Consider the following 72,089-nt stretch of genomic DNA (forward strand, 5'->3'; position numbering starts at 1 on the left):
GCAGTTACCTAATTGCCTTTTTTTAGGTTCCTTGTTGAAAAGTCCCCAGTCACATAAATTATATGTGAGTTGGCTGCTTATGATTGGCCAGGGTTAAGTTTTATTTCTAACATAGCATTTATCAGCAATGACCCAAGTTAAGCTTCACTTATGTTTGTGGTTGAATCAAGAATAAGGCTTTTTTTAAGGCCTTCAGTTTTGTTTGCTTGGGAAATTTTCAGGCCTGGTCTTCATTTTTTTTTTTTTTTTTTTTTTTTGCTTTAACACTTCTCTGATTGTGATCTCTTGGATTCTTCGATGCCCAGGTCAAGTGCTACCTTTCCCAGGAGGCCCAGAGCCGTGCCCACTCGCACTGTTCCCAAGCATGCTTAATCGTTTCTGTAGGTGTTTCACAGCCCTGCTGGTGGAGAGCAGAGTCATGCATTAAAAAGATCACTCAACTAGGAGACCCTAATCTGCTAATTATTAGCTCTGTGACAATAAACAAGCCACTTAAACTCACAGGCATGTAAGCAAGTTTTGTCATCTGGAAAATGAAGGTAATATTTGCCTATGCTTGCCCCACAGGGTCTCATACCTTCCACAAAAGAGCGAGGCTTTCCTGAGCCCTCCGTCCTGCATCCTGCAGTCTGTCACTCTGGGGGCTCACATCTCCCTATTGAGGGAAAGCTATTTCGTGGCAGGTGCAATGTCCCTTTTTCCTTCATGCCCACCCAAGGTGGATTATAGGTGTCAGTAGGTACAAACTGCATTCCAGGCCAGGAACGCACTTCCCCACACCATATCGAGCCCTCACTGTAGTCTCAGTAAAGTGAACAGATTCCTGGAAAAAGATGTTTCACCTCTCGTGTCCCTTGTGTCCCCATCTCAGGGAAAATCGGATTCATTAGGGTACCCTGGCAGTATTTCCGGATGACATCAGCACTGTGCTGGGGCCATGGTGTGCTTGCCGGGCCAGGCTGGGCATGGAAGGAAAGCCATGGAAAAGTCGGAACTTCATGCGTTAGAAAATGAGGCATTGGGGAAAGTAAGTCCTTGGAGGAAGGATGGGACAGGATGCTACTAGGAGGAGCTGGCGTGCCACTGGGCAGCTGGATGGATGGATAAGAGACAAGAGGCAGTGTGGTAAGCTTGGTGTTGCAGGACTGAGTGGGGGGGGGCCCAGCCTAGGGGGCTGGCAGAGGGGAGGGAAGAACATAGAAAGAAAAATTTATGGATGAAAATAAAGTCCTGGACACTGATTGAGTGGCAAGAGGGTTGTAACAGAGTCACTAAAGAGCTCCAAGTTGTACTGCCAGATGACTAGGAGGACAGTGATGCCAGGGATAGAAAAAAGTGGAATTTTGGTTAAGGGTGGGGGTAGGGACCGGCTTGACAGTACAGTAATAACTGGGGATTTTAGAGGCATTTGGTCTGCCTGGGACATCCCCACCGTGCCTCCTCTATGACCTTCCCTCTCCCAGAAACTCCCCTTTTCCTCAGGCATTCCCTTCCTAGCTTTTTTCCTGCCAGTCAAATCCCCTGAGGTGATATTTCTCTAGGAAAATGATAAGAGGGACAATTCAAATTAGCTAAGAGCAAGTTGAGGAAGGAGGGTGACATCTCCCTGTGGACAGCCACCACGCCTGGATGCACAGGTTCTCTCCCCACTGGGGAAGCTGAGCCAACCAAGGAGATAGGTCGAGTAGTCATGGAGTCATCGCCACCACAGCTGTCCCCAAGGTAGGACTGCGGCAGGCCCCTCTGACCTGAGCAGGGAGGGGACAGCCAGCCACGGCTCGTGGAGCAGGCACCACCACGCTGCCTCTGCGGTCCCTGCCTCCCACTCGCCTGAACTGTTCTGTCCCGTCTGTTCTAACTCCAGGATCTTTTGTTTGATGTCACAATATCAAAATAATAATATCAGTAATACCATAATATCTTCCTTTATTGAGCATTTCCTATGTGCCAGGAATGTGCTAAATTGTTTTGCTTACTACATATATTTTTTCCCTTCAGTCTTCACAGCAATTCTATGAGGGAGACAAGAGCTATGATTTTCCCCAATTTACAGATGAGAAAGCTGAGATACATGAGAGTCCAGTGAACTTGCACAGGGTTATAAAATCAATAATCGTCAGAACTGGGAATTGAACCAAAGCCTTAACTGTTGAGCCTGTCAGTCACTAAGCTTCTGTTTGGAGAAATCTCTTCACAGTCAAAATCTTCCCATATCTAAGCTCTTCTTTTTAAACTACCTCCCACAGCTTGGCCTTGGTGTGATGGTTTTGGGCGCCATTATTCTTCACACTCTCAAATATCCAGTTTCACCTTCTGAAGACTCTAGCCCTTTTGGTCCACACACAATCAGCTACCATCTATGGTGATTACAATGTCAACAGCAAGGACAGGACACTTATCTACATACATAGCACTCTGAGATGTGTACAGTAGCACCAATTCACTTACAAGATCACTGGATGGTAGTGATAATGACTAAGAAGCTACCTCCTAAAGAGCCAGAGACCCAGCTCTGAATGAGCCGGAGAGAGCCTCCATGAGACCAGCAATGGTGAGGACTCGGACAAGAAGACAAAGGACAAAGAGATCCCTGGGGACATGTTTCCCGAAAGGAAGCCATACTTGAGAATTGGGTTCCGCTTTGGGAAAGAAGAAATTTTAAGTGCAGTGTTCCACAAAGTAGTTTTTTAAGCCATTTAAAAGTCCAGGTGCGGTGGCTTATGGCTGTGATCCCAGCATTTCAGGAGGCTGAGACAGGACGATCATTTGAAGCCAAGAGTTTGAGACCAGCCCCAGCTGGTCTGAGACCCTCATCTTTACAGAAAAAATTAAAAACATTAGCCACCTATGGTGGCATGTGCCTGTAGTCCCAGCCACTCAGGAAGCTAAGGCAGGAGGATGGTTTGAGCCCCGGGGGTTTGAGGCTGCGGTGAGCTATAATTGCACCACTCACTCCAGCCTGAGTGGGAACCTGTCTCTAAAAGAAAAAAAAAATGTAAGTGATAATTAGATGGACCTCTTTTAATATTTTAATTTCCATATACTTCTATATACATTTTCTTTTTGAGATATATGCCTATAACAAGACTAGAATACATAATACTTGCTTAGTTAAATTATTAACTCAATTAAAATATCTCAAATACAGTAGCTGGATTGGTACTTGAATACGGCAAAAACTTGAAGTCATACTCAGAAGGCTGAAGTTTGAACGTGTACAGGTAGATATGTCTCAAAAGGAAAAATCTTTGTCTTTTCCCTCATTTTTTCTTGGTATTTTCTCCATGTCACCACTTTCTTCTTCCTGATCCAACAGGTGTCCAGGGCAGTACTCTGGACACAGGAGACTCTAATGCATTGTATAAATTCAATCATGTTTCCTCAAAAAGAACTGAAGAATTTGTGTAAGATCTTGCTAAGACCAATGTCTTAGTCAACTACTGCCATAGTAATATTTTGTAAATGTTGGGGCTCAGGAAACAGTACCCCAAAATGAAGGCCTCAGAAGCAAAAGGTTTTCTCTGACTTTCTTCTCTCCTCCTGCCCCTCAGCCCATTCTCCCCTGAGGCTAGCCATGGAAACTAGAATCCCTTTGCCCCAGAGCAAGTCATAAAAACCAAACACCCTTTTCCCAAAAGCCAGCTATAAAACCTGAAATTATAAACTGGCCGTAAAGAAATTATGTGACCTATCTTGTTTGACTGTAGGTCATAAGGCCCGGTCAGAGAGGTCAAGAAGAATCCAGACAGACAGGCCTCGTAGGGTTTCCCCACTGTCTTAGGATTAGATCTCACCCTTTTAGTCCAATCGTGTTTCTGCACAGCTGCCTATACTTTGTTGAACCTTAGCATAAAATTGGATAATTTCCCCTGCATCTTTGGGTCTTCATTCTGAAGGCTCCCACGTGTACACCTTAAGTATTAATAAATCTGTATACCTTTCCTCTTTTTAACACATTGACTACCACACCAGAAGAAAAATTTTTTTTCCCTCGGGGCCATAGTGTTTTATTACAAAAATAGAATTAAACCTTTGAAAATGAAACGATCGTTTCTAATTTACTGAAAAATGTGTCATTTTTTTATTGCTCTTTGTGCGTCGGTTATATGCAACTTGAAAAATAGTTCTCGCGGCTCCCAAGATGAAGAGACGTGTGAGTTAGATATGCTTCATGAGGCCCCGGGCTCAAAACTACATCTTTATTATAAGGACGATAATTTCAGTGTTAATTTGTAATGACTTTTTAAGTATAAGCTCCTAATTGTCCCACTGCAGGGAAATGGTTGAATAAACAATGGCATATTCAGACATTTCTACACAAAACTATATTAAAATATCAATTATAAGTGAAAGAAGCCAGTCACACAAAGACAAATATTATATGACTCCACTTACATGAGATACTCAGAGTAGTCAAATTCATGGAGACAGAAAGTAGAACGGTGGTTGCCAGGGGCTAGGGAGAGAAAGCAAGTTGCTGTTTAGTGGGTAAAAAGTTTTAGTTTTACAAGACAAAAAAGAGTTCTGAAGATGGGTTGCACAACAGTTTGAATGCACTTAACACTACTGAACTTAAAATGGTTAAAGAAATTGAGAATCGAAGTCTTATCCCCCACTTTGGAAACTATTCCCTTTATTATTACTTTCTTTCCTTTTCGCCCCCAAATTTCAGTTATTTAACTTCCTTATCTCTAAGGAAGACACACACACGCACGCATGTATGTACGCTCACACACAGCCTCCTCTGGAAGAGATTGCCTCCTGGCTTGTCACTATCTCCTTTATTTTTTTTTTTTTTATTTTTTTTATTTTTTTTTTTCTTTTTGCTGAGTAGTACTCCATAGTAGCTATCTCCTTTATTTTCTAATTTTTGGCTTTTCTTGGAACTGTAAGACAGACTGTTCTAGATTTCGTTCCTTCTTCCCTTCCCTGCAGCAGGGCAAGCCAGAGGCCCCTTCACGTCTCCACTGGCCACAGCTTCCCTGCGGTTTCGCCTCCTGCAGTCCTCGCTGTCAGCCTTGGCTCTGCCGTTCTTCACCTGCCAGTGTCGGTAAATATGATCCATTTCATGCACTTTGCAAATATTAGTGATGTGGTCTAGTGCAAAGAGCAGGTACGTTAGATCTAGACAGCCCCGAGTTGACTCGAATGTGGGTTCTTCTAGCTACTGGTCGTGATCTCGGGATAATCTCTAAATCTCTCTATACCCTCATCTGTAAGAGAAAATATTCATCCTTCTTTGGCCTGGTTACTGTAAGAACTAAATTAAGTAATGTGTGTTGCATGCATTGCTTTGTGTATGATAGGCAAACACCACATGTGTGTATTGCAGCTATCATCACTTGTAAGCATTCGTTTCTGTTGTTTCAGAGTTTCCAAGAGCAATATGAGAGTATCGGACCGTCAATGCAGCCAAAGATAAGAGATTGTGAACCTGGTTTTCCTACTCTTGGCTTGTCTAATATTTCAGTGGAATGTGAGACAAGACTTAGAATTCACTGAAAGATTGAAGACATTGGAAAACTTGGACTTCTTTATTATATAAGAAATATATATACATATCTTATATATATCTTATATATTTATATATATAAGAAATATAGCTTTATATAAGAAATTTAGCTTTTTTTGCACCCTTTACTTTGGCACTCCCTTCACATGATAATGGGTTCTGTCATCTGTGGCGTGCGTACCATGCTCTGTAAACCTATACCTCACTCTTGTCCTATGATCCTATCTTTCTCTCCTCAATAAACCTCATTTTAATGTTTGCCTTACAAAAAAAAAAAAAAAAGAAATTTAAAGTTAGTTTTATTCTGAGTCGAGTTTGAGATCTAATAGCCCAGGAACATAGACTCAGTGAAAACCGAACATGCGTCCTCCTGTGGGCTACACAGACGTGGGATATATACGTTCTTTTACATAGAAATGGGAGAAGGGGGCAGGGAAGCAAAGGTGACATTTTTACAATTCTGATGGTTGCTGTCCCTTGGTGAGCAGGTCTATGGCAACCCACCACCAAAGGCCAAGGAAGCTGACAGACCAAAGAAAAAAGCTTATATGTCCAATTTCTCAGAAAGAAACATTTAATAGGGACTTACGAATAGAAGCCAAGTCCCAGGTGGTGCCTGATGAGATGGAAATCCCTGCGCTGCTACGCCCAGACCCAGGGCTTGTCTACCATGGGGGGAAAAATATGTAGGACTATTATTGAAGCTGACCCCTCAGGGAAAGGCAAGAATGCTGTGTGAATCTGTGTAAGGGCAGGATTTATGGCCAAGATTGTTTTGCTCTAAAGGCAGAATTTATGGTAACTAGATAAATCAGAAGTCTTAGAGGCATTCCCAGAACAAGGGTTAATCAGAAGCCAACATGGCAGATTAGCATCCAAGATGGAGTTGTTGAGTGTCCCCGCTCCACTCTGTCATCTGGCTCTTATAGTCTAATGAACGCTCCTCATCTGTGATAGTCCTGAGCCATTGGGAGTGGGGTCAGGAGTGGGGTCAGGAGTGGGGTTGTGGGTGACATGTTGCATCAGTTTGTTTTCTACTTGTAAGCAGAAATCACAGCAATGATACAGACAACAGCAGGCTTTGTTGAACCATCTCTGGTCTTTGGAATACCATGATTTTGATTGTCTCAAAAGAAGAAAAATGATGAGAGATTGCATAACATTAATAATCTGAATAGTAGAAATGTAATATAATGCACACAAGGGTTACAATCAAAAGAGAATTTGTATTCCAGAACAACAGCAGAAACAACAATAACAACAACAACAATAACAGACCATTCCAATAGGGAGTCAACTAAAAGCATCACGAAGAAGATTAAAACTGGTTCTTCTTTAGAGATTTGTTGTAACCAAGAAACAATTCAGGATTTAGTCCAAATTGTAGGCAAATAATAAAACTCAAAAACGATGAATAAGACTAGAATCTAATAATGGGTTTACTATAGTTGTGTTCTGAACATAATTTTTCTCTCTCCAGTTTCCTATTTCTACCAAAGACATGTTATAGTAAGACTAATTTGCAAAATAAGTTTTACTCCTATTATACCTGGCTGAATTATTTGCATAAAGTACAGCAAGAATAGTGACTGGCCATATAAGTACTTTTTAAGTTGGCTTTGCAGGAACTTTCATAAGGAATTTCAGATTAGACTTTTCAAGGCCTCAAGACCAGGAGGCCAAACCGAAGATTTGCCATCATACTGTGCTTGTGCTTCCTGTGTGAATTGGGCCAGTTCTCCTCTTCTCAAGGGCCCAAAATATTTTGAGGACCCCGGGTCTGTCACAAAGTGACATTCTTTACTTACCACAGGTCAGGAACCTTGGAAAGGGAACCACATAGACAAGGTACCAGGCCAGTGTTTCCAAGGGACTTTTTATCAGCTCTATAATGTCAATGTCAATTCTACAAAGCGGTCTGGTCATGTCTGAAAATACGCCATTCTAGTCAAAGCCTTGGGAAAATAACCAGTGTCTCCAGTGTCTCCCAATTGCTCTAAGCTATAAATTAGCTCAAAAGGAAAAACATTTTTCTGCCTCTTCTTCAACCAGAGTAGCAGCCTTGTAGACAGAAAATTGTCTGTTCACCTTGGAACTGCCGTCCACAAGCACAGCAGCTCTTAGTCGGATGAGCACTGTTTACTGAGCACTGGAGGGTCCAGAAGCTCCTCACATAGTTGCAGATCGTGAGGCAGGGTGGTGAATCCTCACCAGGATTCTACAAAGAAAGTTTTTGGATACTACGGTTTTCTTTTGCCTCTCCATGAATCATGTTTACCTCTCACTTTGAGACAAATGAGGAGGCCCCAGAGAACAATTTGGAGCACTTGCTGTATCAAGAAATGGCACTCATGCCTGAAAACTATAAAGAGGAGAGTGTGGCTGGGTACCTGCACTGAGATGGCACAGCAAGAACACCGCCCTGGACACAGGACGCATCTCCGTGGATAAGCATTTTCTGTGCACTTTCTGTGCTCTGCGCGTCCAGCAGTAGGGAGCAGGCCGTGAGCTGAATTGAAATGTACATACTGGGGGGCGTCCTGCCAGGAAAAAGACTGCCCAGCGGGAAGAGGCCGGACGTGCACTCTTGGGTGAAAGTTAAGGCGAGATTATGAACACTAAGCCTGGGAAGCATGATCCAATTCAGAGGACTTTAGTTAGATGTTTCCAGTGAGAATAACTCTGAAGAGCCCACAGAATGGTCCCATAAGAGACAGAAAACTTCACACATCAGTCTTATTCAGAGGGGTCCAACACCAGATTAAAAGTAAAACCTGTTCCATCCCTTACTTCTCCTCCTTTCTCAAGCTCCAACCTGGAAGGAATCAACAGTGCTATTTTAGCGAGTCAGAGAGGAGGTGGGTAGAGAAAGAAAGAAGATGTTGGCCATGACCCATGCTTCCCAATGTAGGCTCTAAGCCAGAGACAAGTGCAAACTGAAGAAGGGGAGAAATTTTGAAAGAGTCAATCCAGAATTTTGGTAGATTGGACTGCACCTTTTATTATCTGTAAGTGACTAGAGGACCTCTTATTTCTTAAAGTATCTGATAAAGCTACTGGACTTGCCCAAGAGTTCACCTAGGGGTGACAAGCTGACAGAAGAGGTGCTGCAGGAATAGTTGCAAGAAAGAGTAAAGTTGGTTCTGCTTGCACCCTGCTGAGTTTCGCTCTATTGTTAAACCAGTCCCATTCACTACCTGGCTGAAGATGAGACTTCACTTCTCTGTTTCATCATGTGAAAAATGTGAGAATTATACTTATGCGTTATATCAATTAAGCCTATTTTATTAAAACAAATGTCATAAACATGTAGCACTGCCTGAATCTATTTAATGTCCAGCAAGTATTATGTGCTGTATAAAGGACTTATGACAAAAATGTTCCCACTTGGAACAACAGGGAACAAAAGAATGGCTTGAGTTGTACAGTCTCCCCCTGTGAAGCCCTTAAAGAACACAATAAATATGATTAGGGAGTTAGGGAATATACTAGTTATTTATTGCTTCATATGAATAATAAACCCCAAATTTGGTGCCTTAAAAAAAAAAAAACAATTTATTGGCTATGCATTCTATGGGTTGTCAAATTGGGTACAGCTGGAATGTCATCCGTGCTCATTTATGTACTTGGCTTCACCTGGCAGGCCAGCTGAGGACTGCCTAGTCCAGGATGGGTCGTTGGCAGGGCTGTTGAAGGTGCCTCAGATCTCCTCCATGAGGCCCCTCCTGCAGGCTGGCTTGGTCTAGTTCCCATGGCAACTGGTTCCAAGAGAGCAAGAGTGGACGCTGCAAGGTTATGGACACCTAGGTTTGGCAGTCATACCACATCACTTCCGCTATATTCTACTGGTCAAGGCAAGTCTCAAGGCCAGCCAAGATCTGAAAAGCAGAAAAACAAACTCTACCACTTTGGGGGAGGAACTGCAAAGAATTTATAGTCATGTTTCTTAAGCCACAGGAAGAAAGACAGTTTTCTTTGTGAAGTAAAACATCACAAAGAAATCACCAAACTAGGAGTCTAAAAACTTCGTTTTCAGTCCTATATTTCTCATAAACTAAAGTTTGGTGACTTTTTCCTAATTTACCATCTCAATAAAGTCTAGCACTGAAAACCTATGTGTCTAGGTTTCTGATTGAGCCTCTATTTCTTTTCTTTCTTATAGAGACCTTAGAAGTCTCTGTAAGTTTAAGGCCAGAGCATCAGCATCAATGTATAAGAAAGGATTCTCTTTCCCTTAAAGATAACCATCGATCAAAGGGAACAGTCTAAGCCCACTAACCCCACTCCTGAGAGTTCTGACCAAAGGATATCAACAGAGTGTCACATAGTTGCTATATGGAATTTTCTTTAGGCGATATTTGGCATTTTCCCATGGCCTCTGCATGGTTTCTGTTGTTGGTTTTGTTTTGTTTTGTTTTGTTTTTTGTTGGTCCCTTCCTCTATTTTGCTGCCTGGAAGGCAGATGTTTTCATGGATGATAAGATTGAGGTTCACACATGAGGGATAGCACACTGGTGAGCCAAGAGGAATCCAGTGTTTGGTGTCCATGGACCTTGTGCAGAAGAATGGCCATCCTAGCTCTGGACCACATCTCTATAGGCTTTTACATGTGAGAAAATTGCTGGTTCATTTATGTTACTGTAGTTTCTCTCTGTCACTCAGGGCTAACTCTAGTACTACTAATAGACAGGTGTTACTACCTAAGGAAAATGTCTGGACAATGTCTACCTACGCAAAGGTTGTTAGATACAGATGACCATGGGAACTACACAACTCTAAGGATTGCCAATTACATGGATGAGGATTTGCATGGTTTTCTATAGGGTTGAGCCAAACAGCAACCTTGTACCTAACAACTAGCATGATGTGAAAAGAGGAAGTTAAATTCAGACTGCTATGTTGTTCCTGTATTGCTTGCTGGTTCGCTCAGAGACCTGGATGTTCTTGTTCAAGCTGTTCAATTTGGCGTTATTTTTAAGAGTCTATAACAGTTGGAATCCTCTCAAGAAAACAGAAACCACTCTAGGTATTTCAGGGGAAATATAATACATGTAATTAGATACATAAGTGATAGAAGAATTGAGAAGTCAAATGAGTGGAGGGGCCAATGATCCAGCCCCAAAATTATCAACAGAGAAAAAGGTACCACAAATTTAAGGCTAGAGGAACAAAGGGAAGGGGATATTACCAGAACCCAGAAGCTGGGCCACTCAACAGTAGATGGAACCATACTGGACGCGCTCAGCAAGCTGGGACCTTAGGAGAAAGTGCTGCCCAATTGGAGCTAGAGCCACTGAGAAGATACAGCTGCCACTGGTGGTGCCACCTGAAGCAGAGAGAGAGGAGAAACATCTCGGTTTCATCTCTACTTCCACCTCTTCCCCTTGGATGAATCTTTATAGAAGTCAAAGGGGAAGGAGCCTTGGGAAACATAGTTCCCTGTGATACAGAGCATGACAGAAGATGTCAAGAAATTGATCTACAAACAGGCAAATGACTGACACAGTGCATCTGTAAAAGTATTTGGCTCATTTGTAAGGCTCTGGGCACATACAGTACTGCTTCATAGCCCGTGCGACCAAGGGTGGCTCAAAGCTGAGCAGAAAACTCTCCATTCTTTTGTGCAGAACTCTTCAGAATCTTGATGTTTTCATCATCTGGAAACAGAATTCTTGGAATGGGCATGGCTATTCTCATGAGAGTCTGCAATGACAGTGACAATGGTAAGACTTCAAACACCTCTATGGATAACGGACATTAACTCAGGGAAATAAGAGAAGAAGAGAAAGAACACAGAAGATGCTGCATAGTAACCATGACTAACTGGCTGCTTTATTTCTTGTGAATACATCCCAGTGAGGGAATTCCAAAAACATTTGAAGTGAACTTTTCAGAAGAGGCAAGAACAGGACATTTGAGTCGTCATTGTCCAGATGGCATCACGTGTGTCCACAGGCTGGAATGGATAAGGCGACATTTGAGTTCTACAAATATTTGTTGTAACTGTATTATCTATGTTGATAAGCAATAATAGCCTATGGCTTTTCTTTTTAAAATTTCATTTGTACAATTAAAACCCCTGGAAATGATATATAAAACAAACATAAGAAGACTCTAAAAAGTGGAGAAAAGAAGATAGTGACCTTGGGACTTGAGGAATGAAATGGTGGATTTCTGGGTTTTCTTTTAGCTTCATATGTCCCAGACATGGAGCTGAAGAATTCAGCAACCCAGAAATACAATGGATACAGAGAACAAAAGTCCCAAGGAAAGCCTGCTCTCTCTAGCCAAAGAACCAGGAAAAGGGCAGCATAGCAAGATAGAAAACTTGCAATAGTCATTCTACTCAGGCCAACTACACAGAAAACCCCATGGCTCCACTCCCATCCATTTCAGCAAAGGCCAAGTGGGGAGCCTCAACTTCCACCTTTGAAAGGCATAATGAGGCATGTTCACTGCCCCTTCACACACACACAGGTGGTATCAGAGAAGGTCAAGTAGGGAGCCAGGATTCTCATTCCCATGGGGTAGTAAAGAGGCTCCCACCCTTTCTGCCACAGGAAGACCAGTGGAGAGTCAGGACTTTCACCATCAATCGATGGTGACAAGTGCAAAGGCCCCCCAGTCATAATGTCCTTGATGGCCATATGGAGGACAGCAATGAGGCCCTTCTACCCCCCTAGACAGGCAGGTATCAACAGAGGCCAAATAGTGGGCTGGAGATCCTAATGTTGCCCAGTAATAATCAAGAGCCCTAAACTGAATTGTCAGCAGAGGTCAACTAAGGAACTTAAATTTCTACCCTTCCATGGCAATAACAAGCAACCCTCTACTGCAGAATTATCTAAAAAACCCAACTAAAATAAAAGGTTTAAATAAAATATAGATCCTCATAACACAAAGACGTCCAGGTTTCAATGGAAATCACTCATTTATGCCAACAACCTGGAAGATCTGAAACTGAAAGAGAAAAAAAAAAAAAGACAATTGATAGATATCAACATAGAGATGACAAAAATATTAGCATTATCTGATAAAGATTTTAAAGCAATCATGATTAAAATGTTTACATGAGCAATTATGAACATGTTGTAACAAATGAAAAAAACAGCAGTCTCAGCAAAGACAGAGGATATTAGGAAGAACCAGATGGAAATTTTGGAACTCAAAATGCAAAAGTAGAACACAAAAGTAAATACATAAATAAATAACCAAAATTAAAAACTCAATGGATGGACTCAGCAGGGGACAGAGGAAAAAAGCAATGTACTAGAAGATATAACCCTAGAAATTACCCAATCTGAACAACAGAGAGAATAAAATAGACTGGAAAAAACATTGAATAGAGCCTCAGAGACCTGTGGGATTATAATATAAGATATAACATTCATGTCTTCAGAAACAGACAGGGCTAAAAATGTACTCAAAGAAATGATAAATGAAAACTTCCCAAATTTGGCAAGAGACATATACCTACAGATTCAAGAAGCTGAGCAAATCTCAAACAAGATAAACCCAAAAAGACCCATACCCATCACATCATAGTCAAACTTCTGAAAATGAGACACAAAGAAAGATATTTAAAAGCTGCAAGAAAAAAAATGACATCTATAGGGGGAAAATAATTCAGATGACAGTGGATTTCTCATCAGAAACCATGGAGGCCAGAAGGAAGTGTCATAATATTTTCCAAGTGCTAAAAGAAAAGAACTGCCAACCCCGAATCCCATACTCAGAAAAAAACATATTTCGGGAATGAAAAGTAAGTCAAAACATCTCAGATGAAGGAAAACTAAGAGAATTTTTCATCAGTAGAACTACCCTAAAAGAATGGCTGAAGGAAGTTCTCTAAATAGAAAGGAAATGATAAAATAAGAAATGTCAAAAAGAAAAAGTAAAACAGAACATACTAAGCAAAAATGTCAGTAAATACAATAAACTGCTTTTTGTGAATTTTTGAAATTGTGTCTGATGGTTGAAGCAAAAACTATAACATGTCTGATGTGGTTCTAAACATATGTAGAGATAATATTTTAAGACCATTATATTATAAATATGGGAAGAAATATGATAACAGTGATTAGTCATGTATGTGTAATATAATAGGAGAGGAACCAATAAAAAACTGTATCAAAAGATACACTCAAAAAAACTGTCGATAACTCATAATAGAATTTTTAAATGTTCAAGTAACCCACAGAAATCCATTTTAAAAACCTGACAAATGAAAGAGAATAAACATAAAACAAAAATTACACTTTAATGCACCAATAGTTATATTAAATATAAGTGGTCTAATACACCAAGAGACAGAGATTAGCGGAGTGGATTAAACACATCACCCAACTATATGCCATCTACAAGAAATTCCCTTCAAATGTAATGATATAGATAGCTTAAAATTAAAAGATTGGAAAAAGATATATCATGTAAACATTAATCCAAAGAAAATAGGAGTACTTATATTGATACTAGAAGAAATAGATAAGACAATTATCGGAGATTCAAAGAAGGACATTATATAATGATATGAAGGGCAATCCACCAAAAAGACATAGCAATCCTAAAAGTGTGTACACCAAAACAACAATAACAACAACAACAAAAAACCAGAGCTAAAAGTATGTGAAGCAAAAACTGACAGAACTATAAGGAGAAATAGGCAAATTCAGAATTGTAGTTGGACACTTTAACACCCTTTCTCAACAAATTACAGACTATTTATTCAGAAAGTAAGCAAGTATATAAAATAAATCAACAAGGCCTAATTAACACTTATGGAACACTTAACCCAACATAGAAAAATAGATATTCTTTCCAAGTACCATAAAAGATACACCAAGATCTTAGGTCATTAAATTTAAAAAATCTCAAAAATTTTTAAAGAATTGAAATCATACAGAATATACTTTTCAATCTCAATGGAATAAAACTAGAAATCAATAGCAGAATGATAACAGGAAAATATCTAAATACATGTAAACTAAACAACAGACTTCTTAATAATCTGTCAAAGAAGAAACCTTCAATGCATTGAATGGAATGAAAATGAAAATACAATATATCAAAATTTGTGGGACACAGCTAAAACAGTATTTAGAGGGAAACTTATGGTGCCAAATATATACATTAGAAAAGAGGAAAAGTCTCAAATCAACAATTTAAGCTTCCACATTAAGAACCCAGATAAATAGGGATGAATTAAATCTGAAGAAATTAAAAGGAAGAAGATAATAAACATAAGAGCAGAAATCAATACAATTAAAGCTGAAAACAAGGGAGAAGAATCAATGAAAAAAAGAGCTAGATCAATGAAAAGATTATTAAAATTGGTAAACTTCTTTTAAGACTGACAAAGAAAAAAAGAGAAAAGACACAAATTACTGATAGGAATGAAACAAGGGATATCAAACATCAAAACTCCATCAACAACTCTACACACATAATTTGACAACTTAAATTGATCAATTTGTCAAAAACACACAAATTTTTACAACATTTAATACAAAATAATTTAGATAGCTATATAACTATTACATTTAATTCATAATTGAAGAACTCCCCAAATAGAAATTCTCAGCCCCTAATGGTTTCTTAGGCAAAACTACTAAACATTTAAAGAAGAATTAACACCAATTCTATATTATCTCTTCCAGAAAATATAAGAGAAAGAAATACATTCCAATTCATTGTATGAAGTTACTGTCACTCTCATGCCTAAACCAGACAAAATGAAAACTGCAGACCAATATCCCTCATGAATATATTAATAGATGAAAAATTCCTTAACAAAATATTATCTAATAGAATTTAGCAATATATAAAAATATCATTCTCTATGACCAAGTAGGATTTATTCTAGGAATGCAAGGCTGGTTCAATATTTGAAAATCAATCAATGTAATCCACCATATTAACAGGGAAAAATGAAAAAAATTAATCATATGGATTGATTCAGAAAAAGCATTTGACAAATTTCAACACCTATTCATGATAACAATTCTCAGAAAAATAGGTATAGGGGGCAACTTTCTTAGCTTAACAAAGTATATCTACTTAAATCCTGTAGCTAACATAGTACTTGATGAGAGACTCAATGTTTCCTTCATAAGATAAGGAACAAAACAAAGGTGCCTTGTTCACTATCACCACTCTTCTTCAACATAACATTGGAAGTTTTGATCAGTGCAATGAAAATAAAAGGAAGACAGATCATAAAAAGAAGAATTAAAATAGTTTCTATTTGCAGATAACATGACTGTCTACATAAAAAATCTCAAAGAATATACAAAAAGCAATCCTAGAAGCAAACAGTGAGTTGATCAAGGTCACAGAATACAAAATAAATGCAAAAAAAAGTCAGCTGTATTTTCATATACTAGCCACGAACACATAGACACTAAAATGAAAACTACAATGCCATTTACAGTCACTCTAAAGAAAACAAACTTAGCAAATCTAATAATACACGTGTAATAGTCAGGGCTCTTCAGAAAAACAGAACCAATAGGATGTGTATATACAGTCACGTGTCACTTAACAATGGGGATACCTTCTGAGAAATACATCATTAAGCAATTATATCATTCATTGTGCAAAAATCATAGAGTATACCTACACAAACCTAGATGGTGCAGCCTACTACACACTTAGGCCTATTGATCCTAGGCTACAGAACCTGTACAGCATCTTACTGTGCTGAATACTATAGGCAACTGTAACACAATGGTAAGGATTTGTGTATTGAAACAGAAGAATTTTTCAGCTCCATTATAATCTTATGTGGTCTATTGTTGACCAAGCATTGTTATAAAGCATATAACTGTATATGTATATAAGATTTTTTGTTGATATACACAAGGTTACTCTAAAATTTATATGAAAAGGCAAAGCAACAAGAAAAGATAAAACAAATTTGAAAAAGAATAAAGTGGGAAGAATTAGTTTACCTGATATTAGGAGTTATTATGTAGGAATAGTAATTAAGACTATGTAGTCATGTTGGAGGGACATAGGGATCAAGGAAATAGAACAGATAAGAAAACACAGACATAGGTTCATATAAATATACCCAACTAGTTTTTGACAAAGTGCAAAAGCAATTCATTGGAAGAAAAATAGCCTTTTCAACAAATGACGCTACAACAATTGGCCTTTCACAGGCAAATAAATGAACTTTGACCTAAATATCACATCTTATAGAAAATAACTCCAAAGAGATCATGGACTGAAATGTAAAACACAAAAATATAAAACTTATAGAAAAAACCATAGGAGAAAATCTGTACAACATGGAGCTAGACAAAGATTTCTTAGATTTTACATCAAAAGCACAATCAATAAAAGGAAGGACTGATAAATAGGGCTTTATTACAATTGAAAAATATTTGCTCTGGAATCAACTGTATTAAAAACATTAAAAGACAGACTGAGAGAAAATATTTGCAAACTATGTATCTGACAAAAGATTGATATCTATATTAAAAACACTCTCAAACTCGATATTAAAATATCCTCATTATTTCTAATTTTTTCCTTTTCTTTTTTATTACAAAATACATGCTCATTATAGTAAACCTGAAAATCACAAAAACACACAGGAAAAAAAAATCATTAGAAATCCAGGACCAAGTAATAACTACAATACCCCTCTGTTGTTTAAAACATGCATGCGATTTGAGTGGGATTCACCCTATCACCATATCTGGGATGGGCTCTATTTAGCATGAACCAACAAGAGTGATTTTATTCCCTGCCCGATGTGATTAATTCAGGTAGAGTCACATCTAAACCAATCAGTGCCTGGCACCCTCCTGGCCATAGTGATTAGTTCAGAAGTGGGTTCAGAATTTCCCATATTATGACCTATGTTTGTCTGGTTTTAAAGAAGCCCAAGACTTACATCTGTTAGGATAAGAGAAGCTCTCCTGCTCTGCTCCCTGCCCACCATCCAGGCCTGGCTAGCGTAAAGGAGAAAGCATTTAGTCCCAGAGCTGCATGAAACCTATCTGGAAGCAGAGATATATTCAGGAGATGAAGTAAAAATAGAAACTGTCTTAGTCCATTCTGTGTGGCTGGAACAGAATACCTGAGACTGGATAATTTATGAAAAAAAAAAAAAAGAAGAAGTTTATTTAGCTCACAGTTCTGCAGGCTGTGAAGTTCAAGGAGCATGGCACCAGCATCTGCTTGGCTTTGGCTGAGGGTTTCCGTGCTGGGTCAAAACCTGGCAGAAGGTCAAAGAGAAAGCGGACATATGGGAAGAGGCAAAACCTGAGGGGAGTTCTGTTTTTATAACATCTCTCTCTCAGGAACTAATCTAGTCTTGCCAGAGCAAGAATTCACTCGCTACAGAGGAACAGCACGAAGCTATTCATAAGAGACACACCCTCATGGCCCAAACATCTCCCATCTCCCAACACCACCACATTGGGGGTCAAATGTCAACATAAGCTTTGATGGGACACAGAAGCCATATCCAAACCACAGCAAAAACTACATCATCATCCCATCATTAGCATCTCTAACACCATATTCTCAGAAGTCTAGTCCCAGCTTGTTGTTTTCACATCTTAATCAAACAAGCAAAGGATTGCCCAGATTTATCATTTGACAACAGGAAAATGTGTATTCTGGGACTAAACCTACTCTAGATCTATCTAGTTACGTGGCCATCTTGGTAAGGGGTCTCCAGAATAATTCTCTTTTGCGGACCTGGAGTCTCCCAAGCAAATCTTATTTTGCAATAAAATTTTCTTACTTTGCTTTCCAGATTGTCCTCTAAATTTTCGAAAGCCTGTGGTCCATAAATATAGAACTGGCGGATGTAACTTGATTTCAGTACAGCCGTCTGGGTTTTGATGCCAATGCTATGTTGTAAGAGTGTTATTGGATTTGTACTATCTATATTTAAAAGCCTGGTGGGTTACTTTCGCCTGGAATGCCTAACCACTTTGGATAAGGGTCAGAGCTGCATTCTGTTAAAAAAAAAAAAAAGAGAAAGAAAGAAAGAGAGAGAGAGACGACCCAGAGGCTGTCTGTCTGTGGATGTCTGAAGCTATAGGACATGCACCGCGTCCAGGCTGCAATCGTTGAGACTACTGAAACCATTTAGAAGAGCTATTCCTCTACTTACTGAACCCGAGTGCAACCAGTTGCCCTAAGGGCCTGCTGGCTGTCATGATGCACCCCTCCTATCCCAACTCCTCTCCCAACACTTCCACACACCCTCTGCCTAGAGCAGTGAGAAGCCATGCAATAACTCTTTGAGATCCTACTCTGTAATAGCAGTGAATGAAAGCTAGCATGCTTTGTTCGTACCTTGAGACACACTTAGAGAAATAAAGAATCCATTCTAGCTCCACCTCAGAAGTAGAAAGATAGTCTACCTAAAGTGAGCTTCCGCTCCCATGCTCAGATTTATACATGGCAGGCCTTGTCTTTGTTCCTGGTAGGCATTCCTTAGTGCAGCTGTTCTCTTCCAGAATAGCAGCTCTCAGCTCTTCTCAGTTCTGCGCGAAACTCTAATCCCTGGTGCGTGTTGAAACCACAGTCCTTAATGTACCTGCCTCTGACCTTGACACGGGCGCCTCCCTAGCCTCAGACAATGCACTACCTTCTCCAGGTCTCCACCCCACCTTCTTGCCTACATAGTTTTGGAAGTTGCTGTTTTCGAATAAAGAAATGCAGTGGGGGTGCAACAGGGAGAGGGAGAGAGAAGCAGATAATCAATACGCAAGTCCACAAATAAATACTGTAATTCAGGTCATGATAACTGCTGTAAAGAAAAATAAGGCCAAAAAAGGGAATGGAGAGAGATGGAGGGTGTGGTATGAGGTGTCATTTTTAATAAGGTGATCCAGCATTTGAGCCGAAGGATTGAAAGTGTCAGCCAAGTGATGATCTGAGGAAAGACTTTGAACTTTCTTTTGTGTGTGGTGGGAAGACATTGGACAGTTTTTAAAGGGTTGCCCAGGCTCCTGGGGGTGGTGGCATTCAATGGAATCATTGTAAGATCCAGGCAAGAAATGATGAAGATATGGATTAAAGTGATAGCAATGGAGGTGGCAAGAAGCAGCTGAAATCTATCTATCTATCTATCTATCTATCTATCTATCTATCATCTATCTATCTATCAAGCAATCATCTATCTATTCCTGCAGTACCAATAGGGCTGGTTGGATTCCATGTGAGATGAGAAGGGGTGAGTGGCTCTCAAACATAATGCTCAGGGGTTGATGCTTGAATAGCTGGATGAGTGGCGGTGCCATCTTCTGAGGTAAGAACACCGAGAGAGGAACCAGTTGTGAGTGGGTAATGTGGAGAGCTTGATCTTAGATGCAGAAATTAAGGGATGCATATTAGACATTGAAGTTGAGATGCTGGGTAGGAAATTAAATAAAACGTCTAGAGCTGAAGGGATAAGTCAAGGCTAGAGATGACAACTAGGAAGTTTGAATTCAAGTAGGCTATTTTCACACACACACACACAAGGGACCAGAGGAGATCACCAGGGATGAGGTCAGAGCATGGGCCACTCCAACACTGGGGAGCTAGAAGGAGAAGCCAGCAAAGGAGATCAATCTGGGGAACGTCAGGGTTTTTATCTGCATGTGTGTGTGCGTGCGTGTGTACATGGACTTTTTAAATTGGAGATGTCACATTAGGGTAGCCGTACAGATGTCTTTATGCCCTAGAATTATTTTATGTCTTTTTAATTATATTTATATCAGAGGTTTATCAATTTTTATCTTCTCCTCAAATAACCAGCTCTTAATTTTTTATATGATTATGCCATTTATTCTCCAAGTTATTTATTTATGCTTTCATATTGTTTTCTTATTTTGCTTTAGATTAATTCTTTGTTCTGTTCTAGAACTTCATAGTATAATCATTTTTTATTAATATCTCTTTTTTATTCCTTCTTATTAAAGACCTTTAAGTGAGTACATTTTTCTTCTAAATAGTGTTTTGGCCCACATCCCAACACATTTTGATATGCAAAGATTTTTACTGTGTTCTTAATTTCTTTCCTAAGCCAAATTTTACTTATAAAAAAGTATTCTTTTTAATATTCAGAAATTAAGCAATTTGCCTTGAATTCTGCCAAAAATAAATCCAAGTTTTCCACCGGCTCTACCTGCCTTAGGGAGTCATTATAGCGCTGAGTCTAATTCTAACTCCCTTCTCTTTCTCCCTTCTAATTTCTGCCACACCTGAAATGTCGAGGCCATAGCCTGCCAGCTACCTGAACGTACATGGATTGCATATATGACAATATCGTGCAGCTCAGATCTCTCACCACAAATGCATTATTTTGCCACTCTCTCTGTGTCAGTCCAGGTCCTCAGAGAAGCAGATGTGAAAAACAGATGAACCATGCAAGTGTTTATTAGGGGAAATACCGGTGAAGGAATATGGAGAGGGAGCCAGAGAGGGTTGGGAAGAGACATCAAGCTGTAGTGCAGGACAGAGGGAGAGAAGGTGAGAGGGGGCTTTCTAGACAGTCTCATAGTCTGAGGAGGCTTGGGGAGATCAATGGGGAGATCAAGCCAAAGTTGCAGTCAGAGACAACCCTTGTCTCCAAGACGGTGGTGCCTTAGATCTCACGGAGCAGCATGTGGGATTTCACAGCAGGGATGGATTTGAACAAAGGCAGCCGGGGCTCTCCTCAATCAGCTCCAAGTGTTGGAGGTCTGCAGGGAGAGTTCTGGTGGCTGCCGCACTCCCCTCCATTTTAAACAATTGTTTGTTAATATGTTTTAATGTTTCATTGTTTGAATGTAAAGTTGAGTTCCTTTATATTGTGCCTTTTCATTATATCATATAGTTACTACTATGCTTAATCATTATGTATTATGCATACATTATGTATGTATACATTATGTATGCTTATCATTAATCATTTATGTATTGACTTCTACTATTTTGAATATCATTTGTACTTTCCCTATAATTTCATAGTGTATTGGCTCATCTTCTAATTTTTTAGATTTTATAAATTGGCTTTGTTTTTAAATATAGAATGAGACTTTTTTTGAGAGGTGACTTTTCTTTTTTTGATAAATGGTCATAATGGTTGCAATCCACTCTACTGAATTGTTTTTCCCCTTCCTATACTTGTTATTCTGTTTTGCTTTAACAATTATACCTTTTTATACATAGAGTACATGTACACGTTCTTCTAAAATGGGTTATTCAATTCAATTCTACAAGGTTAGCTAATAAGAACATTCTTAATAATATTTCTATTTATATTAAATAGGAAATAGAAGTGTTGGGCTCCTTTCTCCAGTGTGAAAGTTTGCACTGATTGTTCCATGCCTATGTATGTGCCCACTTCATCCTCGTTTTTGATTCTACATATGGTTTTGAATCCAGCATTATATTAATACTAATCAGGATATCAATTCATTACTTGTCAGAGTTACCAGTAATATCTTTTCAACATGATTTCCCCATGCAGTAAACTGCTAAAAAATAACTCTTACGTGTTGTTTAGACATGATAAATGTGGTCAGCAAATCTCTCTCCGGCCTTTCGAGCTGTAAATCTTTCTGCTTTTTGTTTTCTTTCCAAATCAATGATCACTGAACCAAAAAAACTGTCTTTGGGGGAATAGGTTTTCTTCAAGAACTTAAAAATATTTTCCTATTCCAGGATTTGATGATGTAGGTTCTAAAAGTTACAATCATCCTAATCTGTAATCTTTTGAATATTACCCATTTCATTTTTAGATTCATGTGTTATCTTGATATTGCCCTTGAAATAAACGTAGAAGCAAATAAACGTGTTGGCTTATTCACCTGTTTCTTTTTTTCCTACTATTAGCCAGTTTCTGATTGTGAAAGACAGGCACCCAACCCAAACTAATTTAGTCAAGAAGAGAATTATTTTCTCATGTGACCACAGAAGGGCAGTGAGGCAGTGGGATAGCTGGACTATTTTGCCTCCAACTTTCATCACAGCTTCTTTCTAATGTTGGCTCCATTGTCTTCTGCAACCTGGCTTCCTCCATGTGGGTGGTGACAATTCCAGGGAAGCACCTTAGAGTCCCACTGTCAAAGAAGGAATGACTCTCCTTCTCCTCCAAGTCCAGTTTCTCAAATGCTGGAAAGAGCTGTAGCTGGTCTTGCTTGGGTTGGGTGGACGTCAGCTTCATCACTTATGCCTGAGGTGAGACGGGGTCTCTATAAAATGGGCCCAGCTTGGGTCAGGCACTCACTTGTGGTCAGGAGCATAGACTCAGAAGGAAACTTGCAAAATCTCTAAGCCAAAGGTCTGCAGAGGGAAAAGAAGCATTTCCCAAGGGAAGGAGGTGATAGGTGAACAAAATGATCTCTATTCATTATGATAATGTTTGCTCATCTGACACTACCTACCCAGGAATTCTCTTTAAACCAAAGACAGTGATTATATACTATTCTCAAGTTTTGTCATTTATAATGTTTTATTTTAAACTGATTATAGTTAGATTGAGTTTGATTTCCTGGTCTACTCCATCAATTAACTTATCAGGGTTAGCAAGAATATGCTTCTTTTTAAACATTATTAATTTTATTTAAATCAAATAATACAACTATGTATACAGTAATGTGAACACATTGGCCTGTTGCCCATTCCCCCAAATCCTCAGCCAACTGATATAACAGTTTGGTATGTATCTTTCTAACGCTTTTTCTAATCATATCCTAACACACACAAACACGTAGAAATGTTTTTTTTAAAAAAAAATATGTGATGCTTTGCATGATGTACTGAAGCTTTCTTTGTTATTTATTTTAAAGTAGTCAATTTTATATATCTCTATATAGTATTCCCTCCTTCTATTGAATAGGTACATAGTAAGTATTTCATTGAAGACATTCACGAATATAACAAAATGTGTTTGTTCAGTCCCCTTTCATTGGACATTTAAATTGATTTCAGTTGCATTATTTCAAAGTAAAGGATATGTATGTTTACAACAAGGGCATACATATCCTTGTGCATATATCTCTGTACCCTTGTGTTAGTATACCTAGAAGAACAATTCCTAGAAATGCTGGGTCAAAGAGTATGCCAGCAATATTTTTTATTACTCTATTATGGTTAATCAGTATGCTACCATCTTTTTTAAATCTAACTTGTCCTAGATAAATGACTGCTATAATTCCTTTCATTTCTTTGCTAAAAGGTATTCATTCTTTATATTTTGATTGTGATTTTTGGAGTCATTCCATTGTAAGAGAAGCTGGAAGTTCTTCTGGGCTCTTAAGTATTATGAAATTGTTATGTTGTGTTAGAATAGTTCTCTTCACTCAGTTTTTGCATATCCACTGCAATTTTTTGATATTGATGTATTCATTTGCTGAGTCATTGTGCTCATAGTTTTCTGTGTTCAATAGAGAAAGAAATCTCTGACTAGTTACTCTGGCATCGTTGGTGATGTCATCAGTTAAGCATTTTAAAAATACACTCAAAAATCCCACAGTCTAAAATGTATCATTCTATTTTCCAGAGAGCCTAAGTTTTAGACTTTGAATCATCATAATGTTCTCTATTTTCATTTAAATATTAAGCATGAAATTCAGTTTTAGCAAATTCTATTGAGCATATCTGAATGTATGTCTTCTTGGTCCTTGAAGACCAACATTAGGACATCACCACCACACAGAGATGATCTCAGAGAAGATTTGCCCCTCCACTAAGTGAATGAACTGTCTTAAGTCTTTTCTTTGGATAGCTTGGTGGAGTCGCTTTTTTTATTTCCCTCAACATGCCACTTGTGAGTTACCACACTGCTCCTTGCTTGCAGGAGGCCTTGCCCTTTCTTATCTGCTTTCTATGAGTAAATCATTTTACCAAGCTTAATTGTCTCCAATAAATAAATAATAACTAGATTAAAGGAAGTCTAATAGGCTTCCTTGAGTGAAGTACCTAAACTTTATTTAGTTCATGGACTTTGAAACACCTGTTTTGTCTGCTTGCTGGTTTATTTTGCTGTTTTCTGATTCTTGGCAAAATGTTCTAGAAAGGCTGTATAGTTGAATTTTGGATAAGACATATGTGTGTGTATGTGCGTGTGTTAATCAGGATACTGTTCTGTGGCGAGCAGGCCTATGCAAACCTACCCCCAAAAGCCAAGGAAGCTGAGAGGCCAAAGTAAGAAGCTGTTAAAATCCAGTTACTCAGAAAGAATCGTTTAAAAGGGATTTACGGACAGAAGCTGTGTCTCCGGTAGCAGCAGGAGGAGATGATGGATTCCCATTACCCTCTGGACCCAGGGCTTATATACCGTGGGGAAGGACAATTGTGGGAAGGCAAGAATGCTGTGTCAATCTGCCAAAGGGCAGGATTTATGGTCAAGGTTGTTTTAACTTAAGGACAGAATGTACAGTAACCGTAGAATGAGTACAGTCTTAGAGGCATTCCGGAACAGGGTTTAATCGGAAGTTGACACAGCAGATTAGCATCTAAGATGGAGTTGCTTTATCCTCCACAGATACCTACAGAATTAGGATCAGAGGGTATCCCAAATTCAGACTATCCTCCCCACCCCCAGACAATGCCTTGCTCTGCCACCCGGGATAGAGTGCAGTGGCATCATCACAGCTCACAGCAACCTCAAACTCCTGGGCTCAAGTGATCCTCCTGGCTCAACCTCCCAAGGAGCTGGAACTATAGGTGCATGCCACCATACCAAGCTAATTCTTCCATTTTCTGTAGTGGCTGGTCTCAAACTGGCCTCAAGCAATCCTCCTGCCTCTGCCTCTCAATGTGCTAGGATTATAGGTTTGAGCCACTGCACCCGGACCCCAAGACATTTTATAAAGTGCCAGAATATCCCAGAAAGATATAACCATACTTAATTATTAAAGCATCAAAGCATAATATATTCATAATTTTCAAAATTTTTAAAAATACTTCAAAATATTTTTCTACCTGATTCTCCTCCCCCAAGGCAACCAATGTTGTCAATTTCTTATTTGTCTTTACAGAGGTATTTTAAGCATATGCATCTACAAATGCACGCAAACACATTTTTCCTTTTTGTACATATGGTAGCATATTAAACATATGTCCTACCCCTTGAAGATCATTGTTTATTTATATATGACACCCCTCTTTTTCCTTTTCCTTTTCTAATGACTTCAGATTATTCCACCATATGAATGTGCCATTATTTATTTTACTGTTTTCTCACTGATCAATATTTAAGTTGTTTTAATCTGTTGCTTTACAATCAACGATGTATTTAAGAATCAAATACGTATATTATTTCCCTGTACCAGAATATCTAAACAACAATTCCTAGAAGAATTGCTAGGACAGAGGGTATAAGCATTTGTAACTTTGATAGATATTATGAAATTTCCCTTCATGCAGATTATTTCATTTTATACTACCTATTTTCCCACAGAGTATCATAAAACTTTTTGACATTTGCCAATTTAATAAGTGGAAATGGTACCTTAATGTATTTTTAATTTGCATTGTTCTCCTTACAAGAAAAGATAAGGATATTCACACACATTCTTATCTTTTGCCCATTTTTCTCTTGAGTTTTAATATTCTTTCTTATTGCTTTATAGAAGCTCTTTATACATTAGGTAAATTAACCTTTTGTGATGTGGGTTACAAATATGTTTCCCAGGTTTCATTTATCTATTTGATTCATTTGGGGTGGCATGAATCATAGTGACTTTTTAAAAAATTCTTAATAAGGTCAGATTTTTCAATCTTTTTGTTTATGACCTCCATGTTTTATGTCATACTTAGGTCTTATTTATTTCTATATACATTCTTATTATTTTTTATATTAAATTTCTGGGGGTTCTTTTACATTTAAACTTTTGACCAATATGAAATTTATCCTGATGTAATATATATAGTAATAGAATTAACTTAAATTTTTTTCTACATGGCCATCTAGTTTGTTTCACTATTTATTGAATAACCCATCTTTTTCCAGTGATAGTAGTTGAGTATTTTAACCATAGCTGTATGCTCTGTTTTACAGATATAATTCTTCCTCATTATGCTTCTTTTTCAGCATGTTTTTGGCTATTTTTTGCTTATTTATTTTTTCATATAAAAATTTAATCTACTTGTCTAGTTAAAAAAATCTTGAAGTTTTTTGTTGTGATTGTTTAATGTTTATGCATACACTTGGGAGGAATTGATATCTTTGTATTATTAAGTCTACTGTTCAAGTCTTCTTTTGTGTCTCTCAGGAGCATTTTGTAGTTTTCTTTTCTTCATTCAATTTTACTTTTTCAATGGACAAATAATAATTGTACATATATTCATGGGGTACATGGTGATGTTTCAATATATACAATGTTTCAATACATAAATCAGGTCAGGGAAATTAGCATATCCATTATTGCAGTCATTTATCATTTCTTTGTCTTGGAAATATTCAATATCCTCCTTCTAGCTATTTGAAACTATGTATTATTACTAACTATAGGCATCCTACAGTGGATTAGAACACTAGAATTTATTCCTCCTATCTAGCCGTAGTTTTGTATCCTTTAACAAATCTCTCCCAATATCTTACTTGCCCCTACCCTTCCCAGTTTCCAGTATCCTCTGTTCTGTTATACTTTTTATTTCTATAAGATCTAGTGTTTTTAGTTGCCACATATAAGTGAAAACACATGGTACTTACTTTTCTGTTCCTGGCTTATTTTACTTAACATAATGTCCTCCAGTTCCATCCATAAAGCATTAATGGCAGAATTTCCTCTTTTATATGTCTAAATAATATTCCACTGTGTACATTTTCTTTATACATTCATCCATTCTTGGACACCTAGGTTGATTCAACATCTTGGCTATTGTGAATGTTGCTGCAATAAACATGAGGGTGCATACTGATTTTCTTTCCTTGGATAAATGCCTAGTAGTGGGATTGCTGGATCATATGGTAGTTCTATCTGTATTTTTTTGAGTAACCTTCATACTATTCTCCATAATGACTATACTAGTTTACATTCCCACCAACAGTGAATGAGAGTTCTCTTTTCTCTGTATACTTGCTAGCATTGGTTATTTTTTGGTTTTTTGATGATAGTCATCCTAACTGATATGAGATGATGTCTCATTGTGGTTTTGATTTGCATTTTTCTGATGATTAGTTATGTTGAAAATTTTTCATATATTTGTTGGTAATTTGTATGTCTTCTTTTGAGAAATTTCTGTTCACATCATTAGCCCATTTTTTAATCATATTCTTTGGGGTTTTTGCTGTTGAGATGTTTGAGTTCCTTGTGTATTCTGGATATTAATTCCCTATCAGATGAGTAGTTTGCTAATATTTTCTCCCATTCTGTAAGTTTTCTTTTCACTCTTTTGATTGCTTCTTTTGCTGCAAAGAGCTTTGTAGTTTGACATAATCTCATTTGTTTATTTTGGCTTTAGTAACCTGTGCTTTTGAGGTCTTACAAAATCTTTCCCAGACTAATGTTCTGAATTGTTTCCCCTATGTTTTTTCTAGTATTTTTATAGTTTTGGATCTTATATTTAAATCTTTGATCCATTTTGAGTTAATTGTTATATAGGGCAAGAGATGAGGGTCCAGTTTCTTCTGCATACGGATTTTCAGTTTTTCCAGCACCATTTATTGAAGAGACTGTTTTTTCCCCAGTGAAAAAACACCTTCCTAACACCTTTGTCAAAAATCAGTTGGCTGTAGACACATGGATTAATTTCTGTGTTCTCTATTCTGTTTCATTGGCCTATGTGTCTGTTTTTGTGCCAATACTATGCTGCTATGGTTACTATAGCTTTGTACCATATTTTGAAGTTTGGTACCATGTTTCCCCAAAAATAAGACCTACCCATAAAATAAGCCCTAGAAGGATTTCTAAGCATTTGCACAATATAAGCACTACCCTGAAAATAAGACCTAGTGATGGGCATGGCTACGCAGGGTATCTGCACAACTCATGCATTTCGTCGCAGAGTGGTAAAGAAGATAAGTAGCCCTTCTCATCTGCCCCATCTTGACAGCTACTATCCCATAGGTGACCGGAAAGGTGCGGGCAGCCCTACCAACAAGGTCAGCTTCCCCTGTCAGGTCCCGGCCATCCTGTGCATGCTGCAAGCTGAGGCTTTGAGGGGAAAGTCTCCTCAGTGAAGTGAGGAGCGGGACGCTCCACTCTAGGTATTGCGTGTCCCCAGGGGGAAGAAGGAAAGCTGTGGCTGCCATTTTACTCAGCACTGTGGGCCTCTCTCACCCCCGCCACAAACACCAGGGGACAGGGGAAAAGCTTCAGTAAGCAATCTCCTACTGAGCCCAGAGAGAACATTTCTGCTCCACTGTGCAGATTGGACCCAGTGCTCACTGGATATCTAATAAATAAGCCAGCCCTGCTCATTTAATGAGAGATCTATTGCTCAACATGAGAGACTGGAGCCAATGGTTCTAAAGGAAATAGGGTCGCAAGAAATTCAGGATGGAATTTGGGGTTTGGAGAGTTATGATGATGTTCCAGAAGAAGACAACCTAACTATATTTGAATAAATGTAGATTGTTGTACCGTACTTAAAAAAAAATAACACATCCCCTGAAAATAACCCCTAGGATGTCTTCTTGAGGAAAAATAAATATAAGACCCTGTCTTATTTTCGGAGAAACACGGTATTCGATGCTTGCAGCTTTGTTCTTTTTGCTCAGGATTGCTTTGGCTATTTGTGGTCTTTTGTGGTTCTATACAAATTTTAGAAATTTTTTTCTACTTCTGTGAAGAATGTCATTGATATTTTGATAAGGATTGCATTGAATCTGCAGATTACTTTGAGTAGCATTGTCATTTTAACAATATTAATTCTTCTGATCCAGGAGCATGAATTGTCTTTCCATTCGTTGTATCCTCTTCAATTTCTTTCATCAGTGTTTTGTAGTTTCCCTTGAGAAGTCTTTCTCCTTCTTGGTTACATTTATTCCTAGATATTTTATGGGTTTTCTGTAGCTAGTGTAAATGAAATTGCCTTCTTGATTCTTTTTTCAGCTAGTTCATTGTTTGTGTATAGAAACACTACTGATTTTTGTATAGTGACTTTGTATCTTGCAACATGATCAAATTTGCTCATCAGTTCTAAGAATTTTTTGACAATGTTTAGGTTTTTCTATACATAAGATCATGTCATCTGTAGACAGGAACAATTTGACTTCTTCCTTTCTAATTTGAACACCCTTTGTTTTTATCTCTTGCCCAATTGCTCTGACTAGGACTTACAGTACTATGTTGAATAAGAGTGGTGAGAGTGGGCATCCTTTCTTGTTCCAGTTCTTAGAGGGAAAGCTTTCAGCTTTTCCCCATTCTGTAATGTTAGCTGTGGGTTTGTTATTTATGGCCTATATTAGGTTGAGGTATTTTCCTTCTACACCTAAGTTATTGAGATTTTTTTTTTATCATGAAGGGATGTTGAATTTTATCAAATGCTTTTTCTGCATCTATTGATACATGGTTTTTGTCCTCCATTCTCTTTGCTGTGATGTATGATATTTGTTTATTTGTATATATTGAACATCATTGCATTCTTGGGGTAAGTCCCACTTAATTATGCTGTATTATCTTTTTGATGTGCTGTTGAATTTGGTTTGCTAATATTTTATGTAAATCTTTACTTGTTAAGTTTATTCCTAATAAAGTTGTATTTCTGTGTTGTTGCTTTTGTAACTGAGGCCCTTTCCCTCCATTATATTTTCGCACTAGATTTGTTTTATGTGTGAAGTCTTTTGATTCTGGACATAGATTTTGTACCTAACCACCTTACTGAGTTATCTTACTGTTTTTTGTTTGTTTGTTTGTTTTCTTTTGGTTTATTTTCTTGAATTTTCCAGATATACAAATTATTTGAAACTAACATTAATTTCATCTTCTCCTCCTTTCCCCTATCTTAAACCTGCATGCTTTTCTCTTATCTAATTATATTGGCCTACATGCCAGAAATTTTAATTAATTTCCTTGGCCTTAGAGAGGAAGTACATAAATTTAAGTTGAAGACCTGTCATTTCATAAGACACATAACCTGCGATTATTCATTACAGATTGATCCATCACCTCACCAGGAGCACAGGCAGCTGCTAAACTCTGGGAAGAAGGCCTAGGAGAGACAGAAGTCTAGATAAGGGAAGCCCTGTATGAACTCCAAGGGGGGAGGCAGAAACCGACCCCTTGTCTAACCAACGCCTTGCCTCTAGGGAGAGCAAAGACTGATATTAATGTTGTTGCTGACCTCTTCTGGCAAATATGAAATCAGTCAGAAGCCCGCAGATTTGATTGGTTATTTTCCCCTTTCAGTCTACATGCGGCCAAGAAGTCCCTGGTTTTTCTGGACTGCCTGGCTGAAAAGATTTTTCAGTATCCCAGAGGTTATTTTTTAAAGTCCACATTTTTCTTCAGCCTCTCTACCTCCTTCTTTCCTTCCTTTTCTTTTATAAAATATTCAAATCTTTATCTCCCTTTCCCTTTCTTAGATTTTTGGCTGTTCACGCATCCCTGTATCCATCCACAACTATCTTCCCCAATGAACTATTGCTAAGCTCCAGACTCATACATTCTTGGAATTAGGGCAATTGGGAAGTCACTGATCATCTTGGCAGGAGCAACTTCAATGGTCAGTGAGGAGGAGAATCCGTCTTGCTGTGGGGGAAGAAATGAATGGGAAGTACGGAAGTAATAACAGTGGACGTCTATTTACATTTCAGGAAACTTGTCAAGGAAAGAAAGATAAGATTGGATGGTAACTTACCAGTTAAACAAGGATAAGAAAAGGGCATTCATTCGTTCGTCCATTGTTTAGAGTGTGCAGAGCCCTGCGAATGCAGGGAGCATATCTGACTGGTGGCCCCAGCTGCTGTGCTTTGGGACCAAGTGGATACCATGGAAAGGATGAAACATCTTGAAGGTTCCTGGTCCAATAGGGCTACTTCCTCAGATGAGAAGATCCAAGAGCTGAGATGCTGCGAGTTGAACAATCAATCAGTGCAGGAATTGAAGGGGATCACAAGGCAATGTGAAATGCAGGTGTCCTTACAGGATATCTGTAGATTCCACAAATGCACCCAATGAGAAAGATACCATTTGGAAGCCTGCTTCACAAAGGGCATCGGCAGCTAAGGAAAGAACAAACAGCTCCAGACAAGTAAAAAGACTGCAGCCCTTTTTCCCCTAACCTCCTCTTGCCTGTCCTAATACAAGAAAACCCAGGGCAGACATGGGGGATTGGGGCAAACCAGTAAGGAGGAGTGAAAACACCAAACCATTCCTACTCTCCACCTGCAGGTCTCTAAGTTGCTGGTCAGATACGACCAGGGGCGAAGAAACTCTTTAAATTAGATGCAATATTAATGCTTTCATATAGATGGGAATGCATGGTTTAACAACTGATAATAAGTCTTCACAAATAATATGAAGCAGTTTTTAAGCAAAGTGAGGAAAATGACAAGAACTGCCCTAAATGTCCCAGGGGAAGGCTCAGCCTAATAAAGTGAATGAAAGTGTTGTCAGGGCCTTTAAGGGACCCCTATATCTTATTTCTAGTTCATGTCACACTTCTTTAGGGACAGGGGTCTTCAAGTACCTGGAACTTTTCCAATTTTGTGGACATGAAACTGTGTAAACCCCACAGATTCCTGTATTTTCTAAAGCCACTGACTCTGACAGAGCTCAGAGAATAGATCTCTTCTCTTCTCCAAAAGTATTCCTTGTAATTCTTTTTCCTTTGGATACTGGAAGACTGCCATGTTCATTCTGACTGGCCAATGTTGTGTACATTTAGGGGCACAAAAAGCATATTGTTATATTTAATCTTCACGTATAATTTTAAAACTAGTTAGTTACAATAAATTAATGGTTGCTTGGCAACCAAAGAGCTGAGGTTTTTCAAAGGAAGTAGTCTATTACCGTTCAAATCAGAACAGCAAGATTTGTTGAAATATTCTGAATTCTGTTGAATTCTTTATGATGGAACTAAACCCAGAGAAAAACAAGGGAACACTCATATTTTACAGCTCAGTTAATTTTAGGAGAGTAGAGAGGAAGTAAATTGCATCTCATCTCCTAGCTTGGGTTAGAACTGCCCAATTTAAGAACAAGTACTAATTAGCTGAAAGTAAAGCTCAGCTGTGACTTGGCTAAAAATGGGACCTCTTGCAAAAATGTACTTAAAACTGCACGCGATGGATCTGATTCACTTTGCATGTGAAAACTGGACTCATACTGACAAAACAACATGTGGGAATGGAGTTTGGGAAAATTTTTAAAACTTCAAGGCATTTTGTTAGAGAAATGACCATCTAGCTTGCCTATAATACAACCAGAAATAAAATCCAAACTGACATTTTGGCTCAGACTCCTGATGAGAGTGTCTCTAGCCAACATTAACGTGGTTGGCTAAGGGTCAATCTAATAACCAAGAGAAAGGTCTGGGAATAAGAACAACATTTTTAACAAAAGAAAAGGAAGAAAGATAAATAATTTGGAGCTTTCCAACAGGGTTTTGGGAATGAATATAATCTCTGAAGGATATTTAAGCAATCGTTTTAAAGCCTTCCATTAGCAATGGGTCAAAACTATTCAAATGACTGAATGGTCAATTAACACATTTCATTTTGAAACTCCTTTATGCTTAGCTTTTGACTGAATTTAACATTCTGTTGGAGCAAGCAACGTTATTTTGATTTTGATGTTTTAAGGTAATTAACCTCTTGTTGTGACTTTCTGCCTTAGTTATAAACATAAAACTTCTTATATGTTGGAGACTGAATCATTTTTATGTTAACATTTCCTAACCCCGTGCATGGACCATAGACACTGGGAAGGGAGACAAGACTCCGGAAACAGGGGCTGCCTCAGGAGAGCATACTGGAAGGTTAGGAAGGAGATTGCTTTTCACCTGCTCTTTTTGGTTTTTTTTTCACTTGCTCTTACCCTTTTGTACTTTTTGAACTTCATGCAGTATGAATTTATTAATAATTCAACAAATGAATACAACTTAAATTTTAGAATTAAATTTTAAATGCACGTGGTTCAAGGAAAAGCAGCGGTGATGTGGTAGAAAGAACAGAATCTGGCATCACAGACCTGAATTCGAATCCCATCTTGGCCTTTGAGTACTTAGGAGAACTTGGGCAAGTTCTTCGACATCTCTGAATCCTGTCTTCCTATTCTTAACATGGGACCGAATATTTAATATACTTGGTGAAGATGGGCAGGTATAATGAAATTTCTGACAGAGAGACCTATTTCGTGGTATGTACTCCACAGACTGTGGTCATATATTATCAGCAGCACTCAGTGTATTCAGTAAAAACAGTTTAATGTGTGGCGCCTGCAACCCCCACAGAGACAACACACGTGTTCATGATGTCCCAGTTCAACACTGACTGGAGAACGCGGCTTTCCTAGACGCGACCGCCAGGTTGAGGGTTCTAACCCCGGCTCCTCAGCTCTTCTGGAAGCAATCAAGATAGTGCCGAATCCCCTTCGGTTATCATTCTTCTTAAGACCACAGTTCCATTTAGCTGTTAAAAATTAGCTAAATGGCGTTTTCCTATGCATGGAAATAAACTCTGCTACTGTGCTCAGTAAGGCAGGCTCTGTTCGTGGATCTCCCTTAATTTTTGAAAATTCAATTTGCTTCAGAAATGTCCCCTATTTTTGTTTCCAGTTTTCAAAAAAAAAAAAAAAGTCCTGCAAATTTTCTAACTTTTTTTTCTCCTTTACTCCTCCCTGCCCTCCGCCCCCGCCTCCGGGAAGGAGCATGCGCTGTGGATCGCTCGTTGTCTGCTGACGTCATCGCCGGAACACGCAGCACCGCGGGCAGCCCGCGAGCGCCTAGCTACCAGCGCTGCATTACTCGGAGCGGCCACTAGGTGGGGGTGGAGACACGCCTCTGAGAAGGCACACGGCTGCGCGTCGTGGCACCCTGGTCTCTTTAGGTTCTTACTTTTGCAGGGTAGGCGGTAACAATAATTGTCTATTAACGTTAATTAACTGGGAACAATGAGATAAATATAATGACAGCAGAAACCATATCAAGCAAAAATCTTTTCATATAACCTCTGCCCCCTGTAGTTAGCCTCGTCTAAGGAAAAGGGAGGCTTCCTCTCGTGTAGACTCTATAGTCTAACAAACATCAGAGGCTCATTTCTCCTTCACCTCCTTCCTCCCGCAGTGTGTTCCTCTGTGCACCTCCTCTTCATACGTCCGCCTAAAGTGCACAGGGCCTCTTTGCACACCGTGAAGATCCTTGGGATGTGTATTTTGTGCATGCTTTTGGTCTGGGCTTATTCACCACCTGGGCTAATATGATGCAGAACGTGGCAGGCTGGGAGAGGCAGCATGCAACGGCTACAAAACGACTTCAGTTGCAGGACTCCCTTTTAAACCCGAACGAATTCAGAGAATCTGCCACTTGACAGTGAAAATTATAAAATGGATCTTTTTAATACCTTTTATTGAGAAAGCTCAGACAATACAAAACTGCAAAATAGGCAATATTTTTCAGTGGGTGGCTATTTCATTCATCAGAGCATCAATTACACACATGTAAACACAGCCCGTATTGTTTAGTTGGCGTGTTGGCACTGCTTGGTGTGCACACATTTGCTAGCGCCTCGCCGTTCACAATGGCTGGGAAGCACCCGGGTGGTGTTTTGACATCAGCCAAACCCATGTTGAAATATAATTTCCAGCAATTTCAAGATGTGCCTTAACCTCTGTGGGCCTCATGCTCTTCACCTGTAAAATGGAGATAATAATATTCTCTTGCAAGGTGATTAGGGGTATCAGCAATAACTTTTATGCACTGCTGGGCATGTGATGTCAGCAATAGTGGTCGTTATTGCTAAAAGCTAAGTGTCGCTACTAAGTAGCTTTGCTGTGTCTGGTATTTAGACACACTCACATCCTTTCCTAGTGGACCCCAGCTTTTCTGTCCTATTTTCAGCCAGCTGAAGGAGTGTCCCCTGGATTTTGCATGCGTAAAGCAATTCCCCCAGGATCCTGCAGTCCCCGCTGGGGCCTGGTTCTCCAGTCTCGCCTCCTCAAGTGTATCTCCCTCTGCTTCCTCAAGTCATCCCAGGTTCTGTTCTAAATAGAATCATCTTTTTTAGTATCAAGACCTTCCTTCTTTACTCGGTCTCCATGTCTCCTTTCATCTGTCTCCTTCCCTCTACATGTTCCATGGTCTGAAGTTATACTGATAGCTGTTCACCATCCAATCTCTCCAGTTTCCTATTCAAATTTACACCAGCACATCAGACATGTATTTTAATTCGTGGGAAAGAATTATAAATAAAACCCACATATAAATAAGAGACTGGCCAATTTATATTATTAGACACAGTCAACCTTCTCTAATTTTCTTCTTCTTTTTTAATCTCAACACTTTAAACACGTTCATCCTGCATGCTGACTTCTTTCCATGTGTATAGGTGTATAATCCATCTCGTAACACAGGGTGCTCTGCCCAGGTAGCTCGCACTCTATCTCCCTCCTTCACACACAATATCCTGGAAGCACCGCTCACCGTCTACACCACCGCCCTCTCTCGAGAGGCCCCCACATCACTGCAGCAACATGTTTGGTCTGGGCCCCACGTGGCTTGGGCCTCAAGCTTCCTGCTTAGAAAACAACAGGTCTGGGCACACGGAGAGAGAAGCAGAGCAACGTGGACAGGCATGGACAGGTAGGCGTCCATCTCTGCACAGGCTCCTGCCCGTCTCCAGTCTCATTTCCCCTGTGTCTGGCCTGCCCAGGCCTGGCGGGGGGTGGGGGCCATCTTACATTGTGTCCACAGTCCTGTTTATAGATCCATCAACATACCGTGTTTCCCCGAAAATAAGACCTACTCATAAAATAAGCCCTAGCAGGATTTCTAAGCATTTGTGCAATAGAAGCCCTACCCCGAAAATAAGACCTAGTGACGGGCGTGGCCACGCAGCGTATCTGCACAACCCATGCGTTTCGTGGAGGAGCGGTAAAGATGAACAGCCCTTCTCATCTGCCCCATGAGAGCTCTACTGCTCGACATGAGAGACTGGGGCCAGTGGTTCTAAAGGAAGTAGAGTCGCAAGAAATTCAGGATGGAATTCGGGGTTTGGAGAGTTATGATGATGTTCCAGAAGAAGACGACTTAACTATATTTTTGAATAAATGTGGATTGTTGTATCGTACTTAAAAAAAAAAATCCCCTGAAAATAAGCCCTAGGGTGTCTTCTTGAGGAAAAATAAATATATAGGACCCTGTCTTATTTTTGGGGAAACACAGTACTCCTTCATCTACAATCGTTCATTTTTTTGTTTTTCCTTTTTCTTTTTTTTTTTTAATGTTTTAGTTACACTTCTGCTCCCTGGAAAATTCTTTTTAGGATTTGACCATGAATCTTTCCTGATTTCAGTGGATTACCTGAGCAGTCTAACCAATTTGCAGTGTTTGCCACGTAAACTCGCCCACTGAACATGTATTTTCTCCTTTTGCGCCTTACCCCACCCCCACCCTTTCCTTCCGTTTTGTCATTCGGCAAATCCAGACTTAATTTCTAGCATGGCCACTAACTAACTGGATGAATGTGGACAATGATTTATGTAAAGGAAAGTGTAAATGATCTTGGATGGCCGTTTAACCTCTGAAACTTATTGAGAACCTGATGTGTACCTATGCCTTTAAATATTGTGTCTTTAACTTTCCCCAACTCCTAATAAGCGGAGCCTACAATGCTCACAGGGGTTGGATGCCTGACCCGAGGTCATACCGCTCAGAACTGGAATGGGATTTAAGCCTAAGTTCTTGTTCATGTTCTTCCACTAATCATTTTCCAATGACGAGATGAAATTCAGGGGAAAAAAATTCTGGGCCTCTGGGAAAGCTACTCTTCTGCACTTATAACTTCTCTTCATTTTCTGCTCAAATGCTGAAGTGTTCCGGGAGGCTTCAGGAAGGCAGCTCATCCGTGAGAGAGAAATAAACTACTCTGGCAGAAGCCAGTTACCTTCTGCAATCCCAACTCCTGAGGGGAACGTTCCTTGCTTGTAAGATAAGCTTCCTGGATGTTCTCGTGGTTGATTTAGCACCAGCTGGGTCTTCTAGGAAATGTCTGTGTAACATGACTAGAAATGCATGCCAAGAGATTACCCCTGAGGGAAACCAAGTCCCAGTTGACAGTGGGCACGAGACCCAGGGGAGCCCCAATTTCTGCCTGACAACCCTCGAGTTCCCTCAAACATGAATCAAACCATGATTCTGAGAAGCTGTCCTTCATCCCCATCCCCTGCCTGAGTGGACAGTCCCCCTCTGTGCTGCCATACCCCCCCCAGCGAGCACCCTGTTGGGGCCCTCATGTCACCATGGTGCTCACTGCCTTGTCCCGCTCAGCTCCCCTGGACTGAGCTCTTTGGTGGGTGAGTCTGGGCTTCACCTCTGCCTCCTCAGGGCCGGCACGGGGCCTGGTGCAGGATGGGAGTGCGTTTAGTGTGTGCGTGAGAGAGAGGAAAAGAGAGAACAGGAGATGGAGGGGAAAGGAGAGAAAAATGGGAGGGGTGGAAGCAAAGGGGAGAAGAGAAGAAAGAAAGGAAGAAAAGGGGGAAAGGGAGAAGAAAACAGAAGAGAAAATAGAGAGAAAGTGAAAACAGGGGGTCCAGGGGAGCCACTATGGGATGGACCTAGATCAGCACTCCATAGCCACCTGACTCCTGTAGGTTCCTCCAGTAAGGGGCCACGGAGGGGGCTTCGTGTCCCTGGGTGTTAGGTGTCGCTCGCACACTACTGTATCCCACAGCCCTCAAAATACCTGGATATCCACCTTCTCCAGTGATGGCTGCCCCCGGGGATGGTTGTAGGCGTTTTGGAGAAAGACTGGGAGGACCCCTACTAGATACACTTGTCATGGGGTCACAGGGTCCTACTTCTGGTGCCTCAGGTTCCTTTTCCTCTGATGGATTCCAGGTCTTAGAACTGGCTCCAATCTGGAGGCTGGACAGAGGATCATGACTTTCCACTGGGATGACTGCCCTTAGCCATCTTCTCGTTCATTCTTGATCTCTTTTGGTTACATATATTAAGCAGAACCCTTGTTGGTTGCCCGTAGACCTTGCCCCGTGAACACCATTTTCCGTTAGCCATCTCCAGAGACCCGAGCAATTCAGACTCCCCCTGCCTGCCATGCCTACCTTTCTGCCTAATAGGGCGAGTGTTTACACCTGGCATCTGGTAGTTAAGCGCTGCCACCTGGCCTCTACTAGTCTAGTTACCTGTGTCCCCTTGCTACTAGGGAGCTCAGTTCTGGAACAGCAAAACTGACACAAGCCACCTCAGCTGATATTTCCTTTAACAGTACATTTCATTTTTTTAATCACCTTATTAGGCAAATGTCCTACAGGCTTCCTTTGGAATGTGATCGGCTTTTCAGTCTAACATAGGAGACCCACTACAAGCATCTCTACTTTTCTAAGCCTTTGATCCCTTCGTAATCTTTCAAGGCAGTTTTTGGCATCTCTACTTAATTTAATGGAAGCATGTTACTTTTTCCAAACTTCCATGAGTCAGCGAGTAGCATATATTAGAGTCATTTTCCAGGCTCTTTGCCAAAGCATTGAATCGTGCGTGGTGGAAAGTGGCTCCGTGTCAACAAGCTCTTCCTCATTCGCCTTTAAGTCCAGCCACCCCGGGACCGGGACCCTCGGACCCACCGCAGGTGTGCTCTCCCCATGCTTGCGGGCGTGTGTTGGCCTCTTCTTGACAGAGCTTAGGTGTATGATATTTCCTCTCTGTTAGCAGCCTCAGCCCTTCCCCAGTTTATGTTGATATTTAACCCTATTTATGAATCTGGTAGAAGCAGAAGAGATGGGGGCCGATCCTGAGGAAGACAAGCTTTGTTTTGTGAAGCACCTACCTTATTTGAGCTCTCTGCGTATTCCTAGAGCACTAGAGGGGGCCATGTCTTCCAGCAGGGGAGTGGGGCATTTCTATAGGCCGAAGGAATTCAGAAGAATCTTGATGTTCTACGTTCTCACTGCATTTACTCAGAAATCCTCACACGAGACTTCTGGCTGAAGAAAGAATTAACAAACTTACAGACAGGCCATAGGATATTCACAGTTCATCTTTACTAGGTTTGCTACTGTGACAGTTTGAAAACTCATGTTGAAATGTAGTTGCCATTTTAACAGTGTTGAGAGGTGGGACGTTTAAGAGGTGATTAGGTCAGAGGGCTATGTTCTGATGAATGGATTAGTGGCATTATTGCAGGAGTGGATTTGTTATTGTGAGAGTGGATTTGCTGTTATAGAAAATCAAGGTTGGCCCTCTCTTGCTCTCTCACTCTCACCTTCTCTTGCTCTTCCACCTTCCACCATGGAATGAACTAGCACAAAGGCCCTTACCAGATGTCAGCTCCCTGCTCTTGGACTTCCCAGCCTCCAGAACCAGGAACCAAATAAAATTATTTTCTTTATAAATTACCCAGTCTATGGTATTCTGTTATAGCTATTCAAAATTGGCTACCATTATATAATTATAATTATACTACTATCTAATTATAGACAGCTACTATTTTATTATTTGGATGATGCTATTTTATATACCATCAGAAATGGTTAAGAACTCCTATTTTACAGAATTCATGTCAACATTTAGTATTTTCAGAGTTTCATTTTTTTCCCCAACCTGATGGATGTGATATATAATGGATGGCTAAGCGAATTTCCACAAGTTATTTATTAATAACTTCTCTGAGCCTCTATTTTCTCATCTGTTAAAGGCTCCTTCTGTGGGTTCATGAGCTAGAAGAAATGGCATTCTTTCTGGTGAGAACATAACATTATGAACTGGCCTTGGAGACCAGGACACATTTGTTTAAGCAAAAGGCTCCCCCTTCTCCAGCCAATGTAGTCCCTCCAGCATTCACTGGTTGGCTTGCGGAGCACGGGCTGATTGGATTTAATTCTCCATTCACCACCTAGTCTTATGTCTTCATGCAATGCAAACTACCTAGTCACACACGGTGGTTTTGCCTGTCCTTACCAGGCAACGAGCACCCTCCCACAGTACTGTTTGGAACCCTAAGGAAACCCATCGCCCACTGCCGGGCAGCTCAATTTCCTTTCCCACTTTAGGGCTGACAGAATCTGCTGATTGTAATCATTTAGGTAAAACTCTCCTATTAAAGACTTTCCTTGACCACTGTGTGAAATTCCCACAATTACACTGCCAAACAGCCAAGCCGATGGAATTGTTAGGGAGCTGGGAGTCAAAAAGGTAGCCTTCCATTTTTTTTTTTTAATGAGAAAGGGTACTTAGATTTGGATTTGAAAGAGAATGAAAAGGCATTATAAAGTTTGAAGTCTGTATCTGGTGCACTCTGAACAGAAATTGTTGTTTTAAGCAGCTGTAAAACACAAGATGTTCTCACCAGAATTAGTCATTTAAATTCTTATTTGTTCCTTTCTCTATACCCACCACAGAGAGGAGCAATTAAAAGAATACTCTGAAGTTTAGCAAAAGGAACTTTCCTCTCATTCCTATCCTCGAATATTTTTGTCTTCTTTATATCACAAATATTTTTGAAATGAGAAGCATTTCAATCCCCATATCCCAGCTCTAGATTGGTTCTCTGGCAAAATATAAACAAAACTACACTTACTTTTCAATAGCAAAGAGGCCAGGATGATATGACCTACAACCAGAGGGAAAAAGATGTTTGAAATGCATATGGCTATCTTGCCAAGAAACTGCACAAAAATATAGGAAAAGACCAAGCAGCAGTCGATGAAGGACCCAAGTGGGCATCTCTACCTTTGCACTCTGATGTTGGTGCCTCTTCACTGGACCTTCCTTCTCCCTTCTTCTTCCCCTAGGAAATACATTTTCAGAGATACATTATATGAAAGTTAATTGGGCAAATAAATCTCTTACAAAAATGTACATGTTTCCTTTCTTTAATTCTTCTCAGGTCATAAGATTATGCTTTTTTAGGTTCAATAGTGGAAACGTGCAGAAACTAACTCCATGAGATTCTACTGGGCAGAGAATGGACTTTATTTTCACCTGACTTATCTATTCCATGGAGTGACTGGGATTTGTACACACTATTTGACTGTTATAATGATGACAATGGAAGGCTGGAGCTAGAACTGTCTAGGTTAGTGAATAATCCACAGTGAGGACCATACTACCTGAGACTGACCTCAAGAAAAGCTAGTCTTTGACGAGTTTGCAAACAGCCTTTCTCTCCATCTTGAAGGACCTCTTTGACTTTGTCATTCCAGATAATAAAGATGAAAGGGTTTGGGAAAGGGGTTAGCACAGAAACCAACAGGGAAACTGTCTTATTGTACTCAGCTGCCTGTGTTTGCTCGGGTTTCATGCAGAGGAAAAAGCAGCTGCTATACCTGATCCTGACACAGGTGAAGTGGGAGGCACAGGTGGAAAACCCTTTCCTCTGGCCAGAGGCTGAGGGGATCTTGAGGATGGTGGAAATGATGTAGGTGTAGGAGACAATTGTAGGGATCAAAGAACCAATGATAATAAAAACAGCCATTAAAAATAGAATAAACTCTATGAAATGAGTGTCATCACAGGATAGCTTTAGCAATTGCCCTCGGTCACAGTAAAAATGATCTAACAGATCTGATTTGCAGAATGTAAGCTGAAAGGTGGCATAGACAGGCTGTATTTCAAAAAGGAACCCAAATACCTATGACACAACTACCACAAAGTTGCAGGTGCGGCTGGCTGTTCATAATGATGTTGTACCTCAAAGGGTTGCACACAGCCACATAACGGTCCACAGCCATAGCTCCAAGTAATGCAAACTCTGTGGTCCCCACAGCCAGGTACAGGAAGAGCTGGGCAGCACATGCAGTCAAAGACATTGTCTGCACCCCAGGAGCAGCAATTCTCAAAGCATCACAGGGACAATTGTGGTGGTGACCAGGATCTCCAGGACAGAGAGGTGGCCGAGGAAGAAGTACATGTTTATTGTCTGTTTATCAGCACAGACAATCATAATGATGACTGTGGTTCACATTAATGTCACTAAACAGAAGAAGAATACAGCAAAAAAGAATTGCTGTAGCTCTGGGGACCCAGAGAAGCCGAGAAGGCAGAATTCAGTGGCACTAGAGTGATTGTCATTTAATCTTAGCTTCTGTTTCTTGTGAAATCTGAGATCAAAAGAGAGGTAGCATTGCTCCACATGGTCCTGCTCTCCAGAGAGAGAAGGAAGAAAAATTAGGATGGGGAACTATTTCCAACCTGATAATCAGGTGACAGGCCCTTGCTACTGTGCTCTGCACGTAGCCAGAGGTAAATGTTGTCACCCAAGCCTACAAGTAAGACTGCCACTTTACTGTGGAGCTAGCTCCCTGGAATGGGTGAAGACGCCAGCTTCTTTACTGGTGTAAGGAAACCACTGAGTTTGTCTTCTCCCAGAGGAAAGAGGCCAAGACCTTTATAATAGGCCAGCTTTGAAGCTGAATCGATCAGGCACCTCCAGTTTTGGGATTGTCCTACTTTCTCTTGGGTTAACTGCACCAGGTGACATAAAGGCATTTCCTATGATGTTCAAAGGATGGAACTTTGAACCTGAGCTCTTATCTGTAAAGGTGGTCCATAGACCCACCTTGGGGCCAGCAGAAAAGATGCAGGGGGACTAAAACCAGTGTTCTTGCTGCTCCCAAATTCTGAAACCTCCATTTTACAGAGTGGAAAGATCTCCAAATGAGAGCTCTGGAGCTTGGGATAATTTCCCAGAGCAGATCCTTCCTTCTTTAATTCATTTTCTTTGCAAAGTTCTGGGAGGAAGAAAAGACGGTAGCTGGCACAGACAGGAATAGATCTGAGGCCATCGGCTGCTCAGGGTGCCGGGCTCTCTGCTTCTTACTTTATTCATCCCGTCGCTCAACTGTCACCTCTTCAAAGGATTCTTTCTGATCACCCCACCCAAAACGGAACTTCAGCTTTCTTCATAGCACTTGTTATTAGCTGACATTATATGTCTAATTGTTCAGTTCATTCTCTCATTTAACATTACACTAATGTAGTCATGAACAGAACAAACACAAATGCCTGCCCTGTGGAGCTTAAATCTTGGGAGGGAGTGGGGCTAGATCATACACAAGCATGTACATAAAATATATGAGATGTTGGCTTATTGTTTGGGCCACAGGGGGAAAAAATAAAGCAAGGAAGTGGGGGTGGAGATGTAATTTTATTCATATATTATTCACCTATGACATTCCATAAGGGCAAGAACAGGTCTTCTTCTACCCTGTATTCCAAGACTGGAATATAAAACTGATACATATAAAATATTCTTGGGCCAAATAAATAGTGCTGAAAATTTGGGGGAGATGATGGATGGATAGATGGATGGATGATGATATATGATTAAATAATACTTGTCCTCACCAGGGCTAATTAGGCAATGTCCCTTCAGTGAGACTCTACTTGGTTTTCTTTCCTGCACCACATTACAACTCTCTCTTCTACCCTTCCCCTCCTGAGGCAGCCCTCTCCATATCTCTGCAGCTGTTTAACTGTTGGACAAGCTGTCCTCGAAGGGCAGAATTGGTGCAAGAGCTCCGGGGTCTGCTTCCCTCAACATCTGGATAATGAGCACTAAATGAAGAAAAATGAGAGAAGGCCCCTGACTGATGTCAGAGAGCCGTGTGTGTGCAGCAGCGGGTCAGAGAAGAGCTGAAAGCGCTCTCTGCACACAATGTGCTGCTTCAGGATCTAGAAGGCAGGCAGGCCCAGAACCTCCTGTCCTGATGCTCTTTTACTCTCTTTTCCATAAAGAAAAGCCCCTGAGAAGACACTCGCCTCTATGGAAAGGCTTCACCACCACTTCCAATGTTCTCTCAGGCGCCCCTGAGGCCAACTCCAGCAGGGCCAGTGCTAAGCCATGCACAGGGGCCGGAGCGAGTGGCTGCTGACCCCGTTCATGGTGAAGGAGGAAATTATCCTCACAGAGGAGCTTAGGGAAAAGTTCAGAAACAGTGGTGTTGTGCAGAGTTGAGAGTCTTTCCCTCTCTCTTCTTCTCTCCCACTTCTCTCCTTCCCAAGGGGACTTAGTCACTGAGGTACCTCTTTTAATTAGCCCAGAGCTGAGGAGTCCCCAAGCAATCAGTATGGGGAGAACAGAACAAACTTTTAGTTAGTTCCATTTTTGGCCAATTAAGTTTTAGAACTTTTGAAAGTTTTTGTTTAGTGGGAAAATGTGAAATCTTAACCTATCAGGGACTTCTTAGTATCAGGGCTGCCTTCCCCAAAAGCCCCAAGTCTAGGTTTCCAGAAGATGTCTTGGACTCTAAGCAGTTCACCCCCTCTCCCTTCTCTTAGTTATTTGGAGCCAAAACCACCCCCATCCCCCAACAGGAGACACCCCAATTGGCCTCTAAAACATGCACCAATATCTCCAAAAGCCTGTGTATTGATCACTGTCAAAGCCTTAACTTCACCAAAAATCCCCCACAAATCCTGATGGATGGCTCCTTCACTTATTTTACAGAGCCTTCTGCTCCTAGTCCCATGGCCCCCACAGAATGCTGTAGGGAGGTTCTACCGCTAAAATCTAACTCCGCTCTGTGTTACTGCTTCAGGTTTTCACTCTTCTGGACATATGTGCATTTGTATGCATTCGAGCAAGATTCTTCCAGCCATTTTCTTCCATGTAAGTCCCTGATTACCAGCTGGGACACCTCAAACTAGAGAGAGCATAAGGACATCCTGTGTAGGCAGTTATATTCACAACCTGGAAGGGCTGACAAAATGTAAATTGGAAATATGCTTGGTGCTGCAGTAAGACAGAAAAAGTGAGAGTTATAAAACATTCGTCTGAATTTTGGGTTTCATTTTAAGTATACCTGTTAAATCTGAGAATGTCAGTTGGTGCCTGTGGGTATAAATTGGGAATAATCTTCCTTCCAATTCCTTAAATTGCCCAAACTCAACCAGTTGCCATATAATTTTAGAGAAATTTTCTAAGCGTGTGTCTCCATATTCTCTTTTTTAAAGGGTGTGAAAATCTATTTGCAATCTTTTCTCCCTCACTTAAAAACATATAAAAGATACCTTCCCATATTAACACATATTAATCTACCTCTCCCTTTTTTCCCATTGAATTCCATTATATGAATGCCCTATTCTTTATTAGCTGGCATTGTATTGATCGATTTTTGTCATTTCTATTTTTTATTATGAAAAATGATGGTACAAATATTCTTAGACATATATAAGTACATACACAATTATATTTCTGGAATAAATCCCTAGAGTTGGAATTTCTAGGTCAAGATGCAGGTGTATTGAAGATATTGCTTTTTATTGTCACCAAATTATACTCTAAAGATTTTGAATTGACTCACACAATCATTAAGAATATATAATAGGTAAGCTCTGGTTTTTCTTGCCTACTATGTGCCAAAGACATGATTAAAATTTTCTAGTACTATATAAATATACTATTTTCTTTTTATGTCAAAAAATAACAAAAATAAATAAGACAAGTTATAAGAGAAATCAATTGACAAACTTGATGAAATGGAAAGTCTTTTGAAAAATGATCAAAACTGAGTCAAAAATAAATGAAACAACTGAATATTTCCAAATACATTAAATAAATTGATTTCACAATTAAAAACTTCCCCACACAGAAAACAGAAGATTCAGGTGGTTTTACTGGTGTATTCTACTAAATATTTAAGGAAGAAATAATACCAATCCTACACAAAATCTACTAGAAAATTGAGGAGAAGGGAACACTTCTCACTTTGGCCAATTCTCTTTATAAGACTGGAATTATTTTGATATCAAAGACATCACAAGAAAATAAATTGACAAACCATTATTCCTCATGAATACAGATGCAAAGTCCTGAACAAAATATTAGAAAAATCCAATCCAGTAATGTACAGGCAGCATAGTGAACTACAACAAAGTAGTGATTTTATCCCAGAAATGCAAAGTTGGTTTAACATTAGGAGATTAACCAATATAATTCACCATGTTAAAAGAAAGATAAAAAACTATGATCATTTTAATAGGGGCATAAAAGGCATTTGACAAAGATCAACATTCCTTGATTAAAAATTCTGAGCAAACCAGGAACAAAAGTGATCTTCTTCAAACTGATGAATATAACCTATCAAAAGAAAAAACTCTGGTACTAACATCAAACTTACAGATAAAAGACTCAAGATTTCCTTCTGAGATAGGAAGGAAAACAAGTATATCTGTTCTCACCATTTCTATTCAACATTGTATTAGAAATGCTAGCCAATTCAATAAAATAAGAAGAAAATGAAATAAAAACATACAGTTAAGAAATAAAGATATAAAATCCTTTATTTGCAAATGACATAGTTTTATATGTTGAAAACCCTAAAAAGTTCACTAGGACAAATAAATGTAATTATCAAAGTCATGGGATAAAAGATAAATATGCAAAACTTTATGGCATTTCTATACAATGGTAATGAACATTGGAAATGTAAATAAATAATACAATGTATGATAACATCTGAAAACATGAAGAAAATTAAGTGATATATTAATAAGTTATATGTAAGACCTGTACACTTAAAACAATAAAACATTGCTGAGATAAATTAAGGAAGACCTAAATAGATGGTAAAATATTCTATTATCATAAATCAGAAGACTCAATTTTGTTAGAATGTCAATTCTCTCCAAATTAGTCTATAGAGTCGATGTAATTTTAATCACAGTTCCAGGAGCCTTTTTGTTAACATACAAAAGCTGGCTCTAAAATTTATATATAAATGTAAAGGACTTAGAATTACCAAAACAATTTTGAAAAAGAACAAATCTGAGGGGCTCACAATATCTAATTTTGAGATTTGCTCTAAAGCTACAGTCATTAAGACAGTGTGGTCTTTGGCATAATATCCAGCATAATAGCATGTAGATCAATAAACAAATAGACAAATAAAACAGAAAATTTAGACACATAACCAAACAGATATCTTCAATTGATTTTAACCACACTGTTAGTGAAGATGTGGAGTCACTGCCATGCTCATACATCACCGGTGGAAATGTACAGTGGTACAAACAACAACAGCTAAACATGCACTTAACATACATGCTTGTAATTCCACTCAGATATTTTCCCAAGATAAATGAAAGTATATGTCCACACAAAAGGTGTGTTTATGAATGTTAATAGCAGCTTTATTCATAACAAACTGCAAACAATCCAAATAATCAACAGGTGAATGAACAAATAAATTATGGTAAATCCATACAATGGAATACTACTAGGCAGTAAAAAGAAATGAACTGTTGATAGATGTATTATCATGGGTTATGAGTGATTCTCTAAAAGGTCATGTTAAGCCAAATAATCCAGACATAAAAGTCCATGCTCTGTTATTCCATTCATTAACTCAAGAGATGAAAAAAAAAAAAAAAAAAACCATATGCAATAACAGAAAGAAAATAGTTGCCTGAGGCTGGGGGTTGGGAATGGAAATTGACTTGGAAGGGGCACAAAGACATTTTTTGAATGATGAACATGTTTTATAATTTTATTGTGGTGGAGATTAGATATGTGCATAAATATTTAAAAACTCTGGTGGAGCATTAGTGGCTCACACCTATAATCCTAGCACTTTGGGAAGCCAAGATGGGAGGATCACTTGAGGCCAGGATTTTGAGACCAGCCTGGGCAACATAGTAAGATACTCCATCTCTACAAAAAAAGAGAAAAATTAGCCAAGGATGGTGGTGTGCACCTGTAGTCCCAGCTACTTGGGAGGCTGAGACAGGAGGATTGCTTCAGGCTGGGAATTTGAGGTTGCAGTGAGCTATGATGACAACACTGCACTCAAGCCCGGGCAACAGAGCAAAAAAAAGCTCATTGAAATGTGTGTCTTATATAATTCCATTTATATGGAATATCCAGAATCAGCAAATCTATAGACACAGAGAATAGATTAGTGGTTGTTCAGGGTTAGGGGCTATGGGCTATCAAGGGACTGATAGCTAAAGAGTATGATGTTTATTTTTTGAGGCAATAAAATCACTCCAAAATTTAAAAAAAAAAGAAATGTGAACTTAGAGTGGCTGCATTACACTATTCTCAATATCCAAGATATGGAATCAGCATGTGTCCATCAATGGATGAATAGATGAAGAAAATGTGTTATACATACACGATGAAATACTATTCAGTCATAAGAATAGGCATTAGGCTAAGTGAATAAGCCAAGCACAGAAAGATAAATATCACACGTTTTTACTCATATGTGGGGACTAAAAAGGTTGATCTCATAGAAATAGAGAGTAGAACAGTGATTACCAGAGGGCGGGAAGAGTAGGAGGGAGGGGGGACAGCAAGAGGTTGGTTTAATGGGTGCAAAATTACAGGTAGATAGGAAAAAGAATAATTTCTAGTCTTCTATAGCACACTGCAACAATTTATTGTACATTCCAAAATAGCTAAGGGAGAGGAATTTGAATGTTCCCGACACAAAGAAATGATACATGCTTGAGGTGATGGATATTGCAGTTATCCTGATTTGATCACAACGCATTGAAATATCACATGTGCCCTACAAATAAGCGCAATTTTTAGGCATCCATTAAAAATAAAAAGTGAAATAAAGTAAAAGGCCACATTTATTGCATACGATTGAACCTTAATAAAGTTGAAAATATATTTTTTTAAAATAAATCCAAAATGTATGACAGAGGGTGTGGCTCATCCCTGGGGTCCCGACGAGGGAGGAGAGAAAGGAGCACAGGCAGGCGAAGATGACAGCAGAGTGACCCAGAAAGCAACTAGCCTATGTCGTGAGGGATGACGAAGTGAGGGAAGCAGGATTGGCCATGGGGTGGGCTGGAGAAGGCGGGGAGCAGAAGAGAAAGCAGGAGGAGGAAGGAGCTTGTGTGACCCTAATGGATATCAGAGTGTGACAAATAACTCTTAGGTCTCTCCCCAAACAGATGTCTCTTTGGCCAAGTTCTACCGAAACATTTTTGAGCAACTTTCTACAAACACCCGCTTAAGTATTCCCTTCTATTTAAGGGAATAGATGTGTGTGTGTGTGTGTGTGTGTGTGTGTGTGTGTGTGTGTGTGTGTGTGTGTGTAAATGAAGACAGATATTTCCCACCAATAGAGCCTGTAACATTAAGAGCATCATTTCAAAGCGTACAACATCTTTGGTGAAAGTGAAAGGATTACAAGATTGTATAAGATCATGCATAAACCATTTAAATTGGAATCTGGAAACCTGAATGCCAATTCCTTTTCATACTTACTAGCTGTGTGATATTCAGTGTGAGCTTTCACCCCTCTGGGCTTGCTTTTCTCATCTGAAATATCAGGGCATTGATGTACGTCTTGCGTCACTCCTCTGTCCGGAAGCGCGGCGTTCCTCCGGTCCCTTCCTGGGCTAGGGTGCACACTGCTCCACCTCTTAACACACTTTCCCTTTTCCCCAAACTCAGTCTAGCTAGCAAAAGACGCCAGTTAGCGATCACTGTCTTGCAGACGCTTCCCTTAACCCCCGTAGGCATGCTCAGGGGCCCTGCCAACGTCCTCCCAAATACCCCTAGAGCAGATGCCACAGGGCATTGTCCAGACCCCATTCAGAACCAAGGTACCCGCTCCCCCAGCCCACAGCTGAGACTCACCCCAGAAGTTACCTCCAGTCAAAGAGAAATGCCTCTCCCAGGGTGATACCACTTCCACCGAGGCAGCCCTGCATCCAGTGGCCTATTGATGCAGGGCTGCGAATGCCCAGGCCCAAGTTCCAATTCAGGACAACTCTGGACAGCCACCCTGCACCACAGCTCCCTGTGGGGTTTAAGCCTCTGTTGCAGCCTCCTCACAGCTCTGTCCAAGCATCTCCCCACACTGCTACGGGAATGTTCCAAAGATCACTCCAGAGCTGAGATAAACACGAGTGCCTTTCTCAAAATGATTCACTATTTGTCATGGTACGTGCGTGTGTGCATACATAGTTTTATAATATATGGTAATATCTTCATCAAATATGTTTCAGGGAACAGTCCGTGTCAACTCCACTCACTGCTATATTTTCAGCACATTGTCTGAAAACTGTTATTCAAAACTAACTGTTATTCAAAAACTATTCTTATTACATTTTCTGTTCTTTAATTTTGAGTAAGATTGAGCTCTTTCCATACTTTTAAAAATTATTTATATTTCTCTTTAATAAAATTACAGGTTTGTAAGAGGATTTTATCAATGATCAAATAAAACTTATTGCATGTGTTTGTTTTTGTATTTTGTTTTTATCATGCACAAATATTTCATTCTTATGCAGTTACATTTAACAGTCTTTTTAGTCTCCTGGGATTCATGTTTTCCTTAGAAAAAGCCTATGTTCACACACTAAGGTAATTCGAAAAGATAAAATTTCCCATTTGTTACTTTTTACATTCAAATCTGTTTGAACCATCTGGAACCTATTTTTTTGGAAGCATGGAATATAGATCTTCCAGGGAGGTGGTGCTTCCAGGTATTCTGTGAATGCAAGACATATTTCTGGAACACAGGGAAAGGGAGGAAGGGAGAAGGAGAGGGAGAGACAGAGAAACAGAGAGAGAGAGAGAGAGGGAGAGAGAGGCCATAAAGCCAACTTAAAGACCTGCTATGGCAAAAAAAAAATCTCTATCTGGTCTGGGCCAAGGAGAGTGTCCATATTTGGATATGCAGAAACAAGAGATTAGAATGACTAATGACATTAATAAGGGTCATAGACTATCAGCAATGAAAGATAACGTCTTCTAACACTTCACTTTACACATGATGAACCTGAAACTCAGAGAGACTGAGTGACCTTGCTCAGGTCATGCAGCAAGTTACCGGCTGAGCCGGATGAGTGACCAGGGGTGCCTGCCCCCTAGCTCAGCCTCCTATGAGGGGAGAGAGCTGCTTTCGGCAGGGACTGAAGCACTGGATAAAGGAGGCTGGAGTAACCGCTAAGGATCCTGCCAGCTCTGAGATTCTAAGGCCCAAAAAAATGTATTTTGAAGATTATTCTAGCTCATAATCAAAGACGGGTACTTTGAGTTGAATAAATGACATACTGGCATAAAGTAGATGCTCAATAAATACCATGGGCATGAATGTGGATTGTCCTTTTCGATAATAACTAAATGTTCCTTTGAATAGGATGAACACTTGCTTCACAAGCTCTGAAAGTCTCAGTGTCTGGAATAATTGATGGGGTGCCAAGGGGACTTGGCCCTTTGAGACCGAGCGGTTGGGGGGGGGGGATCTTACAACTGGGATCCTGAAGTTCCAGACTGTCACCCTTGCAGAACAGAAGCCCAGAGAGGCCAGCGGGTGGGACAGGGCTGCGGAAGGACATCTTCTACTGAGCAAACCTTGGCTGGCTCCTCTCAACTTATTAACATTTGTTGTGCAGAAGAGCATGTTAAATGAGAGGAAATTTCCAAGAAGACTAGTACTAGTGCTTTACGTAAGATTTCTCACATTGCATTTCTGAAAATAACCTTATGAGGGAGGCATTACTATCCCCATTATACTGGGGATATTTTTATGGGATAAAATTCCAGATTTTTATCCAGGATACATTCATTCACTGAATGCTTAGTGAGTATCTACTATATAAATGTTAAATTTCAAACCCAGACCTACCTCTAAATCCCCCCACCACTCGTACACATCCTGGAGACAGAGGCTGGAGCTGGTTCCTACCTGCCTTTGGGTGCTGAGAACAGTGGACCCACGGTTAGTTTCAGCAGAACATCAGCCTTATACAAGCCCAAGGGCCACTTGCTCTCCCTTGTCACTCCCACCAGGAGCGCCCTGCTAGAGCTCAAGTTTCCCATCTGGCCCAGTTCGGTTCTAAAAGTCAGCAGGACTCCAAAGGTGTAGAAACAGAGCAGGTAAATGGCACCAGGGACACTCATGCTTGGGAGCAAAGGATGGCAAGAGAACCATTCTCGTCTGATTCCCCTGCTGACCCCATTTCCTTTTTCGGGCCCCACGTAAATCGTGGACACTGCTCCCCCTGGTTGTAGAGAGAAATGGTGAGTCTGTTCATCAGGAACTCAACATATGGTTTGGACACATGTCAGCTTGTGAAATTCTTGTCCCAACCCTAAGGGTCTCATATCTCTGCGTCAAACTCTGGGTACCACACTCAGGGGCTCCGGCAGTGAATGGCCTAATGCGAGCACTTGAGGAAAGCCCCCTGCACTGTGTTTATGCGTGTGGAGACTGGAGTCAGGAGCAGTACGAATATAAGGACCAGGCTTAGATGTAGTCGAGAACGGGTGTAGAGTCCAGACTCGCCATTAAGGATTGTCAGAAGGTCGCGTGCTCTTGCTTAGGGAGGTAGATTCGTTTCCGTGATTGGACGCCGTTGCCGGGGACCAGGGCCCAGCTCTGTGAAGATGTTCCTGGTTCTGGAGAGACAGCTTGAGTGTGCCTCCTCAGGGCTCCATTTGCTCCCCTCTCATGTTTGCTGTTTTCATTGCTGGTTTTCTTTGTTATTTGGGGATATCTAAAAGTATCTATTCAGTTGACTATAATTAAAATGTGCAGCCAGAAAGAAATATGACAATGTGCCCACACAGAGCTGTGTAAACACTCCCCCTACACACACACACACACACACACACGCACAAGGCACCACTGTCACGGTAAGGAAGGGTGGTTGGGTTAGAAGTGCCAACAGGAATGAAGTTTCTGTGCCAACAATAACCACAGCAAAACCGCTGCTGTTGAACTCTTGCTATGTGGCAGGCTCTATCCAGTCTGATGCTCATGAGAGCCCTACTGTTTTTATTTTACTGCTCGGAGAGGATTAGCATCAGCACAAGGTCATACAGCTGGCAATTGCCAAAGCCAGGATGTAAACCTAGATGGTCCAAGGCACGGGCCACCAGCCGGTACAAGAGCGAGTGGTGCTGGGGAGGGCGGTGCATGGGATGGGATGCCCTCACAGCCCTTTGGGAAGGGGCGCCAGGAAGTCCAGGGCAGTCCACGTCCTACACGCCTTTCAGGGGTTGTCAGAGCAGCAGCATCCAGTGGGTCCTGCCTGGATTCTGGAGCTCGAACCTGGGGGACCTGATGCCCTTCCTGCCCTCAGTCACTGGAAACATGGCAGGTGCTCACCCCGAGGGGATCTCAGCGCTGCCTTTCTGCTCTGGCTCCCCCAGGTCCATGAACGGACTGGCCCTGCTGCCCAGGGAAGAGCTGGAGGTGGCGAGCAAGAGTCCCCAGCACACGGGCACCCGGAAAGCCTTGCAGAGATGCGCGGGCTGGCGTCCGCATTCAGCCTCTGGCCACGCCCAGTCCCCAAATCCCTGACTCCCCAGCGAGGACTCCTGGGTGAACCCCCTAACTCTGCCTCTTCCTGCCTGCGTTTCTCCCTCCTTCTGCTCATGGTTCCAGTTTTTCTACATCCTTCTCCTGCCACTTCTCTTGGTTTGCCATTTATTCCTTCCAGCTTTCTCTCTCCCTTTGTATCCACCGTGTTTCTCTCTCCCCGTTACTGCTGTTCGAACTCCTTGCCTCCAGTTTTATGGTGTTCACACCCACACTTTGCTCTCGCTCTCCAGCTCTCTCCTGTGAGTCGCTGCCTCTCTCTGTCTCTGTCCACAAAGGCACGTGGAGTTTCCGGTGGAATGCCAGCAGCACCTGCTGCAGCGAGGTCATGCTGAAATAATTAGCAAATCAAATATTTCAACAGCTTAGAACACCCAGGTTTATTTCTCACTCATGCTACATGTCCGTCATTGTCTGTCATTTGTAGTCTGTGCTCACTGTTAACCCTCGGACCCAGACCACTAGAAGCTCCACTTAACACAGTCTTCCGTGATCAGGAAGCCAGGCGGGATGGTGAATCAAAGGCTGGCAGTGGCTCATGCCTGTAATCCTAGCACTCTGGGAGGCCAAGGCGGGAGGATCGCTCAAGGTCAAGAGTTCGAAACCAGCCTGAGCAAGAGCGAGACCACCCTCGTCTCTACTAAAAACAGAAAGAAATTAATTGGCTAACTCAAAATATATAGAAAAAATTAGCCGGGCATGGTGGCACATGCCTGTAGTCCCAGCTACTGGGGAGGCTGAGGCAGTAGGATTGCTTGAGCCCAGGAGTTTGAGGTTGCTGTGAGCTAGGCTGACTCCACGGCACTCTAGCCTGGGCAACAGAGTGAGACTCTGTCTCAAAAAAAAAAAAAAGAAAGAAAGAAAGAAAGAAAAACGCTGGCTCATAGGCTTGTGCTAGGAAGTGACTCATACTGCTTCCACCCACATCTCCCTGGCCCAAGCAAGTCACCTGGCCACACCTGAGTTCAGTGAAACAAAAATACATTGTGTTCCCATCAGGAGGGTCACTTACAGAAAGGACAAGAAATAGGGATAAACAATTTGTGTCTATTATCAGGGGGGTTTTTTTGGACTTTTTCTCTTCATCCTGAATTTTAGGTTTAGCTTATCAAATAATGAGGATAATTTCAGTTATGCAGTTTCTGTCATTGCTGAGCTACACAATATTCGAAACAGTCATAGCGTTACTATTCTTGGTGTGGTGTAGAGGAAAAGCATAGTGTGTGAATCTGGTGACATGAGAGCTTCAATCTCAGCCCCCAACATGCATTGACCCAGCAACTTTGGGGATGACATCAGCTCTGTGGGAGTCCACATTCTTATCTAAAAAATGAATACAATAATTCTTCCTTCACGGGTTAATTTCAGAACTGTTTTTTTTTTCTTTTTCTTTTTCTCTTTTTTTTTTTTTTTTTTTTGAGACAGAGTCTCACTCTGCTGCCCAGGCTAGAGTGCTGTGGCGTCAGCCTAGCTCACAGCAACCTCAAACTCCTGGGCTCAAGAGATCCTCCTGTCTTAGCCTCCCAAGTAGCTGGGACTACAAGCATGCGCCACCATGCTCGGCTAAATTTTTCTATATATATGTTTAATTGGCCAATTAATTTCTTTCTATTTTTAGTAGAGACGGGATCTTGCTCTTGCTCAGGCTGGTCTCGAACTCCTGACCTTGAGCGACCCACCTGCCTTGGCCTCTCAGAGTGCTAGGATTACAGGCGTGAGCCACTACGCCCGGCCTAATTCCAGAACTATCATGTAGTCAGTATGTATGAATGCTCTTTCTCCCATGTCACTTATATTCTTTCCATGCAATTAACAAAATGTATTTGATACAGTAGCAATCAATTGAACAGTATGCAAGTTTGGTGTATGTTTAGGTTGGAGCCAAAACAACGTGAAAATTAAGAACAGAGTATTTGGGATCAGACCTGATTCAAATTTGAACTCTGCCATGTAGTAGTTGGTTTCAGTAGCTGTTATCAATACAGTTAAAAATTGAAAGCCATTCCTGTCAGTGTAGGAGGCATCAATATTTGTCATGGCTAACGTTGGAGCCCATTACATTTATGATTTATTTGTTTTGCTCTGTCTCTTCCTTATTTTGACAAATTGGAATATTAATGGATAAAAGATTTTTGCAATCAATTTTTACATCCCACAAACAATATTTCCTCATGCTTTCTGCTCAGATATGGAGGAATAACTGTGGAACGGTAAACAAGCTTGAATTGGGTACCTTGCATTCTCTCACCAAGAAAAACTTCACAAATGAAGGAAGTTTTTTAGAAGTCTTGTTTCTTGTTGAAATCAATTTCTGCCTCCAATTTTTGAGAGGTAAACAAATGACTCTAAAAAATAAGCATTCGTTAACACGGAATAATGTGTCACACAAATAAAAATGTATCACACATTTTAAGAGATGCGTCACAATATGTGCAAAATCAAGGCTGTGCTGTGTGGTTTTTAAACATGTTAAAATATGTGACAAGTCGATCTGATGAAGTCTATGATCAGTATTTGTTTTGGAGAGCTAAGAAAATTATCTCTGGGGTCCGTTAAGGGAGTAAAACCGGACAAAGCAAGATGTTTCTGAGGCCTAGTGTTGTGTGCAGTGTCATAAAGTGGTTTTGTGTTTTCTGTGTTTGCCCGGATGCCAGCAGCTGGGGCGATGCAGGTCTCCAGTGAGCCGATGTGTCTGCCTCCCTCGTACAGGGACGGGAAGGAAGACAGACTGCAGCCTTGTGCTCTCCAGGGAGGGGAGTGAAAAGGGACAGGGGTTGGCGATGCTCCTTGCATTCGGGAGCAGGTATATCATACAGAACAGCTGGAGCATTAGAATGGGAAAGTTGTATTGGCTTACCCATAACAGGTTTTTTTTTAAAGGGCCACACATTCTTTGACCTTCCTCTCATTAAGACATGGGTCTGTGTCCCCTCCTCCTGAATCTAGGCAGGCTTGTATTGTTTGGACTAACATAGTATGGCAAAAGTGACCCTACGTGACATTCGAGGCTAGGATAGAAGAGGCCAGGCTGCGTCACCCTCTTTTCCTGGAATGTTGGTCCGGGAGCCCTCAGCCGCCACCAGGTAATGAGGCCAGTTCTCCGGAGATCGCCAGGCCAGCGAGTCACACGCCAACGGGCCCAGCCAATCCTGCTTCCGCACCTCTCCTCCGAGACATCACACACGTGAGCAAACTCCACACCAGCCCGTCTGCCACGCGAAGTCACTGAAATCCTACCTGATGCCACTCGGAACCAAAGAATCACCTAGACGAGCCCTGCCCGAATTCCAGACTCACACATTTGTGAGACATCATAAAATCATCATTTTAAAGACTGAATGTTGGGGGGTGACAGTAGGTAAACTAGAAAACCATTTTTCTCCCTTAACCTAGAACTCTCTTCACTGTCCATTTGCAAGGATTGCAACCTTCATGTTTCACAATCTTGTTTTGAAAAACTAATGCAGATTCCTACAGCACTTAAAGGGAGAATTTGAAAAATTGTGCCACTTGAGATGCAGGAAGGAAATTCGGGTTTGTTTGTGGACAGCGGCTGAGAGGGACAGGCAGAGGGACAGTGGGGCTGAAGCCCTGTGGGAGAGGACAGGTCCACAGGGCTGAGTGGCAGCCAAGGGCTCGAAGAAGTCAAGGCAGGAGAGCCCTAGGAAAAACGCCGTGGGAATCTAGGGGGAACAAGGGAACTATAAATAAAAAGTCAAAGCAGAAAAGGAGTCAGCAGCAAGATGACAAAAGGAAGGGTCGACGTGGGAGGGAGCAGGTGGCAGGTGACGAGGAGGGCAGGCTGGAGGAAGGTGAAGAAAGTACGCAGAGGGGATCCCAGGGCTAAGGTTTTCCTCTGCATCTTCCTATGAACTCTCAGCTCTTTCTCATCCCAGGCAGTGCCTTCCACATCAGAGCCTTGGATAAATTCGGAAACCGCTAAGCTGGTGTAGATGGGAATAACAAGGCTTGACAAAGTGTCATCTTTGTGCATAAAACAGGTGTCCCTTCCATCAACTAGATGCAGCTCCTTCAGCCTCCATGCCACTCAGTCAGCACCTTTGTGCAGTCCACAAACCACACAACTGTACTCGTTGGCCCTGCCTCAGCCCCATGGCATCAACCACCAACCAATTACCCTCTTGCTAGACTCTTTCATTCTCCATGCGACCCACATCAACCCTCAGGAAAATTCCATTTCCTGCCTGCCTCCAGCCTGCAGCCTACAGGTACTATCTTGTGAGAGAATGTCTTCCTCCAATCTGTCTAAAAATCCATCAGTTACATATTCCTGAGCAACAACAAGCAGCCGCCCATCCCTGATGTTTGAGTGACTCACACCTGGGGGAGGAAACTCCCACTCTCAACTCCGCCAGCAGGGAACATCAAAGAGGTGTGCTGAGAGACAGCTGCAGATTGGGGAAGAAAAACAAGAGGGTCTCAGGACTTGGAGCTTTGGTAGCTGAAGCATCCCACAACGACAGAGGACGCCTGCAGCACATAAAGAAAAGACATTCAGGTCCCTACAGTCACTCATTCAATCCTCACCTGCCTCCTTCCTTCACAAACAACAAAAAAAAGAGGAGGTGAGTAGAGCAGTTGCCTAAAATCTGATCAGACACTTCCAACCCTGCATGTCAAACATGCTGGCTGGGCGGCGGTGGCTCACGCCTGTAATCCTAGCACTCTGGGAGGCTGAGGCGGGTGGATTGCTCAAGGTCAGGAGTTCGAAACCAGCCTGAGCAACAGTGAGACCCTCGTCTCTACTATAAATAGAAAGAAATTAATTGGCCAACTAGTATATATAGAAAAAATTAGCCGGGCATGGTGGCGCATGCCTGTAGTCCCAGCTACTCGGGAGGCTGAGGTAGAAGGATTGCTTGAGCCCAGGAGTTTGAGGTTGCTGTGAGCTAGGCTGACGCCACGGCACTCACTCTAGCCTAGGCAACAAAGCAAGACTCTATTTCAAAAAAGATAAATAAATAAAAATGCTCATCTTCTCCATCCACCCCTTTCCAAAGATATCACCCTCACACCACTCCAAGTTGGTTCTATGGCAACATATAGAGAAAAACAGAGATGCTTTGTAGTAACAATAGAACCAAGACTCGATGCTGCATTATCTAAGGACAAAAAGTGCACCAGAGAATCGTGTGTGGCTGACTGAGTGGCCAGACACAGCACCGTGAGGTTGAGCCTGACAACACAAATCAAAATGTCAAGAGATCCCAGAAAACGGAAGGGCAGAGTCTGAGCAGAGGTCCCAGTCACTTTTATTTCATTCCCTGGCCTGTCTTCCTTCCTCTTCTGGAAATGCAGGTTCAGAGATGGTTATGGTATAATTGAAATCCCCCTGAGAGCATATACATCTCCTTGTTAAAGCTCCTCCCCAGCTTGAAGCATTTTCTTCCATAGATTTTAAGAACTGCAACAATCATTTCATTACATAACAGCTAAAACAAAACGTAGCTTAGATTATCAGTAAATGATAAGCCAGTGTGTTTTATTTTTGTGTCTTGCCCACTTTCAAGGGCCTGAGTGTGATGATTATAGACTATTTGGTGATGAAAATAAAGATGTTTTGGCTTGGATATTTGTTAGTATTTTCCAGGCTACCTTAGCATTTGTGATAAGGATTGTCCCACCTGAAACTGATAGAGCTAGTTGAGCAGCATTTCACAACGTCCCAAAAGGCTTCTTTGACTTTGTTATTCCAGAGAGTTTTCACCTCCTGAAAAGGATCAGAAAAGGGGTCAGTATAAAAATCAACAGGGAAACTACCTTGTTTTACTGGGCTGCCTGTGTTTGCTTGGGTTTCACAGAGAGGAACAAGCAGCTGCCATAGCTGATCACAACGTAGGAGAAGTGGGAGGCACAAGTGGAGAATATTTTTCAGCCAGAGACTGAGAGGATACTGGTTTAGGAATGAATTATAGGATCAAAGAAGCACTAACAATGAAAACTTCCATTAAGAAGAGAATAAACTGTGTGAAAAGGTGGCACAGGTAGATATCCATGGGCTACTTCAGACAGTATCAACTGAATGGTGAGAATGACTGTATTTCCAATTAATGTCATCAAGTAAGAGAAGAAGCTAACAGAAAGGACAGTGGGTGGTTCTTCAAGGCCAGGGAGGCCCAGGAGACAGCACCAAGTGGCCCTAGAATAATTCTTCTAGCTCTTTCCATCCTAGCTCTTTCTCTTTGGGAAGGCCAGAGAGGAAACAAGAACTAACACAGTTCCACATGCCCGTGGTTTCAAAGGAAATGGGGATGAATTCAGGATTACGCTGCTGCGTAATCCACACGTTTGTGGATGAATGAACACAATTGTATATAGACGCATGGAGCTGGCTGGATGGGCGGTTCAGCAGACACCAAAGCTACACCGCAGTCATGAAGAGAGACAGAATAATGGCCCCCAAAGGTGTTCAGACCCTAATCCCTGGCACTTGTGAATACATTGCTTTACACGGCAAAAGTGACTCTGCATATGTGACGAGGCTAAGGACCATGAGATGGGAGGAGCATCTTGCATGACCCAGGTGGGCCGAATCTAATCCCAGGTATTTGTAAAAGTGAAAAGCAGTTCCCTCTGAGTTCAGTCAAAGGAAGATGTGACGGCAGAGAAGAAAGGTGGGAGAAACGAAACGTTGCTGTCAAGACGGAGCAAGGGACCCGTGAGCCAGGAAGTCTGGGTGGCCTCCAGAAGCTGGAAAGACGCATGGAGACGCCAGGGGGAGAGACAGCCTTGATGACGCTTGTGTCAAATGTCTGACTTGTAAAATTCATCAGGTAATCAATTTGTATTGTGTAAGCCACAAAATTTGCCGTCAATTGCTGCAGAAGCAATAGAAAACCAGTAGTCGTGAAGGCCCGCATCTGTCCGGCCTACACGCTTGTCTTTCGATTCTCAAGACAGCCTGCCTCCAGCCCTGCCTGGACCCGTCTGCCTGTCGGCAATACCCTCCTCTCCATACCATCCCCTATTCCGATCCTAAATGATCTAAATGCCTCTTTGCTCTGATGGGTCAGCCCTAAAAACTCAGTTCCAGGCTCAGGTCCTACAGAAAGATGACCTGACCACCCCCCACAACCACCACCACTCCAGCTCTGTTTGTTCTTAAACTCGGGGCATTATCTTCATTGGGAAGCTTTTGCTTGACATCTTTCTGTCCTCATTTCTACCTGTGGATGTGGATACGGTTGAATTGGGTGTCATCTCTAAGGTTTGCATGTCTCTGTGATGCAGAACCGTGACTCAGAATTTACTAGGGAGTTCATGCCTTGCAGTGGGCCTTACCATAGTCCCTTCACCCTTGTCCCCAAGGTGCATCTCTTGTATCTTCTCTTGGCAATCAGAGACAAGGCCTTCAGTCCAGCCAGGTCCCGAGATGAGTCTGTCGGGGCCCTGCTTCTGTGAGGCAGAGGTCTCTTGGGCTCACTGTTTCAATTCCTAAGCTTCCCTAGCTGACACTCTGGAGAATTCAGACAAGAGAGTGCCCTGGTCCAGGACCTCCACTCTCCTCCTCCCTAGATCCTAAAACACTAAGTCTGGGAGGGAGACAAAATATTTCTCCAAATAGAAGCTCTGGGACTCTGGATCCAGCCCTGGCCACGTACCCAGCCTGCCATAACTTTAGTCCCACTGGGGACATTCCTTTGTGTTTTTTCTGTGATCCCATTTTTCTCCCGTGGTCCTAAGAGGAAGGGAAGGACCAGGGGACACTGCCAAGGAACTGATCTTAAGACGCCAGCTGCTTAGGTGTATCTAGGTCTCTATCCCTTTGTTCATTCAGATCTTTTTCTCAAATGTTATTTCCTTGAAACAGAGGATGTCTCATTATTCCAGGGAGTAACATCAGTGTCTCAGAAGTCCCCAGAGGGCCCTTTAGAGAACGCCTTGCTGGAGTCTAAGTTTCCCATCCAGCACAAGCTCAGCTTCAAACATCATCAAGAATCAGAGGACAGGAGAGAAAGGCCTTCCTTCCCACCCTGCAGCCCCGCATCAATGCTGCTGCCCCGGGCTTTGTCGTGAGACTGGGTAGTTCGTGACTTAGAAAATCAGCATGAGAACTGGCGATGTTTTAGCTCACTCATCCGTTCCAGATGCACAAAGCTCCCCTCCACCTCTGCCAGCTGCAAGACAGACACCACCCAAGGGCAAAGGACTACATCTCTGATGTCACTCCTGTCACAGAGAGGATCCGAGAGGCAGAGGTCTCCGGGCATGCATACCTAATGAGAGCAGGTTGGGGAGAAGACCCTGTGCTTGGAGGCTAAGGTGAGCGGCTTAAGTTTGTGTTCTCAGGTTGTTGTGCAACACAGACATAACGACTGGGTTTGAATTTTGTCAGTGCTGCCATAGATTTGAGACCCACTGATAAGGTTCGTCAGTGGCTTGGGTGCGAGGCTTCTCTAAATCAGAATGCCACTGCTAGGTAGCCAGGGCACGGCCACAGGTGAAGCTTTTATGGGGCCAGAGAAAGGGCCAGCGTATGTCTGTACACAGCTTCACTCTCTGCGCTCCTAACAGTTTGTGCTGTAATGCTTACGTTGTTTTGTGTTTAAAATATGTTAAGCTAACCTTTCAGTGAGCCAAAATCCTAAGGACCAGCATAATGCTGTGGAGATAGTCACACACATGCACACACACACACACACACACACACACACACACACACACACCCCAAGTTGGCACTGAAGTGTGGAGAGATGACGGGCAAAGAGAACGCAGGTTTCATGGACAACCGCCACGATGAGAACGATGACAATGACACGACTGTATGTTGAGCACCTGGTATGTACCACGCACTGTTCTAAGTGGCGTACTGGTGTAATTTTGCAGTCCCTGTAGAGGTGAAGTACGATCATTATCTTCATTTTATAGCTGAGCAAACTGCGACTCAGAGAAGGCAGGTGACGGAGAGGAGCAGATTTATAGCCCGTGACAAGCAGGAGCCAGATGCAAACACAGGCAGGGCCACTCCACCGCTCGCGCCCCGCCACCGCAGAGGGGAGCGCAGCACCCTTAGGTAGACGGGTAGTGTCCGCGTGGGCCTGGCACAGCCGCCACCTGGCATCCCAGACCTGTGGCCCTGACCTCCTGTGCCCTTCCTGTTCCCAGTGTTTGCAAACCCAAAGCAGAGGGCTGCTCTAAAGGAAGCTAAGTTATTGACTCACAACTCTGACTTGCTGCTAATGTCGCTATCATAGCTAAGGAAATGTGAATGGGGGGGGGGTCCTCAGAGAGACGGCCCAGAAAGATTTGCAGGGACCTTTTAAAAGGGGTCTTGGCGCATAGCCTGTGGGTCAGGACATGGACGCCCAGTGCTGGCCTGTGCATGGGGGCTGGGGGAGCTGGGTGTCGAGCACTAATCCGCCCCCGCTCCTTCCCTGATTCTCCCCTCCCCTGTTGGTTCTCCCTTCTCTGTCCCTTCCCTTTTCCTCTCTTGTTTCCTTCTTGTTTTCTCCTTAATGTTGAGGGCTGTGCTGTGTGATCTTTCTCAATCTGCTCCTCTCTGGCCTTCTCTCTCCCTGTCAGTGGCTAGACACATCTTTCAGCCTCTGACTCCCTGTTTCTCTGTGATTCTCATCTCCTTGTTTTGTTCTCTTTCTATTGTTCTTTTCCTCTGTCCTTCTGTTTGCCTGCTTGCCTTGGCCTCCCTGTGCTCTGCTCAGTCCCTGCCTATCCCTGCTTCATGGTCAACGGTCCTCTGTCTTTATCTCTCTGTCTCAGCCTCTGCATCTCTGCCTCTGGTCTCCCTTACCCACAGGGACCCTGCCCCGGATCATGGCAAATCTGAGCCGACCCTCGGAATTTGTCCTCGTGGGCTTCTCCTCTTTCGGTGAGCTGCAGGTCCTCCTGTATGGCCCCTTCCTCGTGCTCCATCTCCTCGCCTTCATGGGAAACACCATCATCATTGTCATGGTCATAGCTGACACCCACCTACATACGCCCATGTACTTCTTCCTGGGCAATTTTTCCCTGCTAGAGATCTTGGTGACCGTGACTACAGTGCCCAGGATGCTCTCAGACCTGCTGGTCCCCCTCAAAGTCATCTCCTTCACTGGCTGCATGGTCCAGTTCTACTTCTACTTTTCACTGGGTTCCACCACCTTCCTCATCCTGGCAGACATGGCCCTTGACCGCTTTGTGGCCATCTGCCACCCACTGCGCTACGGCACTTTGATGAGCTGGGCTGTGTGTGTCCGGCTGGCTGGGGCCGCCTGGGCAGCTCCCCTCCTGGCCATGGTACCCACCGTCCTCTCCCGAGCTCATCTCAGTTATTGCCATGGCAACGTCATTAACCACTTCTTCTGTGACAATGCGCCTCTGCTGCAGCTGTCCTGCTCTGACACACGCCTGCTGGAATTCTGGGACTTTGTGATGGCCTTGGCCTTTGTCCTCAGCTCCTTCCTGCTGACCCTCATCTCCTACGGCTACATCGTGAGCACTGTGTTGCGCATGCCCTCGGCCAGTGGCCGCCAGAAGGCTTTCTCCACGTGCGGCTCCCACCTCACGCTGGTCTTCATTGGCTACAGCAGCACCATCTTCCTGTACGTCAGGCCTGGCAAGGCGCACTCTGTGGAAGTCAACAAGATCGTAGCCTTGGTGACTTCAGTCCTCACCCCCTTCCTCAATCCCTTCATCCTCACCTTCCGCAACGAGACGGTCAGGACAGTGCTCCGGGGACAGGTGCAGAGGCTGAAAGGCCTTCACGGGGCACCGTCATGAGCCCGAGCGACCCGGCCGGGCTCGGTCGAGCAGCTCTGTGAGGAGGCAGAGTGCCCGCAGGTGGGAAGACCACTGTCCAGTTTCCTTACGTTTCTTCCTCTGTGCCTCTGAGTGGCGACTACAGTGAGCCCTCAGTGCTACCCCATCTGGCCCAAAGCCCTCAGAGGCCACCAGGACGTGCTCCCCACCCCCACCGACAGCTACAAGAACTGGGAAAGTGGCCCCGAGCCTGGGGAGCCAGGAGAGAGGCTTTCAGGAAAGAGGAAGGACGTGGGCTTTGCATTCAAGGAAGAGTAGCCAAGAAGTGCTCGCTGCGCGAGAGAGGCCACCCAGCCCCTGTGTGCGTGTGTGTGCGTGCAGGTGTGTGTTTTCGGGGTGTGCCTTTCTACCCCATTGTTGAGCACCTGCAGCCTGAGTGCCTGGGCTGCATGGGACCAAGGGAAGGAGCAGCACTTAGCAAACAACGTGACTGATTTTCAGTGTGTGTGCGTGTGTGTGCACGCGAGCACGGAGTTCATCACATAATTGTGCATTTCACCACCATGGGGCGGCCTCTGTGTGTCAGGCACGACAGCAAGTGCAGGGGAAATAGGTGAAGGCACAGCTGGTCCTTATCCTCTTGGCCTGATGAGGGGAAAGACAAAGAGCTTTTCACGGCACAGAGGGGAAGTGCAAGGAAGGCTTCACAGAAGGCTTCACGAGAGCACGTGACAGTAACACTAAGACCAGACATCAGGGACATCAGACCAGGCCAAGGGGCATCAGATGAGGGACAGCTTCCTGATAAGATGACACCTGAGTGACACGTTGACTATAAGGTAGAAACTGTGAGAATGCAATTCATCAGGGGCCCTTGCATCTGAGAAAAAGCAAAAACAGAGAAAAATGAACTTAAATTAAAACAAGACATACCTCCATTGGCATAAGAAATGAGAGCAAGTCTTTCAGGAATTATGTGGGTTTCAGAACGGAAATATTCACAGAGAGTTTTGGAAAGATAAAATACACTTTCCTCCTATATGGTTAGAAACATTCATTTGCCTGAAGGCTGGGATGGTAATAAATCCAGTAAGGTCCTTTGTCCAGCTATTTGTGTGTGTGTGTGTGTGTGTGTATGAAGTTCGAAATTCCTGGAAACCTACTACGTCCCATATTGCCTCTGGGATGAAACCTGCTCCATTGCTCTTCCCTTCTCCAACTATAGCCTGAAATTTTAAAAATCTTCCACTTACTTGGACCTCAGAATAATGGTCTTCCTTTAACTTTCATTTACCCAGGATTTTCTAAAATAGCCCCAATTTAAATTATTCTACGTCCCATATTGCCTCTGGGATGAAACCTGCTCCATTGCTCTTCCCTTCTCCAACTATAGCCTGAAATTTTAAAAATCTTCCACTTACTTGGACCTCAGAATAATGGTCTTCCTTTAACTTTCATTTACCCAGGATTTTCTAAAATAGCCCCAATTTAAATTATTCTACCATATTGTTTCTCTAAATAGACTTTAATTTACCAAGCTCCATTCCCCAATTTGTGATATGCAAACTTCAATCAAGAGTGTATTCCTAGCTGCACTTACTTAAAGATCATAAAAACTACGAATGTATCACAAATGTCAAGCTTTTTTAAAAAATCTATGTGGAAGTAAACAAAGTAGGTAATCGTGGGCTGGTTTGGGGGCTACAGGGTCCAGCTGTGGAGACACAGCTCACTGAGTGGCCGGTTGGTTCTCTTTACGTACTTCCCGTCACCCCAAACTGACTCCCTCCTAAACCAGGCACTGGATTTCTGCAAGTGAGTTTCTTTCTTGCTGAGATACCCTTCTCCCAAGTCAGAGGGTCTATTTAGGCTCCAAGTTTCAGTTTCTGGTCCAAAATGTTGCTTGTTTTTTAATTACATATTAGGGCAATGACTCTGGCTTTTGCTGTTGCTGTTGAACCAATTTATTTTTCTCTGATTATCTCCTGCTCACCACCTCAAAAAGTATGTATTTGTACAATAAATGAAGGGATGATGAATGAGTAAAGAACAATTCTGCTGAAGACACCTTGCTTTTGTGTATTTCATCAGTGGACAAACCACGTTCACATATATTTTCCATTTGGTGTCACCCTGCTAACAGTGACCACCCATCATGAGCAAAACACCCTGCTCAGCACTGGCTGTGCAAGATGAAAGATATGTGCATGCTGGCCTCTAGGGGTTCCCTTTCCCCAAAGAGAAAATGCAATTCACTCCAATAATTTGAGTTTGGGGGTTTTCTTATTATCATTTTAAAAAAATGTTTTCAGCCGAGTGCCGTGGCGTGGCTCACGTCTGTAATCCTGGCACTCTGGGAGGCTGAGGCGGGAGGATGGCTTGAGCTCAGGAGTTTAACACCAGCCTAAGCAAGAGTGAGACCCCCATCTCTACTAAAAATTAAAAAAATCAGCTGGGCAGAGTGGCACATGTGCCTGCAGTCTCAGCTACTCGGGAGGCTGAGGCAGGAGGATCCCTTGAGCCCAGGAGTTTGAGGTTGCTGTGAGTGAGGCTGATGCCGTGGCACTCTGGCCGGGGAGGCAGAGCAAGACTCTGTCTGAAAAAAAAAAAAAAAAGTTTTCCAATACATTTCCATTAGGGGGTTTTCTGCTTATAATAGAGTGCTGGGAGAGATCCCAGAGGGGAAATGCTGATTCTTGGGCTGCAGCACACGGTGTTCCTGACACACGTTCGTGGACAGAGGAACTATGGTTGAGGAGATAAATATGTCGGCCAAAGAGATGGCTGAACCTACAGTGAAATCTGGTTCTTCAAACTTCTCTTCCACCTCCCTGTCCTCCCTGTGGAATTTCTTCTTCCACCTGGATCAAAAGTTGGAATAACTCAAAGTTGGAATCTCCAGGGTCTGCAGCTGCTCAGTTTTGCCTCTACTAGACCCATATTTAGTGTGTGTCCATCAAGTTCATAGGCCACAGTCTAGTGACGCCTTCGGGGCAGTACTTGTGCGTTTAGTATCCATCACATGAAACACATTGTCCCAAAGCAACTATAGATTCAGTGTCATTTTTAAAGATTTGTGTTTTATTTATCGCAATAGCATCTACAAACATTTGAAAGACAGCAAATAATACCTACACATGCAATATATTTTTAATCTGAAGAAATATTTTTATTCAGTTCACATACGATGTTAATTGCATAGCGGAGTCACAGTCCCTTTGCTATAACACCGTTTTTCCTGAGAGACAAGAACAATGGATGTGGTTATTATTCGACATAAGGACATTGGACATAGTTGTACAGAAGGCAACAGCCTTCCCACTCCACGGAAGTAGCTTACACTAGAACCTAATTCCAGGGCGTTAGCTGGGCAAGGCTGTTCTTGATACCCAGAACTAATTTAAGTGTAGGCAGAGAGTCAGTGGCAGGATTTCATGACTCTAAAATGCCTTCCCTTCCCTGAAGTATCTTCCCACCCACCCTTCTTTGGTCTGGCATCCCAGCCCCAGCGACAGTGTCTGGTCGGCAACCACTAGAAATAGAGTCGGCTAACACAAGCATACACTGTCACGCATGTATATCCCAGTGACAAACCATAAAATGGGCTTATTTCTTCCAGTAGGAGAATCAGTGAGCAAGGAATTAAGGGTATGGAAGTTTTGAGGAGGGAAGTTAAAGTAATCAAATCATTTTTCAGAGGAAAGTCAGGCCTGGGTCCTGTGGTGGCTCATAGCAGCTTAAAAACCCCGCAAGGATGGGACTTTAGGAGCTCGGCTCGGTGAAAAGGCCTCTAGGTCAAAACTGAAAAATTGCAGTGTTGCCTATACCAGGCCATATCAATCTAGTCCTTTAAGCATCGTTTACTGTTGTACATATGGTTTTTACATTATGCTTTCTGATTGCATTTTAAGCATTATATTTTCTTTGAGCATTTCATTTTCTGATGTAAACATGGTTTTCACTACAATGCCCGACAGGTACAAGGAAAGATGGTAGTCTACGTACGTCCAGTGGTCTGCTGGTGTTTAACCCCTGGCTCTCCATCTGCTGACTTCTAGCATTTGCCAACTTCCTGGCGGTCAACATTCCCCTCAAGTCCAATTTCAAACGGCCAGCCTGACTTCATGAACTTGCCGTTAGGAGAAGCTTCCCAGCAATACCGCATGAAGCAGAATTTCCACCGTCCTGAGACAAGTGTCATGAACAACTTCAATAGATGGATAGAAGTAAAATGTAGCAAAGTAATTAGGAGTTTTGCATATTTATCACCTTTGCTTTTGGCATAATTTATTTGATTGCAAGTGCCTGTTATTTACTTTTTAATAACAGCTGTATATAATTCCTGACAATTTAACAACTGGTTCTGCTCCCAAACATCACTTGCATTCTACCCCAGGTTTTTTTTTCCCTTTAAATCCCTCTCCCTATTCAGCCCTGCATCATGGTATTTCTCCTTCCCTTGAGTTAGACGCATGACAAGTTCAAACCTCATGGCATTGCCCTTATCAGGAAACTTATAAATTCCTCTTTCTGATGGACTCGGGCCCCTCCGAGGGTGAGGGGACCTGCCTGCCCCAGTGGCAGCTGGGCAGCGCACCACTCACACCTGTGTTCCTGCCACCTCCCTCACTGGGTGGAAAACTCATCCAGAAGGTCTTGAGTTCCCCACCCCTGAGTGTGAGTCCGCAGGACTGTATGTGACGTCCTTGTCCTTGTTACGGAGCAAGATAAGCATGAGCTAAGGAGAGGGGCTGTCACAGAGTCCAGTCCCCTCCTTTCGTCCTCCGCAGACACAGGAGAGGAGACCAGAAGGTGGATCCCCTCCCCTCAGCCCCAGCCCCACGCCTCCCTCTCATCGGAGGACCTGACCAAAGCAGACCTAAAGGACCATAACCCATGACCAGCTCGGCTGCTGACAGAGGGGAAGCAAGCATTCCAGAAAAGCTAAGCCCCTCAAACTCACTTACGTTATTTGCAAAATTGAAGGCAATAAAATTCCAGCACTTAAGGTAAATAGTACTTTTGGTGAATGCACTATAATTACCCTAGCATGCAAAGATTTCCACGCCAATGTCCACTGTAACCACTCAAAAGTTCATTATTGTCAGATACGTCCTATTATTTCAGTGAGTGGAGCATCTTGACGAGGACACTTGAAGTCCCCTGAGGGACTTGGGTCTGATTAGTGACAATACCCAAGGACAGTCTCCAGAAAGTCCACTCATTGATTTCACCTTCTTGGGCTTTTGGTCACCTACACAATATGCCATTTTATGTCCATGTTATTTTACATGTTCAGATGCCTCTCTCAGGAATTCACTTTTCATCTTCTCAGCCTATGAAACTGCTCTTCATACCTCAAAGCTCAACTAAAAGGACAAAAAGTCATTTCAACTTGACTTTCAACTTTACCAAAGAGAATGAGGCACTCCCAGAGTGCTTGGTCTACAGTAGCTAACACATAGTTTTGTCTTCCCACACTAAATTCTGAGCCTAATATATCTTTGTATCTCCTATGCCTAGACTGTGGTAGGCATTCAATAAATCTCTTTAATCATGAGATTTGTATGAATTTGGAACATGAGTTAGTGCCGTCACCTAAAACATAGAATGTCACCTCAGTGGATGGGAATAGAAAAGCAGTCAGCAAAGCAAGGGAAGAGGTTTCCCACTGCACTCTATCTCAATTAGTTCTCTAAACTAGAACCCCCACCAGTTCCAAGACCCACATAACAACAGGGGCCAGAAGGAGCAATGTGGATGACAGAAGGTCTAGAAATTGTTCAAGGGCAACATCCCACTTGTAAATCTGAAGATTTTGGAGGGGAATGTTCAGATGTCTTCACCTCTTTGCCAGTCTGCCTGTGTAACTCAAAAAGGCAGAACTTGGACAATGGTTGAATGTTAGAAGGAGTCATGCCGAGGCTTGACAAAAGGGTTTCATCCTAAAATTTAGAACTGTGTAGCATCCCACAGCTGTGAATGCCCCACGGGACCTGGTTCAGGCAGAGTGTCTAAGCCAGTCTGATCGGCGTGTGGCAGTGGGGGTGCTTGTGCCCAGAGAGTGGCAGGAGGGCCTGCATGACCTACCGTCCCCCTTGCAAAACCACGAGGCCGTGGTTCATTTACATCATGACATAAACCTGGGGAGGCTTTTTAACAGCTACTTTGACTCAGAACTGTAATCCTAAGATCCCTTCCAGCAGGTTGGAAAACTCTTTTAAAATCATGTCCTAGTTGATGTCTCTCCAGGGGCCTCATTTGACATCGTGCACATCAAAGCTCCCTGCCACATCGAGTCGAGTGTATGGAGCCAAGACATCTCGACAGCCCTCGGTCATGTCCACGGGGGATTCCAGCAGCAAGTCAGAGGCCGGGGCATTTGGCTAAAGTCACTCAAGAAGTTTAAAGTCAGACTAGGATGAAAATCTTGGTGGGTTTTATCCTGGTTACTGTCTCCAGAAACAAAAGCTGGGATAAAAGACACCAAGGAAGGTCAGCTTCAACAACACCAAATGTGTCTCCAAATTCCCTCTACCAGCACCTTTCACATCGTTGAGATTGGGACGAGGACTTTCTTATACGATTTCCTGATTGAAAATTCCATCAACAAATTCTCTAGACCAGTGCCGCTCAGGAATCAATGTGCACAGGAATTGCCGGGGACCTTGTAAAAATGCAGACACTGATTCAGTGGCCGGCGGGAAGGGCCCGGGAGTCTGCATTCCAACGGGCTCTCAGGAGACGCCCGTGCCGTGGCAGGGGTGGCAATTTGCACAGCCAGGGACCACCGGCTGCTGAGAATGTGACGCTGTGTGATGTGAATGTGACGCTGTGTGACGACGCTGGATGTGTGGATGTGACAGGTGAGCACCGTGGAGGCCCAGGGCAGCCACACCTTCCCCCAAAGTGACCGGTCAGAGAGCCCACTCCTGAGCAAACGCTTTGAAAAACTGGCAACGGACTGCCCCGGGCTGTTGACTATTTTTAATTTTTTAAGAGAGACACAAGCAGAGAGGAGAGAGTAGCAGGAAGGAGGCTCCCAGGAGGAAACTCTGATTGATCCGTGTGCTGATTATTTTAGCAGGAGAAGCTGAAGCAAAGTATGTGCATCTCAGAAAGAGATAATTACTTCCCACCTAGCTCTCCAGTTTTTCACCAAGTTTGCAAGGAGGGCAAATAATTGGTCCCTTGAGAGCTAGAGGAGACAAAATTCTCAGGTTGAAACTCTGTTTTCCCTACTGGCCTTCACAGCAGAGTCAGAAGTACCTGCCTACTTTCCGAGAGAGACCCACACACGTGAAAATGTCCTGCGGTAGCTTAAAAAAAAGCCTCTCTTAGAGATGAAGCGAAAGGCAGCAACAACAAGAGATGGTTGTCTCCAGGCTGCGTACCCCAGGACACGCCCCTACAGCCACGCGGTTTCTCATAGCCCTGGCTCAGGGTGGTGGCCCCACACTGCGACTCTCCACGCTGCTAGTTACAGCCAATCCCTGTCCTCTGGGTAA

At 42.1% G+C, this 72,089-nt stretch overlaps 2 protein-coding genes and 1 long non-coding RNA gene across 3 annotated transcripts; 2 read left to right on the forward strand and 1 right to left on the reverse strand.

Annotated features, from left to right (window-relative positions):
* The first annotated feature begins 4,907 nt into the window (after positions 1-4,907).
* Positions 4,908-35,033, forward strand: LOC142872875 (uncharacterized). The gene is made up of 3 exons (XR_012920967.1): positions 4,908-5,050; positions 20,855-20,995; positions 34,322-35,033. It is a non-coding gene; the product is annotated as an uncharacterized LOC142872875 (long non-coding RNA).
* Positions 35,034-41,146: 6,113 nt separating this feature from the next.
* OR9A2 (olfactory receptor family 9 subfamily A member 2) lies at positions 41,147-42,536 on the reverse strand. The gene is given in 4 exon segments (XM_076006228.1): positions 41,147-41,183; positions 41,824-42,233; positions 42,235-42,398; positions 42,401-42,536. Coding segments are annotated over 4 exon segments (747 nt in total).
* A 21,121-nt stretch (positions 42,537-63,657) lies between these two features.
* OR6V1 (olfactory receptor family 6 subfamily V member 1) lies at positions 63,658-65,651 on the forward strand. Its single transcript, XM_012768212.2, has one exon. It carries the CDS (start codon positions 63,658-63,660, stop codon positions 64,600-64,602), a length of 945 nt encoding a protein of 314 aa, XP_012623666.1. The 3' UTR covers positions 64,603-65,651.
* The last annotated feature ends 6,438 nt before the right edge of the window (positions 65,652-72,089 follow it).

The sequence above is a fragment of the Microcebus murinus genome, chromosome 9, assembly GCF_040939455.1.
Source record: "Microcebus murinus isolate Inina chromosome 9, M.murinus_Inina_mat1.0, whole genome shotgun sequence".
Lineage (NCBI taxonomy): Eukaryota > Metazoa > Chordata > Mammalia > Primates > Cheirogaleidae > Microcebus > Microcebus murinus.

Bases quoted from the DNA above. Each gene is read 5' to 3' on its own strand.
- OR6V1 (XM_012768212.2), top strand. From the start codon at position 63,658: ATGGCAAATCTGAGCCGACCCTCGGAATTTGTCCTCGTGGGCTTCTCC.